The 72089-nt window shown below is 38.1% G+C and overlaps 3 non-coding genes across 3 annotated transcripts; 2 read left to right on the top strand and 1 right to left on the bottom strand.

Moving 5' to 3' along the window:
• Positions 1-26435: 26435 nt before the first annotated feature.
• Positions 26436-26539, bottom strand: LOC112739532 (small nucleolar RNA R71). Its single transcript, XR_003170466.1, has one exon. It is a non-coding gene; the product is annotated as a small nucleolar RNA R71 (small nucleolar RNA).
• A 13176-nt stretch (positions 26540-39715) lies between these two features.
• Positions 39716-39819, top strand: LOC112738731 (small nucleolar RNA R71). Its single transcript, XR_003169674.1, has one exon. It is a non-coding gene; the product is annotated as a small nucleolar RNA R71 (small nucleolar RNA).
• Positions 39820-49631: 9812 nt separating this feature from the next.
• Positions 49632-49735, top strand: LOC112739289 (small nucleolar RNA R71). The gene has a single exon (XR_003170221.1). It is a non-coding gene; the product is annotated as a small nucleolar RNA R71 (small nucleolar RNA).
• The last annotated feature ends 22354 nt before the right edge of the window (positions 49736-72089 follow it).

Here is a 72089-nt window from a genome sequence, read left to right as displayed (position 1 = left end):
TATCCTTTTCAAAACTACCTAACTAACTCTCTCTCTCTAATTTTTGAAAATATCTTCCCTCTTTTTCAAAAATTCTTTTTAATTAACTAATTATTTTAATTTTTGATTTTAATTTTCGAAAACTACTAACCTTTTTCAAAAAAAAAAATTATTCTCGAAATTTTCCCTCTCTCATCTTATTCTATTTATTTATTCATCCACTAACATCTCCTCCTCACATCACTCACCAAAAATCCGAACTCCCTCTCTCTCTCTGAGTTCGGATTTTCTTCTTCTTTTCTTCTACTCACACAAGGACCTCTATACTGTGGTATAAAGGATCCCTATTATTATTATTATTATTATTATTATTATTATTATTATTATTATTATTATTATTATTATTATTATTTTTCCTGTGCCCTCTTCTTTGTCATATGAGCAGGAGCAAGAACAAGAATATTCTTGTTGAAGCAGATCCAGAACCTGAAAGGACTCTGAAGAGGAAACAAAGAGAAGCTAAATTACAACAATCCAGAGATAACCTTTCAGAAATTTTCGAACAGGAGGAGGAGATGGCAGCCGAAAATAATAATAATGCAAGGAGGATGATTGGTGACTTTACTGCACCAAATTCCAATTTACATGGAAGAAGCATCTCCATCCCTACCATCGGAGCAAACAATTTTGAGCTGAAACCTCAGCTAGTTTCTCTGATGCAGCAGAACTGCAAGTTTCATGGACTTCCATCTGAAGATTCTTTTCAGTTCTTAACTGAATTCTTGCAGATCTGTGATACTGTTAAGACTAATGGAGTAGATCCTGAAGTCTACAGGCTCATACTTTTCCCTTTTGCTGTAAGAGACAGAGCTAGAGTGTGGTTGGACTCTCAACCCAAAGACATCCTGAACTCTTGGGATAAGCTGGTCACGGCTTTCTTAGCCAAGTTCTTTCCTCCTCAAAAGCTGAGCAAGCTTAGAGTGTATGTTCAAACCTTCAGACAGAAAGAAGGTGAATCCCTCTATGAAGCTTGGGAAAGATACAAGCAGCTGACCAAAAAGTGTCCTTCTGACATGCTTTCAGAATGGACCATCCTGAATATATTCTATGATGGTTTATCTGAGCTATCAAAGATGTCATTGGATACTTCTGCAGGTGAATCCATTCACCTAAAGAAAACGCCTGCAGAAGCTCAAGAACTCATTGACATGGTTGCTAATAACCAGTTCATGTACACTTCTGAGAGGAATCCTGTGAGTAATGGGACGCCTATGAAGAAGGGAGTTATTGAAATTGATACTCTGAATGCCATATTGGCTCAGAACAAAATATTGACTCAGCAAGTCAATATGATTTCTCAGAGTCTGAATGGAATGCAAGCTGCATCCAACAGTACTCAAGAGGCATCTTCTGAAGAAGAAGCTTATGATCTTGAGAACCCTGCAATAGCAGAGGTGAATTACTTAGGTGAACCTTATGGAAACACCTATAATCCATCATGGAGAAATCATCCAAATCTCTCATGAAAGGATCAACAAACGCCTCAACAAGGCTTTAATAATGGTGGAAGATACAGGTTTAGCAATAGCAAGCCTTTTCCATCATCCACTCAGCAACAGACAGAGAACTCTGAACAAAATACCTCTAAATTAGCAAACTTAGTCTCTGATCTATCTAAGGCCACTGTAAGTTTCATGAATGAAACAAGGTCCTCCATTAGAAATTTGGAAGCACAAGTGGGCCAGCTGAGTAAAAGAATCACTGAAATCCCTCCTAGTACTCTCCCAAGTAATACAAAAGAAAATCCAAAAGGAGAGTGCAAGGCCATTGAATTAATTACCATGGCTGAACCTGTAAGGGAGGTTGAGAACGTGAATCCCAAGGAGGAAGACCTCCTGGGATGTCCAGTGATCAATAAGGAGTTTCCCTCTGAGGAACCAAAGGAATCTGAGGCTCATCTAGAGACCATAGAGATTCCATTAAACCTCCTTATGCCATTCATGAGCTCTGATGAGTATTCCTCTTCTGAAGAGGATGAGGATGTCACTGAGGAGCAAGTCACCAAGTACCTTGGTGCAATCATGAAGCTGAATGCCAAATTATTTGGCATTGAAACTTGGGAAGATGAACCTCCCTTGTTCACCAATGAACTAAGTGATCTGGATCAACTAACATTACCTCAGAAGAAACAGGATCCTGGAAAGTTCTTAATACCTTGTACCATAGGCACCATGATCTTTAAGGCTCTGTGTGACCTTGGTTCAGGAATAAACCTCATGCCCCTCTCTGTAATAGAGAAACTGAGAATCTTTGGGGTGCAAGCTGCTAAAATCTCATTAGAGATGACAGACAATTCAAGAAAATAGGCTTATGGACAAGTAGAGGACGTGTTAGTAAAGGTTGAAGGCCTTTACATCCCTGCTGATTTCATAGTCCTAGATACTGGGAAGGATGAGGATGAATCCATCATCCTAGGAAGACCTTTCCTAGCCACAGCAAGAGCTGTGATTGATGTGGACAGAGGAGAATTGATCCTTCAAATAAATGAGGACAACCTTGTGTTTACAACTCAAGGATCTCTCTCTGCATCCATGGAAAGGAAACATAAAAAGCTTCTCTCAAAACAGCGTCAACTAGAGCCCCCACAGTCAAACTCTAAGTTTGGTGTTGGGAGGCCACAACCAAACTCTAAGTTTGGTGTTGAACTCCCATATCCAAACTCTAAGTTTGGTGTTGGGGAGTCTCAACAAAGCTCTGCACATCTGTGAGGCTCCATGAGAGCCCACTGTCAAGCTATTGACATTAAAGAAGCGCTTGTTGGGAGGCAACCCAATTTTTATTTACCTAATTTTCATTGTTTTTCATGTTTTATTAGGTTCATGATCATGTGGAGTCATAAAATAAATCAAAAAATTGAAAACAGAATCAAAAACAGCAGAAAAAAAATCACACCCTAGAGGAAGACCTTACTGGCGTTTAAACGCCAGTAAGAAGCATGTTTTGGGCGTTCAACGCTAGAACAGAGCATGGTTCTGGCGCTGAATGCTAGAAATGGGCAGCATCTGGGCGTTTGAACGCCAGAAATGCACCCTGGAGAAGAGCTGGCGCTGAACGCCCAGAACAAGCATGGTTCTGGCGTTCAACGCCAGAAATAGGCAACAAATGGGCGTTCAACACCCAGAACAAGCACCAATCTGGCGCTGAACGCCCAGAGTTGTGTGCAAGGGAATTTTTCATGCCTAATTTGGTGCAAGGTTGTAAATCCTTGAACACCTCAGGATCTGTGGACCCCACAGGATCACCTCAGGATCTGTGGACCCTACAGGATCCCCACCTACCTCCACTCACTTCTTCTCATCCCTCTTTCACACAATCCCATAAACACTCTTCCCCAAAACCCTTCACTAATCACCTCAATCTCTCTTCCCCATCACCTCTTCACCACTCACATCCATCCACTCTCCCCCATAAACCTACCTCATAAACTCCACCTACCTTCAAAATTCAAAATCAATTTCCCATCCAAACCCACCCTAAATGGCCGAACTTACCCCCCTTCCCTATATATAACCCTCCATTCTTCCTCATTTTCACACAACACAACCCTCTTTTCTCTTCTTGGCCGAAACACACCTCCCCCCTCCTCTCCATATTTTCTTCTTCTTCTTCTTCATCTATTCTTTCTTCTCTTGCTCGAGGGTGAGCAAAATTCTAAGTTTGGTGTGGTAAAAGCATAAGCTTTTTGTTTTTCCATTACCATTGATGGCACCCAAGACCAGAGAATCCTCTAGAAAAGGGAAAGGGAAGACAAAAGCTTCCACCTCCGAGTCATGGGAGATGGAAAGGTTCATCTCTAAAGCCCATCAAGACCACTTCTATGATGTTGTGGCCAAGAAGAAGGTGATCCCCGAGGTCCCTTTCAAACTTAAGAAAAATGAGTATCCGGAGATCCGACATGAAATCCAAAGAAGAGGTTGGGAAGTTCTAACAAACCCCATCCAACAAGTCGGCATCCTAATGGTTCAAGAGTTCTATGCCAATGCATGGATCACTAGGAACCATGATCAAAGTAAGAACCCGAATCCAAAGAATTATGTTACAATGGTTCGGGGGAAATACTTAGATTTTAGTCCGGAGAATGTGAGGTTGGCGTTTAACTTGCCTATGATGCAAGGAGATGAGCGCCCCTACACTAGAAGGGTCAACTTTAATCAAAGGTTGGACCAAGTCCTCATGGACATATGTGTGGAAAGAGCTCAATGGAAGATTGACTCCAAAGGCAAGCCGGTTCAACTAAGAAGATTGGACCTCAAGCCTGTGGCTAGAGGATGGTTGGAGTTCATCCAACGCTCCATCATCCCCACTAGCAACCGATCTGAAGTTACTGTGGATCGGGCCATCATGATTCATAGCATCATGATTGGAGAGGAAGTAGAAGTTCATGAAGTCATCTCCCTTGAACTCTACAAAATAGCCGAAAAGCCCTCCCCTAGGGCAAGGCTAGCTTTTCCTCATCTTATTTGCCATCTATGTTACTCAGCTGGAGCTTTCATAGAAGGAGACATTCACATTGAGGAAGAGAAGCCCATCACTAAGAAAAAGATGGAGCAAGCAAGAGAGCCCATTCATGGAGCTCAAGAGGCGCAGGAAGCTCATCACCATGAGATCCCAGAGATGCCTCAAACGCATTTTCCTCCACAAAACTATTGGGAGCAAATCAACACCTCCCTAGGAGAATTAAGTTCCAACATGGGACAACTAAGGGTGGAACATCAAGAGCACTCCATCATCCTTCATGAAATAAGAGAAGATCAAAAAGCAATGAGGGAGGAGCAACAAAGACAAGGAAGAGACATAGAAGAGCTCAATGACATCATTGGTTCCTCAAGAAGGAAACGTCACCATCACTAAGGTGGACTCATTCCTTGTTCTTACATTCTCTGTTTTTCGTTTTCTCTATGTTAAGTGCTTATCTATGTTTGTGTCTTCATTACATGATCATTAGTAGTTAGTAACTTTGTCTTAAAGTTATGAATGTCCTATGAATCCATCACCTCTCTTAAATGAAAAATGTTTTAATTCAAAAGAACAAGAAGTACATGAGTTTCGAATTTATCCTTGAACTTAGTTTAATTATATTGATGTGGTGACAATGCTTCTTGTTTTCTGAATGAATGCTTGAACAGTGCATATGTCTTTTGAAGTTGTTGTTTATGAATGTTAAATATGTTGGCTCTTGAAAGAATGATGACAAGGAGACATGTTATTTGATAATCTGAAAAATCCTAAAAATGATTCTTGAAGCAAGAAAAAGCAGCAAAGAACAAAGCTTGCAGAAAAAAAAAAGAAAAAAAAAATAGCGAAAAAAAATAGAAAGAAAAAGAAAAAGCAAGCAGAAAAAGCCAAAAGCTCTTAAAACCAAGAGGCAAGAGCAAAAATCCAGTAACCCTTAAAACCAAAAGGCAAGGGCAATAAAAAGGATCCCAAGGCTTTGAGCATCAGTGGATAGGAGGGCCTAAAGGAATAAAATCCTGGCCTAAGCGGCTAAACCAAGCTGTCCCTAACCATGTGCTTGTGGCGTGAAGGTGTCAAGTGAAAACTTGAGACTAAGCGGTTAAAGTCAAGGTCCAAAGCAAAAAAAGAGTGTGCTTAAGAACCCTGGACACCTCTAATTGGGGACTTTAGCAAAGCTGAGTCACAATCTGAAAAGGTTCACCCAATTATGTGTCTGTGGCATTTATGTATCCGGTGGTAATACTAGAAAACAAAGTGCTTAGGGCCACGGCCAAGACTCATAAAATAGCTGTGTTCAAGAATCATCATACTGAACTAGGAGAATCAATAATACTATCTGAACTCTGAGTTCCTATAGATGCCAATCATTCTGAACCTCAATAGATAAAGTGAGATGCCAAAACTATTCAAGAGGCAAAAAGCTACAAGTCCCGCTCATCTGATTGGAGCTATGTTTCATTGATAGTTTGGAATTTATAGTATATTCTCTTCTTTTTATCCTATTTGATTTTCAGTTGCTTGGGGACAAGCAATAATTTAAGTTTGGTGTTGTGATGAGCGGATAATTTATACGCTTTTTGGCATTGTTTTTAGTATGTTTTTAGTAGAATCTAGTTACTTTTAGGGATGTTTTCATTAGTTTTTATGTTAAATTTACATTTCTAGACTTTACTATGAGTTTGTGTGTTTTTCTGTGATTTCAGGTATTTTCTGGCTGAAATTGAGGGACTTTAGTATAAATAGGACTTTTTACTATTGTATTAGACATCTTTGGATTATCTTTTGATCTATTGATCACGTTTGGGGGCTGGCCACTTGGCCATGCCTACCCTCTATTCATTTATGTATTTTCATACGGTAGAGTTTCTGCACTCCATAGATTAAGGTGTGGAGCTCTGCTGTTCCTCAAAGATTAATGCAAAGTACTACTGTTTTTCTATTCAACTCAACTTATTCCGCTTCTAAGATATTCATTCGCACTTCAACCTGAATGTGATGAACGTGACAATCATCATCATTCCCTATGAACGCGTGCCTGACAACCACTTCCGTTCTACCTTAGATTGAATGAGTATCTCTTAGATCTCTTAATCAGAATATTCGTGGTGTAAGCTAGATTGATGGCGGCATTCATGAGAATCCGGAAAGTCTAAACCTTGTCTGTGGTATTCCGAGTAGGATTCAGGGATTGAATGACTGTGACGAGCTTCAAACTCGCGAGTGCTGGGCGTAGTGACAGACACAAAAGGAGGGTGAATCCTATTCCAGTATGATCGAGAACCTCAGATGATTAGCCATGCTGTGACAGAGCATTTGGACCATTTTCACAAGAGGATGGGATGTAGCCATTGACAACGGTGATGCCCTTACATAAAGCCAGCCATAGAAAGGAGTAAGACTAATTGGATGAAGACAGCAGGAAAGCAAAGGTTCAGAGGAACGAAAGCATCTCTATGCGCTTATCTGAAATTCTCACCAATGATTTACATAAGTATTTCTATCCTTCTTTTATTATTTAATTTTCAAAAACTCCATAATTATTTTATATCCGCCTGACTGAGATTTACAAGGTGACCATAGCTTGCTTCATACCAACAATCTCCGTGGGATCGACCCTTACTCACGTAAGGTTTATTACTTGGACGACCCAGTGCACTTGCTGGTTAGTTGTATCGAAGTTGTGATAAATTATGAATTGAGATTAGAGCACCAAGTTTTTGGAGCCATTACCAGATATCACAATTTCGTGTACCACTGGACCAAATTGGGGTTTGGATGGATATAGTGACATATAATCCTACCAACACTTTGATTTGGGAACGTATGTGGTATAATCAGTGACCAAACTTCATCTCTTATCATGAGCAATTAAATCAAGGAATTGGGAAATTGTTCAAGCTTAGAGAGATTGGGTTGCCAAGGAATTGGGATCCAATCACTTAAGATTGCCAAGGAGATCAATGAATGCATTGATTGAGGAAGAGATGAAGATGAACTTGATCAGGAGAATACAACATCTCCTGAGCCCAATGAATCCCCCATTTCTGATCTTACCCATTCTCTTTATTTTCTGCCATTTACTTTTATGCTCATCTTCCCAATTCCCTATTTAAGATTCTGCAATTTATTTTCTGCAATTTATATTCCGCCATTTATTTCCAGTATTTACAATTTCTGTTATTTTCTTTCCCGCCATTTAATCTTTTGCAATTCTTAACTCAATTCTGCTTAGCTCAACTAGAACATTCCTCTAATGAAAGTTGCTTGACCAATCAATCCCTGTGGGATTCGACCTCACTCTATTGTGAGTTTTTACTTGATGACAATTCGGTATACTTGCCGAAGGGAAATTTGTTGAAAGACAAGTTTCCGTGCATCACGCGTACGCGTCCCCCACGCGTGCGCGTCACTTAAAAATAGCCCAACCCACGCGAACGCATGATGTACGCGTCCGTGTCGCAAGCGACACACAGCTAATCCACCTCAGTGCCTGATTTCAAATCTCCCAACCCCCAATCCTAATTATCTTTCTATTATCATTCCTTCTTCTTTCTTCCCCCCTTCCTTCTTCTTTATTCTTTCTTACCTTCTACTACTTTCTTCTTCATCTTCCTCATCAAGGTTCTTTTGTTCTTTCTCTTTTACTCATCCATTATTACTTTAATTTATATTCCCTTCTTCTTTTTCTTCTTAATTTCATTATCTATGTTTTCTTTATTTTTCTTTTTCCTTTTACATCCTTTTAATTGGTGTCAGAAATTTAATTCGGTGATTGTTTTCTTCTATATTTTGCTTGTGGATTTTTAAGGAGTTGTTGACAATTATCACTAATTATTTTTGGGTTACTTGCATGTTCAAATTTAATACTTTCAATAACATCTTTACCATGCATACTAAGTGTTTGTGAAAAAGTCCGTATGGCATTATGAACTTTTAATTATTCTATCCTTCTACTCTAATGCCTGTTTTTCACAAAATCCCTTAAATATTTTATTAATTGAATATAATTGTCAATACAAACGTGATTTTTAGTTTGTTACATTTGATAATCAAATTAAGAAATTAATGCTTGATCTATGCTACTCATGCCTTTGCCAGCATACCAATAAACATATTGTATTCAATTGTCTTAAATTATCATGCTATATTTCCATTGATGTCCTGATCACATGTAGTTGCGACCATGTGTTAACGACATCCTTCTTTACCTTGGCATTGATTATCACTTGTACTGTGCTCTTCCTTGCTTTAACCCTTGGCTTTATATGTTACTTTCCTTTTACCTTTTCAGGATGGCCACCAAGAAGGGTAAAGAGAAAGCTGCTCCCAAGCCACCGGCAATGAGAGGAACAAAAAGAGTACTAGCTGCAGAACCATCCTCAACAGCAGTCAAACCAACAACAAAGAGGGTCAAAGAGGATCATTAAGGTCAATGAAACAAAGAAAGCCTTTCCAGCAAGGGACACTGCGTGGTTTACTAACCGCTACTGTGAACAGATGTTCCCCATCTTAGCTGAGCGAAACTATAACAATGAGCACCTACTAATCCTTCCTACCCACATTGTTGAGTTTATAGAGCCCCGAATTGAGCGCAGACATTGGGAATTCTTACGGCAACAGCTACGGCAGGTTAACCTTTCATGGGCAGTTGAATTCTACTCCAATCTTCACATGCCAACCCTGCAGTCTGTCTATATCCGTCAGAAGCAAGTTCCCATAACTGAATTGGCCATTCAGTGAGCTTTAGATCTCCCCCTGCTCCAGAAGGATTGGACGCATTCCAAGAAGCCTCCTTTAAGTGCCAGATATACCAATTTGACTGGGACACCGTCCTCAGAGTTATCACACAACCTGGCAGCTAATGGATCTATGGATACCATTGATCCCGACCAAAGGGCATATTAGCTTCAGCACTCACCTTGGAGGCTCGAGTATGGGCACAGATAATGTCCCACTACGTCTTTCCGAGCACTCATGAGTCCTCCTTCACTGCAAACATGGCTGTTCTCCTCTGGTGTATCCTTACAGACCAGCCTCTCAACTTACCAAGACACATCCGGCATGCCACGGGACACGTACAGATTGCGGGTAACCTACCCTTCCCCGCTCTGGTTTCAGATCTAGTCTCGGAAGCTGGAGTCTCCTATAGAGCTGGGGACACTAAAGCCATGATTCCGCGGGATGATCAGTATGTCCCTAACGGGAAGTATATCAGACCTCCAGCAGCAACTACTAGCCGGCCTGCAAACCCGGCCGGAGATACTCCTCCTCCTTCCACATCACAAGCACCTTCAACAAATCAACTGCTCCTTCAGATACTTGAGAAGTTGGACCGGCTTGACCGGAAAGCAAAGCGAAGGGAGCGCCGTAACAAGCATCGATTTACATACCTCAAGGAGCTGATTGTTGGCAACCAACCACTTGAAGAAGACTCAGACACTCTGGACTCCACTTAATCTACCAGCACAGGGAGCCATGACAATCCCGACTGTGGAGATACTGCTACCAGCCCCCCTTTGTTCCTGACTGATGGCACCGAGGACGATGCAAAGCTTTAAGTGTGGGGAGGTCGGTCAGTACCTGACTTCCTGAGATAATTTCTTTTTCTTAACACCAATAGGTTATTTTTCTTTTGTTAGGATAGGATAGATTGCATAGTAATAGGTTTTTGCATGCATGTTCTATTTGGTTGAAAAATAATAAGTTTCTTTTTAAGACCCTGTTTTTTGAAATATTTCACTAATTTAAATAAAAAATTTTGTGTTAAAACTTGTTTGAAGATTGTAAATTAGAACATGGTTTAAAGCTAGAACACACAACCTGTGAGATTTGAGCTTAATTACATGGTAACATTATTTAACTAAAATATTTTATTCTTGTGTGTTTTCTTCTCTATGATTGTAATCTATATTTTGTTCTATTCTATATGTCCAATGTCTAATGTGTTTATATGCATGCATATGATTGAGGCCATTACTTATTTTTGCTCACTTACCCCAAATAGCCTACCCTTTCAATTACCTTTGTTAGCTACTTTGAGCCTTTTAATCCCCATTTGTTCTATATTTTACCACATCACTAGCCTTAAGCGGAAAAATAAATTAATTACCCCCAAATTGAATCTTTGGTTAGCTTAAGATAGAGATTGTGTATCAACTAAGTGTGGAAAAACTGTGGAAACTTGGGTTAATGAAAAGTGTACAGTGTTTAAATGATAAAATATTGGGAATTTGGGTACCTACTCATGTGAGACCAGAAAAAATTAAAAATCCATGTGCATTGATATGTTATGTTTACTTTTATATTTTTACTCAAAAAAAATCCAAAAATATTCAATAAATAAGTAAATAAATAAGGGGACAAAATTACCCCAATGCTAAGTTAAGTTAATGAAAAGATCAATGCATATGTGATAAAATTAAAAGAAAAGTTGGTACATGAGTATGTGATACAAAAATGCGAATTATGGGTAGCTAGACATGAATTAGAGTTATATAGAGTGTATGTATGTTAGGTGAAAGCTTAGGTTAATCAAGGATTCAATTTATAGCTCACTTACCCATACATATATCCTCACCCTTACCTTAGCCCTATTACAACCTTGAAAAGACCTCATGATGTTTGCATTGGTACATTAAATATTTGTTGATTGGTTAGGTGAAGAACAAAGTTTAGAAAGCATGACTAGGAAAGAGTAGAGTGATTACCCTATACACTTGAGTGACTAGAGTGCATATACACCATCAGTGAGGGTACAATGCTTGATTCTATGTTCCCTGCTTTCATGAGCCACCTTCTCACAAGTTTACTTGTCTTTTATTATATGATTTGAATTAGTGGAATTTGATTTATTTTGTTTTGGAGAACTTATTTACTTTTAACCAAGTAGACAAAAACATCTTAGCATATAGTTGCATTCATAGGTTACATTTCATGAGTCTTACTTTCCCTTATTTAGTCTTTTAATCTCCTTGAGCTAAGCATGAGGACATGCAAATGTTTAAGTGTGAGGATGTTGATAAACCACTATTTTATGGTTTATCTTGTACTCATTTGGGTGGTTTTCATCAAGTCCTTGCACACTTATTCATACAAATTGCATGATTTTACAATTCCTTCCTAGTTTTGTTCTATGGTTGAAAACTTGCTTCCTAAAGTCTTTAATTTGTGTATTTTAAATCCCCTTTTTACCATTCGATGCCGTGATCTGTGTGTTCAGTATTTTCAGGTTTTATAGGACAGGAATGGCTTGGAAGATGGAAAGGAAACATGCAAAAATAGAAGGAGCACAAGAAATAAAGGAGACAACCAGCGAGCATCGACGCGCACGCATGGCTCACGCGTGCGCATGATCTGGAGATTTTACAGTGACGCGTGCGCGTACTTGACGCGTACGCGTGGATTAGAGTTCTGCAAGATGACGCGTGCGCGTGCCTGATGCATACGCGTGACACGCGAAATTGATCAGCAACGCGTACACGTGACTGACGCGTACGCATGACATGCGCGATTTGCAGAATTAACAGAAAACACTGGGAACAATTTTAGGTCGAGTTTTGACCCAGTTTTTGGCCCAGAAACACAGACTAGAGCCAGGGAACATGCAGAGACTCAACACACATTCTCATTAGCGTAGTTTTAGGTTTTTAGATTGGGAATCTAGAGAGAACTCACTCTTCCTCTAGGTTTTCTACACATTCATAGTTTATTAGTTTTATGCTTTGCTTTGGATATTGAGAGAGTCATCACCTCCGTTGAAGTTACTATTCTAGTTTGTTTCCTTATTCCTTTACTCTTTTAGTTACTTATTAATCCTGTTCAGATAATTATGTTGCATTTTGAATTTATTAATACAGAGAATTACTTTTTCCTTTAATTGATTTTCAATCCCTATTTATTTAATTCATCATGTCTTCTTCTTATATTTCTATGAGCGTTATATTCATGTCAATGGAGTAGATTTCTAGCTTGACATGGGGGTTGATTAAAAGGAGACACTTGAGTTGAAATGCTTAAGTGATTAGTTAAATTGGAAGTTGTTGGCTAATTCTCTATTTACTAACGCTAGACCTTCCCAAGGGAGAGGACTAGGATTTGCGAATAAGAGTTAGCTCAATCACTTGACTTTCCTTTATTTAGTAAGGGTTAACTAAGTGAAAACAACAACCTCTTTATACTACACTTGAGAGAATTCCAACATGGATAGAACTTCCAATTAATCATTCCCCCAGTCAAGGCTTTTTATTTTGAATAATATAAATCCCATTTAATTTTCATTGCACTAAATTACAATTATTTATTTTCTGTCATTCAACTCTCAAAATTTCTCAAAAAACTTCTGATTAATAAAATAGCACCCTTTTGTCAACTCGTTGGGAGACGACCTGGGACTCATACTCCCAGTATTTTTATTCTAATTTTTGTGACAACCCTTCAAAATTGATAAGCGGATTCTAGTTGGTTAAGAACTATACTTGAAACATATTTCTATATTAATTTCTTAATCGGCCAGTTTCCGCCATCCATCACCAATCTTTCCAGAGTAAGGAGGAAGCTGTGCTGAGTGTAAAGGATTACAACATCTGGTGTGGAGTTGAGTATATGGTGATGGAGTCAGACCATCTCAAATACCACGGGAGATGGAAGGAGTTTGGAAAAGGGTGCACGTAGATGATTCGTATCACGCTGCGGCAAAGGAAGAGCACCTGAGAGGTTAGGAGGTACAACTGACCGCACACGTATTTGGCCACATCGATATCGAGCGACGATAAACAGCTTGATTATCATGTCATATTTGCGAGGATCTTTCCGTTGGTCAGAGCCAATGCGTCGGTTACGATTAAGGTGTTGCAGAAAGCAACAAAGGTAACCTATGGTTTCAGGCCTAGCTATACGAAGGTCTGGATGGTGAAGCTGAAGGCAGTAGCACAGATCTACAGTGACTGGGAGGAGTCTTATGGCAAGTTGTCCCGTGGGATCCTTGGGGTGACATCCACCATGGAGGGTACAATTGCTCTGCTGAAGACCTCTTCGGTTAGAGTGGGTGATTAGGTTGATGAATCAACTGTCTACTTTCATCGTCTTTTTGGACATTTCCTCCCTGTATTGAGGCTTTCCGACATTGTAAACCACTAGTCAGTATTGACAGTATGCACTTATACAGCAAGTATGGAGGGACTTTGTTGTTGGCTATTGCTCAAGATGTGGTTATGATTTTTTAACCGAGTATCGATATTTGGCTTTTTGTATGTATACCCCTACTACATTCTACATCCTAAATTCCAAAGTCTAATACTCAACTATAAGGGTTAAATTATAAATTCTAGTTCCTCTACACTACATACTATATTCTATTTAACAAATGCTAATGCTCATAAAAATAAAGCAAAGCTAATCTTGTCAACAATGGCACCGGCAATATGGGCAACGCCATTCAGTCGAAACAAGCTCTGTTCGTCTGCCATGATGTCCAACTGAAGGTCAGTGCTGAGAAACGCCGAATCCTCTCTTAAAGTACTCCTTCCTGTCTCTAGAATTTCCTCTCTCTATCCAAATTCAAAATCCATACCAAATGAGGAATCCACGGCTGCCTTCCACGGTTTTATGAACACTCTCAACGTAAACCGCTATTGCCTGTAACAGTTTATGCACATGCCAGTTTCCACCGAAACCGCTGCTACATGTAGCGGTTTCTTTTCAAAACACCAACTTACGTAAATTACGGCTATTAGTAGCGGTTTACGTACTCCTATAAATCGCTACTGCCAATAGCAGTTTCTATAAAAATATGAAAAATTGCATTTCGATATTGCCATTTCAAAAGTTATATTTGAGTAATATTTTTCTCCAAATGATTTATTTAAGTGAATTGTCTTTATTATGAACTATTTTATTAATTAACAATAACATAAATAAAAAATGGATTAATAGTCTCGTGCCTACAATCTTCGTATATATGAGCTATGTGTACAACACATTCTTGATTCACCATATATTCAGAACGAATCAATTTCACATGAATCCTAATTGCATGGGCAACTACATTTACATAGGTAAAGTAAATACTAATTTTGAACAAAAATAAATGCCTTTTCTTTCGTGTTAATTTGTACAAATTAAATCATTAAACATCATATACGTATACAAGTAAATATGAGTTTTGTACAAAAGTTAACATATTCTTCCTCCGTACTTTTACAAATTAGTAAAAATGATATGCATAGATAAATATATACGAATTTTAAATAAAGTATTTTAGTTCTTATGAATTAAAAGGTTACTTGAGCAAAATTATAGAAAATAAATTAGGGACAAAAAATTATTACGATCTTTCTATTACGAGTTTTTTATGTCTCAAGTTTGTTGTTCTCAATATTGGAGTCTTGGAAGAATGTACCTGTAAACATTTTAATGCTCAAGTTAACATAGACAGTAAAAAACACTAAATTAGAGATGATACTTAAGTGCATATCTTTATAATAGTACATATATCATAATATTATAAGTTCATCTCCTTTTGTGATTATGAGGTCATGTATCATCTCTTACGTTTTGTAGCTTTTAGGATATAAAAAGTGGCTCATTGTTTTTATAATGATTTTCATTACGTATTTTTTATTGTTATGAACTGTTCATGATTTTAACAGATATGGAAACATTTTTTTAAATAGCAATCCACAAGTTGGAGGTTCAGAATTGTGGAGGAGAGAAAACTTAAGGTTTGATTTGGGAGTTGGTGAATTCAAATTCATGTGATGCACAAATTGGACCTTTGGTATTTTGTGATCAAATTTTTTTTTTAAGTCTAGACCAAATCGGTAGGTCAGTTTTACAGTTTAAAAAAATAAAAAATCTGATTATCCAAATCAGTAGGTCAGTATTGTGGATTTAAAAAAAAATTAAATTTAGATATGCATATCTGAGGGTCCAATTTGCAGTGTAAAATTTTATCTCTTCTTCAGCTCACCTCCTGCTTCTTTTTCTCTTTCGTTTCACTTTGTTATATTTCAAATAGTGTGGAAGAGAGTGAGTGAGTGATCCTAGTTTAAAATGAATGGAGAATAGAACTATGCTGAAATTATATTATGATAGTTAGATCTTGTTACAAATACATGATGGAGTGAGATTTATGTACGACAATCTATGTGATGTTATTGTTCCTTTTACATTACTATTTGAAGAACTAAAAAATGTTATTTGAGAGAGGATAAATTCTCATTTATCAAAGACAGTATCGAGTATCTTGTATCGACATCATGTATCAGTATTTGGTAGGTTTGTTCATTTTCAAACGAAGTATGTCACCGACGATACGAGCATGCAAGAGATGTTTTCAATCTACTATAAACTTCGATCGCAAGTGTCGTTTATCGAATTGTACATTGACTTTGAACAATCTGAAGCCAAGAAGTGCAAAAGCAACTATGAGGTTATTGATCCAAATGAAGATGTTAAAGTTGATGACACCGTGGACGCAGATGTGGCAGAAGTTGCAAATGCATTAGCAAACCAACATTCGTTTGAAGAACCCTCTTTTATGCGTACGTTAAATCTGGAGGCTATGTATGCACCAAAATTTTTTGAATATCTAAATGCAAGTATGTAATTTAGAGTACTATATGGTAGTTTTATAAGATAAAAATAGTTAAGTTTAGTATAATATAGTATAATAATTGTTAAATTCTTTATGCAAATAGCGATGATTAATTACATTTGTAGAATAAAATAAAATGCTATTAGGTCTTTATTTAGTATAAAGACTATAATTTTGTATTTGTTTAATTTATTTTGTATGTGTAATCTTTTAATTTTTTATATTTAAATAAATGTATATATTATATATGTATTTTTATAATTAAAATTTTAAAGTTTTAAAATTGTGAGTATATATTATATATTTTTATATATATGTATTTATAATATATTATACGGATACTGTATATTTATATATTTTCATATTTCTACATACTATATTATATTTGTAATATCCTAATTTTTTGAATCAAATCATTATTTAATATTTAATAACTAATTAATTAATTAGAATAGTAATGATTTAAGATTTGAATTTAAAATTTAAACAAACGAGAGTACTAGTGGTATGATGTATGGTATTGTTTGATACATCATAAATAGGGATGTTACAATAATAAACATAATCATAAATAAAACAAAGATAAAATAAGAACAATCATGATCACACTTTTCATTGCACTTTTCATTACTTTTTATCGTAGCTTTTATGGAAGGTATTGAGTTCAAACCAATATAAAAGGTGGGAGTCCCTTTCCCTTACCGAAGGTTCTTATCCCAAACGTTTTGGCGATCACCTTCCCTTACCGAAGGATCATCTCGATCGATCACATTCCCTTACCGAAGGATCATATCGATATCTTATCTTTGGGGGTCACCTTCCCTTACCGAAAGATCATTCCCTCAGTTCAATTTACAATCAAGGTTATTTAGACATACACAAAAAGGGAGTCATATCAACAAAGATATATATTATTATATAAAATTGATGGAATAGTCTCCTTTCCTTACCGAAGGTTCTTATCCCAAAGGTTTGCCGATCACCTTCCCTTACCGAAGGATCATCTCAATTATCTTGTCTTTGGGGGTCACCTTCCCTTACCGAAGGATCATTCCCTTAGTTCAATTTACAATCAAGGTTATTTAGACATACACAAGAAAAGAGTTATATCAACAAAGATATCTTATTATATAAAATTGATGGGAGTCTCCTTCCCTTACCGAAGGTTCCCAAAAGTTTGCCGATCACCTTCCCTTACCGAAGGATCATCTCGATTATCTTGTCTTTGGGGGTCACCTTCCCTTACCGAAGGATCATTCCCTCAGTTCTTTATGCACATAAGATTTTTATTATAATGCATAATGCGTATGAAGGGAAGAGATATTATATCATGACATGTAATGCTAACATCTATATATGACATAAAAATTAGCATAAAACCCCAACCTCGAGTAAAGTTCCGATAGGTGTTCTGATGCAAATAGATGCGATTTGTTAGTGAAGAGAGACTTGTTCCATAGCTAGACTTTGTGTATACTAGAATGTTTTGTATAGAAAAAGAGAATAGAATGAGAAAGGAAGGATCAAATAGCATGTGCAGATTATGTTAGGAGGCATTTAGGTGAAATCTTCAATCTGAATCGTCACTTTGTGAGCTCTATAACTTTTTCTACATTTGGAATTTGGAAATATCTATTAGAGATAAATTTATAGAGAATTGAATTATCTTTAAAAAAAATTTTAAACGAAGTCAATTGAATAACCACAGCTTGAGATATTTCCGAAATACTATTAGTATATCCGGCTGGCTGATAAGAGCGCGATTTTCTACTATGAACTTGTAACCGATTTATCTACCTAATTTAATTTGAATTTGATTTTATATTGAACTTAAGGAATAGAGCTAGTATTCTTATCTTTTCATATAACTAAATATCATTCAAATCTAATAAATGTAGAATTAATTATGACTATATTTTAAAAGGTTGTTTATTGTCGGTTAGAGATTTACTACCACTAGTACTCTCGTTTGTTTAAATTTTAAATTCAAATCTTAAATCATTACTATTCTAATTAATTAATTAGTTATTAAATATTAAATAATGATTTGATTCAAAAAATTGGGATGTTACAATATTTATATATTTATACATTTAATTTAGATAAATATATAAATATATAATATAAGTATATACATATACCTAATATTTTTATATTTATACATACTATATATATTTATATTTATAATATATATTTATAAATATATTTTTATTTTAATATTTATGATTTGTATATTCAAATTTTACATATTTGTATACACTTACATACATATGTACTTTTTAAGTTTATGTCATGGTGTTGTTGCTGCGGAGCCTCCTGTTATGATAGATGGTGAATTCATCGTAAAAATGGAATATAGTTCTTGGTATTCGTAGAGACATAGACTATCAGATGTATGAGTCGGAATTCCAAACATTTTATGTCAAATTTACACAGTATATATGACACAAATTGTGATTGGCTGATTAGGATTAGTATGATCCAGAAGAAATATTGTTGAGATAAAGAGATATAATGGTAGTCACATTTGTACTAGAGCCACTATTCTCATGACTATTCCAAGCTGAATTCCATCATAATTGTAAAAAAATCACGAAGCAGTGGCATAAATTTTCAATGAACCGCTGACCCAAACTTATCAGCAAACAAGATTGATCCAAACAATAATAATATATGACACTTCACATACTTCTCGATGGCAACTCGATCATTTTAGATGTAATCCATCTTTTAGATTTCTAATCCAAGTAATCTTGATATAACTTCCTCTATAATTACTAATCTTCAGTGCAATCCCAAATTGATGTAAGCATTTAGCTTCCATGGCCTTATGACTAGTCATAGTTATTCCTGTCACGGGAAGGTTATTTATTAAAATACCTAGAATTAGAGCCATATTTTTCAACGTAATGGTACACTCACCAATCGGAAGATGAAAGGTGTGAGTATCGAAATATCATCTTTATACTAGAGCTATTACCAAAGCTGACTGACCTTGGATCACTCCAATTTGAGATACGTAATAAAATTTGATGGCCCGCAAAATAGGCTTAACAATCGAATTGGATGCATCTTGTAGATTCATGTGGATAGGCCTCAAGATTAGTATACTCTACAAAATATGGACAAATAATAACTTAAGTTATCTCAATTAATTAATCATATATAACTATATAAGTTAAAACACTTATAACTAACATGAACATTATAAAAACTATTTCAACCACTATACTAAACTAATTTTTATATTAAACTAACTAGTATACTTAATAAAATTATCCACTAAATTAATTTTAACTTAATTATCATTATCAATAATTTTGTTGCATATACATACACCAAAGTAAAATAATTAATTATATTGCTACATATACCGTAGGTAATAATTAATTCTCTTAGCTTAGTTATTAACATTATAGCAATAAATACTTCTAATCTCTAACAAATAACATTAAATTTTTCTCAAAATTATAACCATTTATTTTCATTAGCATTTTAACTATATTATGAATCTTAATATTACTAAAAACTTAAAATTTAAAATGCTATTTATTCTATTAGATAAAAGTATACTTAATAAATTAAAATAACAATTATAATTTATATTCTCATACAATCTAAAATAATTAATCAAATTGTTCACAAATTCCAAATTAAATTCTATTAATTAATTTGGTAACATTGCTTAATTAAATTGTTACGCACTAACACTAAATACAAAATAGCAAATATTCTACTATGTATTACTATCAATAAAATTAACCAATAAATTCAATACTAATTGCTATTATTTTTTAACAAATACAATTAATAAACCTATAAAATAAATTGAGTTAATATTCAATTTGGTCCCTAAATTTGCACACGAGACTCAATTTAGTTCCTGAAAATTTAATTGATTTTCTTTAATCTCCAAACTTTGCAAATGTGACTCACATTAGTTCCTAGAAAATTTTTTAGCATAAAAACGTTAATGAAGCATTGATGTGCACAACCAAATATCATATCGGAACTTGTAAAATGCCGCTGTTTTAATTTTGGCACTCAAATAGCTAAAAAACGGTGCCGAATCACTTGTTTTAGGAGTAAAAGTTTCAATAAATACCACTTACGATATTTTTTTGGGCTATTTGATTTCCAAAAAAAAAAACAACGTTGTTTTACAGAGTCCAACGTGGCATTCGGCTTTCCATGTCGCGTTCCATTATGTTTGTGCCCTAGGGACTAAAATAAGTCACATTCGCAAATTTTGGGGACTAAATAGAGGCAATTGAAACTTCAAGGACTAAATTAAAGCTCGCGAATAAGTTGAGGGAGAAAATTGAGTATTATCTCTACTCACACCCTTGGGTTATTATTTTTAAGAGGAATGCCTAAAATGGTCCCTGAAATTCCCAACTCGCTTCAGATTAGTCCCTCACTTTTTAAAATGACCAAATAAGTCCCTCACTCTCAAAATCGTGAATCTCCGTTAGTCCAAAAGTTACTAGACATTTTAACGGCGCTGAGGTGTACAGTTAAGTGCCAAGTTGGCACTTAACTAACGCTGATGTGGACAGACAATGAATTCAACTCAAATTGGTGTTCCAAATTTGATTAAAATGCCCAAATTGATCCAATTTTTACTTATAAAACCCTGATCCCCAAATGTTCACCTTTGTTCTTCGTCTCTACTCCTCTCCTTCTCGCTGTTGTTCATCTTTGTTCTTCGTCTCCACTCTTCTCTTCCTTGTTGTTGTTCATCTTGTGAAGCTCTGAAAAGTTGCTCTTTTGGGTGAGGCATGATGGGCGGTGGTGATGAAAGTCAAGGAAGCTCAAGCAAGAACAACTCCAGTGGGAGAAACTACAGTAACCGGAAAATTCGAACCAGGGGTAAGAACAGTGTATTCTACAATTGTGGGTTGCATACGGTGATTAAGTACTTAGCGACGCCAGAGAATCCAGGAAGACCTTTTCATGGGTGTCCCAACTATCAGGTAAAATTCTCTATTTAATGGAATTGTTAAGTTGATACAGGTTTAAAAGGATGATTTGGTGATTGTTAGTTTAATGTTTCTTTTTACATTATTATAGTTTGGAGTTCACTATAATTTCTTTCGTTGGGCTGATGGATATGAAGAACAAGATGTGGTTCAGGTTGCATAAGAAATTTTTAATGAACTCAATTGGAGAATGAAATCTTTAAAGAGTAGTATTAGTACATTGAAGATGCTGATATTGTTGCTGTTGTGTATTGTAATAACTATTATGTTTGGTTTTGGTATTTGGTTGTTTTGGTTTTTAGTTAAAAAATAGCATAGTGTGAATGTGTCCATGATCATTATGTAATGATTTATGATTATAAATGACTGAAGTTAAGTTTCTTTCAACTTTGTATCTCATTAACCTAGATATTAACCTGAATGAAGGATAATATAATGACAAAATAAAGCTAATAAATACACATCTTTAACTAAATCAACTTGTAATATATCATTATAATTATAATAACCATGGCAATGGTGTTGTCTTAACAAAAGCACATAATAGTGTCAATTATGTAACAGCATAGTGCAAAATACAAAATATAAACTAGGCCAAAAGTTTATAGTTAGGGCCATACCACCATGAACAAACACTAACAAAATACAAGTTCATACTTAATCCATCACAACGCAAATTAAAAGCAACACCAAATTGTTTTGACTATCAGAAAATAACAACTAAAGTCTTCATGACATCATCAAGCTTTCTTTCTTGGTGCCTTAAATCCAGGTGTTGGAACAAACTTCAAAGCTTCCATCTTTTCAGATTTTCCTGCACTTGCTCCTTCCATTGTCTCCCTTGAAACTACATCAGCAACACCAACATTTGACTTTGAAAAACTGGCTGCATCAACAGATGGCCTAACAATTGAAAATTTGTTTTGCCTAGTTATCTTTCGCTTGGGCAACTGTCGATCATAACAACAGGAATTAACCACAATACTAATATTTACAACATTAATAGTAATAATTGATCATAATACTCAATAAAATTGTTTAAATTGTGGCTTGTAAATAATTTTAGTAACATAAATTACCTTAGCAGTACCTTGAGGAACAACACCTTGAGCAATAATATGTTGAGCAGTAGCAGTATCTTCTACAACAGTACCTTGTTGGGCACTACCTTCATCACCAACTTGATTATCAACTTGAGCATTTTGTGGGGTTTCTTCACCAGCTTCATCATCAGCTTGTTCTACAGCTGTTGCTGCCTCCTCTGCCTTTAGTTTTTTTTACAACTTTGCACCCCCTTGTAGTGTGACCAACATCGCCACAAGTTCCACAAGTGAACTTGCCATATTTCTTCGTTAATTTTGTAGACTTTCTCTCTTGATTGCCTCCAACAGAGGCCTCATGTACATCCTTCTTTCTTGCATAGAGCTTTGGTCTCCCACGTGGTTTTGGTCTTGCCGGGAGTAAACAGTGAGAGTACTCAGACTTGTCCTACATCTCTTCTCCTCTTACCGGGTTGATATGAAGCTCATATGTCTTATTGTAAGATCCCATTGTCAACCATGCAAGAACATAGTTCTCAGGTCGACTATTCCTACATGAAATAGCCGCGATGGCATGACGGCAAGGTAATCCTAAAAGGAAGGTTGAGCGGATAATCTATACGCTTTTTGGCATTGTTTTTAGTATATTTTAATTAGTTTTTATTATATTTTTATTAGTTTTTAAATAAAAATCACTCTTCTGGACTTTACTATGAGTTTGTGTGTTTTTCTGTGATTTTAGGTATTTTCTGGCTGAAATTGAGGGACCTGAGCAAAAATCTGATTCAGAGGCTGAAAAAGGACTGCAGATGCTGTTGGATTCTGACCTCCCTGCACTCAAAGTAGATTTTCTGGAGTTACAGATGCCCAATTGGTGCGCTCTCAATTGCGTTGAAAAGTAGACATCCTGGGCTTTCCAGCAATATATAATAGTCTATACTTTGCTCGAGATTTGATGGCCCAAACCGACGTTCCAAGTCAGCTCAAGAATTCTGGCGTTTAACTCCGAAACTGGCACAAAAGCTGGAGTTAAACGCCCAAACTGGCACAAAAGCTGGAGTTTAACTCCAAGAAAAGTCTCTACACATGGAAGCTTCAATGCTCAGCCCAAGCACACACCAAGTGGGCCCGGAAGAAGATTTCTGCATTAATTACTGATTTCTGTAACCCTAGGCTACTAGTTTTCTATAAATAGGACCTTTTGCTATTGTATTTTTCATCTTGGGACGTTTAGTCCTTAGACCTTTGAGACTGGCCATTCGGCCATGCTTACACTATTTGTTCTTATGTATTTTCAACGGTGGAGTTTCTACACACCATAGATTAAGGTGTGGAGCTCTGCTGTTCCTCATGAATTAATGCAATTACTACTGTTTTTCTATTCAATTCACGCCTACTTCTTCTCTAAGATATCACTTGTTCTTTAACTTGATGAATGTGATGATCTATGACACTCATCATCAGTCTAACCTATGAACGTGTGCCTGACAACCACCTCCGTTCTACCTTCGATTGAGTGTGTATCTCTTGGGTTTCTAATCTAAGATTGGAACCTTCGTGGTATAGGCTAGAATTATTGGTGGCTATTCCTGAGATCCGAAAAGTCTAAACCTTGTCTGTGGTATTCCGAGTAGGATCTGGAAAGAAATGACTGTGACGAGCTTCAAACTCGCGATTGTGGGGCGTGTGACAGACGCAAAAGGATCAATGGATCCTATTCCAACATGATCGAGAACCGACAGCTGATTAGCCGATGTTGTGACAGAGCATCAGGACCATTTTCACTGAGAGGACGGGATGTAGCCATTGACAACGGTGATGCCCAACATAAAGCTTGCCATGGAAAGGAGTATGAATGATTGGAAGAAGGCAATAGGAAAGCAGAGGTTCAGGGGGAACAAAGCATCTTCATACGCTTATCTGAAATCCACCAAAGAATTACATAAGTATCTCTATCTTTATTTTATGTTTTATTTATCTTTTAATTATCAATTCTTCATCACCATCTGAATCCGCCTGACTGAGATTTACAAGATGACCATAGCTTGCTTCAAGCCGACAATCTCCGTGGGATCGACCCTTACTCACGTAAGGTTTATTACTTGGACGACCCAGTGTACTTGCTGGTTAGTTGTGCAGAATTGTGACAAAGTGTGATTCACGTTTGAGAGCACCAAGTCTTTGGCGCCATTGTTGATGATCACAATTTCGTGCACCAAGTTTTTGGCACCGTTGCCGGAGATTGTTCGAGTTTGTACAACTGACGGTTCATCTTGTTGCTTAGATTAGGTACTTTTCAGAATTTTTAAGAATGAATTCTAGAGTTTCAAGGTGATGTTCTTACCATCACAAAAGCTGATTGATTCCCATCAATTTAGCTATTGAATGTAATGTCCTGCTGAAGCTTGGCCAAACATGTCTAATCTTTTTAGAGTGAAGCTTTAGACTAACATTGCATGATTCCTGGAATTCTCATTAAAAGTTTTGATTCTCTTTATTTTCTTTTCCATATAAGTTTCAAAAATCACAAAAAAAATTTAAAAATCATAAAAATAAAAAATATTTTATGTTTCTTGTTTGAGTCTAGTATTAATTTTTAAGTTTGGTGTCAATTGCATGTTTCTGTTCTTCTTTCATTTTTCAAATTCATGCATGTTCTTCATTACTCTTCAAGTTGTTCTTGATGATTTCATTGCTCTAATCTTTAAATTCTCTTGTTTTGTGTGTTTTGTTGTTTCTCATATGCATTCTCAATTTGTTAGTGTCTTTTATATGAAAATTTTTAAGTTTGGTGTCCTGCATGCATTGTTTATTTTATCTTAGTTGCATTCTTATTGTTTCTCATCATTAAAAATTCAAAAATATTTTCAAAATTGTGTCTTTTCAAGTCAATAATACAGAGAATTGAAGATTCAGAACATTCAGCAGAGGAATCAAACAGAAAAAGCTGGGCGTTCAAAACGCCCAGTGAAGAAGGAAAACTGGCGTTTAAACGCCAGCCAGGGTACCTGGCTGGGCGTTTAACGCCCAAAAAGGTAGAGATTTGGGCATTAAATGCCAAAATGGGCACCATTCTAGGCGTTTAACGCCAGGATGACACTAGAGGGAAGATTTTGTTTTTAATTCACATTTTTTCAAGTTTTCATATTTTTTCAAAATCAAATCTTTTTCAAATCATATCTTTTCAATCATATCTCTTTCAAAATCAATTTCTTTCCATTTTATATTTATTTTTACTATTTTCAAAAATCCTTGCTTCAATTCAAGATTTACTTCAAAAATTTTCAAGTTGTTACTTGCCTATTAAGAAAGGATCAAATTTTAAATTTTAGAATCATATCTTCTAATTTCTTGTTAGTCAAGTAATCAACTTTAGTTTTAAAACTTTCTTTTTCTAAATTGATTTTCAATCATATCTTTTCAATCACATCTTTTTCAAAATTAATTTTTTTCAATCAAATTTTTTTCTAATTTCAAAATCTTTTTTCAAAAATCACTTTATTTCTTTCCTAATCTTAGTTTTCGAAAATCTCAATCAAATTTTCAAATTTCTTTTTTAAAATCTTTTAATTAATTTTCGAAAATTCTTCCCCTCTTTTCACATCCTTCTATTTAAGGGACTAAGACTCCTCCTCAAGGTACAATTCGAACTCCCTCCTTCTTTATATGTTCGAATTCTCTTCTCCACCTCCTCCTTCTATTCTTCTTTTTCTCTGACACCTCAAGGAATCTCTATACTGTGACATAGAGGATTCCCTACTTTCTTGTTTTCTTCTCTTTCATATGAGCAGGAACAAAGATAAAGGCATACTTGTTCAAGCTGATCCTGAACCTGAAAGGACCTTGAAGAGAAAGCTAAGAGAAGATAAAGAACAATTCTCTTTAGAGGGCCTAACAGAACTCTTCAAAGAAGAAGAAACCATGGCAGCTGAAAACAACAACAATGCCAACAATGCAAGGAAGGTGCTTGGTGACTTTACTGCACCTACTCCTGATTTCTATAGGAGAAGCATTTCAATCCCTACCATTGGAGCAAACAACTTTGAGCTTAAGCCTCAATTAGTTTCTCTAATGCAACAGAATTGCAAGTTTCATGGACTTCTATTGGAAGATCCTCATCAGTTCTTAGCTGAGTTCTTGCAAATCTGTGACACTGTCAAGACCAATGGGGTTGACCCTGAAGTCTACAGACTTATGCTTTTTCCTTTTGCTGTAAGAGACAAAGCTAGAACATGGTTGGATTCACAACCTAAGGAAAGCCTGAACTCTTGGGAAAAGCTAGTCAATGCCTTCTTGGCAAAGTTCTTTCCACCTCAAAAATTGAGTAAGCTTAGAGTGGAAGTCCAAACCTTTAGACAGAAGGATGGTGAATCCCTCTATGAAGCTTGGGAGAGATACAAGCAATTGATCAGAAGGTGCCCTTCTGACTTGCTTTCAGAATGGAGCATCATAGGAATCTTCTATGATGGTCTGTCTGAACTATCCAAGATGTCATTGGATAGCTCTGCTGGAGGATCTCTTCATCTGAAGAAGACGCCTGCAGAAGCTCAAGAACTCATTGAAATGGTTGCAAATAACCAATTCATGTACACCTCTGAAAGGAATCCTGTAAATAATGGGATAACTCAGAAGAAAGGAGTTCTTGAGATTGATACTCTGAATGCCATATTGGCTCAGAATAAAATATTGACCCAACAAGTCAATATGATTTCTCAAAGTCTGTCTGAAATGCAAGCAGCAACAGGCAGTACTAAGGAAGCTTCCTCTGAAGAAGAAGCTTATGATCCTGAGAACCCAGCAATGGAAGAGGTGAATTACATGGGAGAACCCTATGGAAACACCTATAATCCTTCATGGAGAAATCATCCAAATCTCTCATGTAAGGATCAACAGAGACCTCAACAAGGTTTCAACAACAATAATGGTGGAAGAAACAGGTTTAGCAATAGCAAGCCTTTTCCATTATCTTCTCAGCAACAGACAGAGAATTCTAAGCAGAGCCACTCTGACTTAGCAACCATTGTCTCTGATCTAATCAAAACCACTCAAAGTTTCATGACTGAAACAAGGTCCTCCATTAGAAATTTGGAGGCACAATTGGGTCAGCTGAGTAAGAAAATTACTGAACTCCCTCCTAGCACTCTCCCAAGCAATACAGAAGAGAATCCAAAAAGAGAGTGTAAGGCCATAACCACATCTCACATGGCCGAACATGGAGAGGAGGAAGAGGCAGTGATTCCCACTGAGGAAGACCTCAATGGATGCCCACTGACCCCCATGGAGTTCCCTAATGAGGAACCATGGGAATCTCAGGCTCATACTGAGACAATAGAGATTCCATTAAATCTACTTCTGCCATTCATGAGCTCTGATGAATACTCTTCCTCTGAAGAGGATGAAGATGTTACTGAAGAGCAAGTTGCTAAGTACCTTGGAGCAATCATAAAGCTAAATGCCAAGTTATTTGGTAATGAGACTTAGGAGGATGAACCTCCATTGCTCATCAAAGAACTGGATGACTTGACTAGGCAGAGATTACCTCAAAAGAGACAGGACCCTGGAAAGTTCTCAATCCATTGTACCATAGGCACCATGACCTTTGAGAAGGCTCTGTGTGACCTAGGGTCAAGCATAAACCTTATGCCTCTCTCTGTAATGGAGAAGCTAGGGATCATTGAGGTACAAGCTGCAAGAATCTCACTAGAGATGGCAGACAATTCAAAAAAACAGGCTTATGGACTTGTAGAGGATGTCTTGGTAAAGGTTGAAGACCATTACATCCCTGCTGATTTCATAGTCCTAGAGACTGGGAAGTGTATGGATGAATCCATCATCCTTGGCAGATCCTTCCTAGCCACAGCAAAAGCTGTGATTGATGTTGACAGAGGAGAATTGATCATTCAAGTGAATGGAGAATCCCTTATGTTTAAAGCTCAAGGATATCCCTCTGTCACCATGGAGAGGAAGCACGAAGAGCTTCTCTCAATACAGAGTCAAACAGAGCCCCCACAGTCAAACTCTAAATTTGGTGTTGGGAGGCCACAACCAAACTTTAAGTTTGGTGTTGAACCCCCACATTCAAACTCTAAGTTTGGTGTTGGGAGGTTCCAACATTGCTATGAACATCTGTGAGGCTCCATGAGAGCCACTGTCAAGCTATTGACATTAAAGAAGCGCTTGTTGGGAGGCAACCCAATTTTTACTTATCTATGTTAAATTTCTATTTTCTTTTGTTATTTTATGTTTTCTGTAGGTTGATGATCATGTGAAGTCACAAAAACAATTGAAAAAGCAAAAACAAAATGAAAAACAGAACACCCTGGAGGAGACAGTTACTGGCGTTTAAACGCCAGTAAAGGTAGCAGAATGGGTGTTAAACGCCCAGTCTGGCATCATTCTGGGCGTTTAACGCCAAAAAAGGGCACCAAACTGGCGTTTAACGCCAGGAATGGGCAAGAAGCTGGCGTTAAACACCAGAAATAGGCAGCAGCCTGGCGTTTAACGCCAGGATTGGTAGCAAGGGGCGTTTTGCACGCCACTTGGTGCAGGGATGAGATATCCTTGACACCTCAGGATCTGTGGACCCCACAGGATCCCCACCTACCCCACCACTCTCTCTCTTCTTCACCCATTCACCAATCACCTCAATACCTCTTCCCCAAAAACCCCTCACCTATCAAACCCCACCTACCTCACCATCCAAATTCAAACCACTTTTCCTCCCAAACCCACCCTCTATAGCCGAACCATACACACCCCTCTCACTCCTATATAAACCCATCTTCACTCCTTCATTTTCACACAACCTAAACACCACTTCTCCCCCTTGGCCAAAACACAAAGCCCACTCCATCTCCTCTATTTCTTCTTCTTCTACTCTCTTCTTTCTTCTTTTGCTCGAGGACGAGCAACCTTCTAAGTTTGGTGTGGTAAAAGCTAAAGCTTTTTGTTTTTCCATAACCATTTATGGCACCAAAGGCCAAAGAAACCTCTAGAAAGAGGAAAGGGAAGGCAAAAGCTTCCACCTCCGAGTCATGGGAGATGGAGAGATTCCTCTCAAGGGTGCATCAAGAACACTTCTATAAAGTTGTTGCCAAGAAGAAAGTGATCCCCGAGGTCCCTTTCAAACTCAAAAAGAATGAATATCCGGAGATCCGACAAGAGATCCCACTTATGGACAAGAGCATGAGGAATTTCCTCATCATGAAATCCCTGAGATACCTCAAGGGATGCATTTTCGTCCACAAAACTATTGGGAGCAAATCAACACCTCCCTAGGAGAATTAAGTTCCAACATGGGACAACTAAGGGTGGAGCACCAAGAGCATTCCATCCTCCTCCATGAAATTAGAGAAGATCAAAGAACCATGAGAGAGGAGCAACAAAGGCAAGGAAGAGACATTGAGGAGCTCAAGCACTCCATAAGATCTTCAAGAGGAAGAACAAGCCGCCATCACTAAGGTGGACCCGTTCTTTAATTTCCTTGTTCTTTATTTTCTATTTTTCGAAAATTGTGCTCTATGTTTATTTATGTTTGTGTCTTTATTACATGATCATTAGTGTCTAAGTGTCTATGCCTTAAAGCTATGAAAATAAATCCATCACCTTTCTTAAATGAAAAATGTTTTTAATTGAAAAAGAAAAAGAAGTGCATGAATTTCAAATTTTAAAACAGTTTAATTATTTTGATGTGGCGGCAATACTATTGTCTTTCTGAATGAATGCTTGAACAGTGCATATTTTTGAATTTGATTGTTTATGAATGTTAAAATTGTTGGCTCTTGAAAGAATGAAAGGAAAAGGAGAAATGTTATCTGATGATCTGAAAAATCATAAAATTGATTCTTGAAGCAAGAAAAAGCAGTGAAAAGCTTGCAAAAAAAAAAAGCAAGCAGAAAAAGCCAATACCCCTTTAAACCAAAAGGCAAGGGTGATAAAAAGGATCCAAGGCTTTGAGCATCAGTGGATAGGAGGGCCCACAGGAATAAAATCCTGGCCTAAGCGGCTAAACCAAGCTGTCCCTAACCATGTGCTTGTGGCGTGAAGGTGTCAAGTGAAAACTTGAGATTGAGTGGTTAAAGTCGAGGTCCAAAGCAAAAAGAAGAGTGTGCTTAAGAACCCTGGACACCTCTAATTAGGGGCTCTAGCAAAGCTGAGTCACAATCTAAAAAAGTTCACCCAGTTATGTGTCTGTGGCATTTATGTATTCGGTGGTAATACTGGAAAACAAAGTGCTTAGGGCCACGGCCAAGACTCATAAAGTAGCTGTGTTCAAGAATCAACATACTTAACTAGGAGAATCAATAACACTATCTGGATTCTGAGTTCCTATAGATGCCAATCATTCTGAACTTCAAGGGATAAAATGAGATGCCAAAACTGTTCAGAAGCAAAAAGCTAAAAGCTCCGCTCATCTAATTAATACTGATCTTCATAGATATTTTTGGAATTCATTGTATATTCTCTTCTTTTTATCCTATTTGATTTTCAGTTGCTTGGGGACAAGCAACAATTTAAGTTTGGTGTTGTGATGAGCGGATAATCTATACGCTTTTTGGCATTGTTTTTAGTATGTTTTTAGTATATTTTAATTAGTTTTTATTATATTTTTATTATTTTTTAAATAAAAATCACTCTTTTGGACTTTACTATGAGTTTGTGTGTTTTTCTGTGATTTTAGGTATTTTCTGGCTGAAATTGAGGGACCTGAGCAAAAATCTGATTCAGAGGCTGAAAAAGGACTGCAGATGCTGTTGGATTCTGACATCCCTGCACTCAAAGTGGATTTTCTAGAGCTACAAAAGCCCAATTGGCGCGCTCTCAATTGCTTTGGAAAGTAGACATCCTGGGATTTCCAGCAATATATAATAGTCCATACTTTGCCAGAGTTTTGATGGCCCAAACCGGCGTTCCAAGTCAGCTCAAGAATTTTGTCGTTTAACTCGGAAACTGGCACAAAAGCTGGAGTTAAACGCCCAAACTGGCACAAAAGCTGGCGTTTAACTCCAAGAAAAGTCTCTACACATGGAAGCTTCAATGCTCAGCGCAAGCACACACCAAGTGGGCCCGGAAGAAGATTTCTGCATTAATTACTGATTTTTGTAACCCTAGGCTACTAGTTTTCTATAAATAGGACCTTTTGCTATTATATTTTTCATCTTGGGACGTTTAGTCCTTAGACCTTTGAGGCTGGCCATTCGGCCATGCTTACACTATTTGTTCTTATGTATTTTCAACGGTGGAGTTTCTACACACCATAGATTAAGGTGTGGAGCTCTGCTGTTCCTCATGAATTAATGCAATTACTACTGTTTTTCTATTCAATTCACGCCTACTTCTTCTCTAAGATATCACTTGTTCTTCAACTTGATGAATGTGATGATCTGTGACAGTCATCATCAGTCTCACCTATGAACGTGTGCCTGACAACCACCTCCGTTCTACCTTCGATTGAGTGTGTATCTCTTGGGTTTCTAATCTAAGATTGGAACCTTCGTGGTATAGGCTAGAATTATTGGCGGCCATTCCTGAGATCCGGAAAGTCTAAACCTTGTCTGTGGTATTCCGAGTAGGATCTGGGAAGGAATGACTGTGACGAGCTTCAAACTCGCGATTTTGGGGCGTGTGACAGACGCAAAAGGATCAATGGATCCTATTCCGACATGATCGAGAACCGACAGCTGATTAGCTGATATTGTGACAGAGCATCAGGACCATTTTCACTGAGAGGACGGGATGTAGCCATTGACAATGGTGATGCCCAACATAAAGCTTGCCATGGAAAGGAGTATGAATGATTGGAAGAAGGCAATAGGAAAGCAGAGGTTCAGGGGGAACAAAGCATCTTCATACGCTTATTTGAAATCCACCAATGAATTACATAAGTATCTCTATCTTTATTTTATGTTTTATTTATCTTTTAATTATCAATTCTTCATCACCATCTGAATCCGCCTGACTGAGATTTACAAGATGACCATAGCTTGCTTCAAGCCGACAATCTCCGTGGGATCGACCCTTACTCACGTAAGGTTTATTACTTGGACGACCCAGTGCACTTGCTGGTTAGTTGTGCGGAATTGTGATAAAGTGTGATTCACATTTGAGAGCACCAAGTCTTTGGCGCCATTGTTGATGATCACAATTTCGTGCACCAGGTAATTAAGTGAATATGTTGCAGTATTTAGAAAAATAAATCTAAAAAAAATCTACATGTGTATTACCTGATAGCTGGCATGACCTGCAACTTCATGTGTGATTTCCCAAATCAACTACCACGTTGTGAGGCTTACCATGAACTTCAAACATGACTTCTGCAGCATCACCAGACCACATAGGTGTTTGGTATCTACTGAAATATCTCTCCTTTGCAAGTCTACTTTGTTGTATGAGAGGTAAATGTCCAATATGACTGGCTAGCTTGAGTTTGTTTCTGGCCATGCTTGTCATGGCAATCCTTCTAATTTCCTCTAGTAGTGTAACTATTGGCTTTGATCTATATGGCTTGGTGGTTGAGTTGAAGACTTTAGACATGTTGCATACATTGTCGTTCTTTGGGGTGTCTTTGTAGTGCGCTCTGGTCCAGAATTGTCTAGGAATCTTGTCCAGATACTCCCATGCCTTCACATTAATAGTCTTGAGGGTTTGCATGTTTTAGTTAAACTCTGGAACTGTCTGTGCTCTACCACATGCCCACAACAATGATTTCAGGTGCTTGTCCTTCCCTCGCTTTTGGAAGTTATGCCACAAGTGCCATGCACAAAATCTGTGATGCACATTGGGCATAACCTCTTGCAGTGCTGGTATGAGTCCCTGTAATTCACACGTAGCAATGGTAACAGTTCAGAATGACCATGAGAATGGTATCAGTTCTAAATTTACAAGTGCCTAATGCTTAAAATATATTCTGACTATACATTCATTAAATCCAAATAGTCCCTAACAGAACCATCATTAAATCTAAACAGTCCAATATATCATATATCGTGCTTCTATATAGTACATTATAGGTACCTTTTGTATGTCACTCATAAAACACCAGTTATGCTCCTGATAGGAACCAATGTCTTCATGCAAAAGTTTCAATAATCACTTCCAAGTTGTTGTGTTCTCAACAGAAACAATAGCCCATGCTATGGGGTAGATGTGATTGTTTGCATCTTGTCCCATGGTACACATCAGCCATCCTCCATAGAAAGTCTTCAAAAATGCTACATGGTGCACGGAATCGTGATCTCACACTTTTATTCACAACTCCACACAACTAACCAGCAAGTGCACTAGGTCATCCAAGTAATACCTTACGTGAGTAAGGGTCGATCCCACGGAGATTGTCGGCTTGAAGCAAGCTATGGTCACCTTGTAAATCTCAGTCAGACGGATTCAAATGATTATGAGGTTTTGATAATTAAAAGATAAATAAAACTTAAAATAAGATAAAGATACTTATGTAAATTCATTGGTGGGAATTTCAGATAAGCGTCTGGAGATGATTTGTTGCTTCTGAACCTCTGCTTTCCTATTGCCTTCTTCCAACCATGCGTGCTCCCTTCCATGGCAAGCTGTAGGATCCTCTCAGTGAAAATGGTCCTCTACGATTTTTGCACGGCTAATCAACTGTCGCATTTCTCGTCTCGGATGAAAAATACCAGGCACAATTACTGCATGGCTAATCATCTGTCGGTTTCCGCTAGCGTCGGAATAGGATCCATTGATCCTTTTGCATACTGTCACTTGCGCCCAACATTCGTAGGTTTGAAGCTCGTCATAGTCATCCCTTCCCGGATCCTACTCGAAATACCACAGACAAGGTTTAGACTTTCCGGATCCCAGGAATGCTGCCAATGGTTCTAGCCTATACCACGAAGATACTAATCTCACGGACTCGGTCCGTGTATTAGATATCCAAGAGAATATACTCCAGCTTTCGTCCAATGACTACGTTGAACATCATGTAGACCGTTTTGTGGTTGTCAGGCACGCGGATCTTGGCTAAGCGAGTAACGAAGATTGGGTGATTGTCACGGCTCACCCCTTCATTCTGACTTAACTGAATTAAGAACAAGAGTATATCTTGGAGAAGAAGTAGGCATGAATTGAAGGAAAAACAATAGTACTTGCATTAATTCATGAAGAACAGCAGAGCTCCACACCTTAATCTATGGGATGTAGAAACTCCACTGTTGAAAATACATAAGTGAAAGAAGGTCTAGGCATGGCCGTGAGGCCAGCCTCCCAACGTGTACAATAAGCTATGATAGCGTAATATGGTCAAAAGACTTTTAAAATAAATCTCTAAAAGTAGTTTTTATACTAAACTAGTTACTAGGGTTTACAGAAAATGAGTAACTAAGTGCAGATAGTGCAGAAATCCACTTCCGGGGCCCACTTGGTGTGTGCTTGGGTTGAGCATTGAAGCTTTTTCGTGCTTAGGCTGTTCTTGGAGTTAAACGCCAGATTTGGTGCCATTTTGGGCGTTTTACGCCTGAATTCCTTGGGCTGTCTTTGAACGCCCGTTTGGGCCATCAAATCTAGGGCAAAGTATAGACTATTATATATTGCTGGAAAGCCCAAGATGTCTACTTTCTAACGCAATTGAGAACGAGCCAATTGGGATTCTGTAGCTCCAGAAAATCCATTTCGAGTGCAGGAGGGTTAGAATCCAACAGCATCTGCAGTCCTTTTTCAGCCTCTGAATCAGATTTTTGCTCAGGTCCCTCAATTTCAGCCAAAAAATACCTGAAATCACAGAAAAATACACAAACTCATAGTAAAGTCCAGAAATTTGATTTTTGAATAAAAACTAATAAAAATATAATAAAAACTAACTAAAACATACTAAAAACTATGTAAAAATAATGCCAAAAAGGGTATAAATTATCCGCTCATCACAACACCAAACTTAAATTGTTGCTTGTCCTCAAGCAACTAAAAAAAATAGGATAAAAAGAAGAGAATATACAATAGATTTCAAAAACATCAGTGAAGATTAGTTTTAATTAGATGAGCGGGGCTAGTAACTTTTTGCTTCTGAACAGTTTTGGCATCTCACTTTATCCTTTGAAGTTTAGAATGATTGGCATCCATGGGAACTCAGAATTTAGCTAGTGTTATTGATTTTCCTAGTTCAGTATGTTGATTCTTGAACACAGCTACTTTATGAGTCTTGGCCGTGACCCTAAGCATTTTGTTTTCCCATATTACCACCGGATACACAAATGACACAGACACATAACTGGGTGAACCTTTTCAGATTGTGACTCAGCTTTGCTAGAGTCCCCAATTAGAGGTGTCCAGAGCTCTTAAGCACACTCTTTTTTTACTTTGGACCATGACTTTAACCGCTCAGTCTCAAACTTTTCACTTGACACCTTCACGCCACAAGCACATGGTTAGGGACAGCTTGATTTAGCCGCTTAGGCCAGGATTTTATTCCTTTGGGCCCTCCTATCCATTAATGCTCAAAGCCTTGGATCCTTTTTACCCTTGCCTTTTGGTTTAAAGGGTTATTGGCTTTTTCTGCTTGCTTTTCCTTTTTTTTTTCTTTCTTTTTCTTTTTCGCCTTTTTTTCGCAAGCTTTGTTTTTCACTGCTTTTTCTTGCTTCAAGAATCAATTTTATGATTTTTTAGATGGTCAATAACATTTCTCTTTTTTCATTATTCTTTCAAGAGCCAACAATTTTAATATTCATAAACAACAATATAAAAAATATGCACTGTTTAAGCATTCATTCAGAAAACAAAAAGTATTGCCACGACATCAAAATAATTAAGCTAACTTCAAGATAGAATTCGAAATTATGCACTTCTTGTTCTTTTGCAATTAAAAACGTTTTTTATTTAAGAAAGGTGAGGGATTCATGGAATCATTCATAGCTTTAAGACATAGACAATAGACACTAATGATCATGTAATAAAGACACAAACATGGATAAAACATAAAGCATAGAAATCGAAAAACAGAAAAATAAGAGCAAGAAAATTAAGGAACGGGTCCACCTTAGTGATGGCGGCTAGTTCTTCCTCTTGAAGATCTTATGGAGCGCTTGAGCTCCTCTATGTCTCTTCCTTGCCTTTGTTGCTCTTCTCTCATGGCCTTTTGGTCCTCTCTTATTTCATGGAGGATGATGGAGTGCTCTTGGTGCTCCATTCTTAGTGATGGGCTTGTCCTCTTCAATGAGGGTGTCTTCCTCTATGACAATTCCAGCTGAATTGCATAGGTGACATATGAGATGAGGAAAGGCTAACCTTGACAAAGTGGAAGGCTTGTCAGCCACCTTGTATAATTCTAGAGATATGATCTCATGAACTTCTACTTCCTCTCCAATCATGATACTATGGATCATGATATCCCGGTCCATAGTAACTTCAGACCGGTTGCTAGTGGGAATGATAGAGCGTTGGATGAACTCCAACCATCCCCTAGCCACGGGTTTGAGGTCAGGCCTTCTTAATTGAACCGGCTTGCCTCTTGAGTCTCTCTTCCATTGAGCTCCTTCCACACAGATGTCCATGAGGACTTGGTCAAACCTTTGATCAAAGTTGACTCTTTTAATGAAAGGGTGAGGATCTCCTCTCATTATTGGCAAGTTGAATGCCAACCTTACAGTTTCCGGACTGAAATCCAAGTATTTTCCTCGAACCATTGTGAGCCAATTCTTTGGGTTCGGGTTCATACTTTGATCATGGTTCCTAGTGATCCATGCATTAGCATAGAACTCTTGAACCATTAAGATCCCGACTTGTTGGATGGGGTTGGTGAGAGTTTCCCAACCTCTTCTTCGAATACCACGTCGGATCTCCGGATATTCACTCTTTTTTGAGCATGAAGGGGACCTCGGGGATCACCTTTTTCTTGGCCACAACTTCATAGAAGTGGTCTTGATGGACCTTTGAGATGAATCTCTCCATCTCCCATGACTCAGAGGTGGAAGCAATTGCCTTCCCTTTCCTCTTTCTAGAGGTTTCTCCGGCCTTAAGTGCCATTAATGGTTATGGAAAAATAAAAAGCAGAGCTTTTTCCACACCAAACTTAAAATGTTTGCTCATCCTCGAGCAAAAGAAGAAAGAAAGGAGGAGAAGAAGAAGAAACGGAGGAGATGGAGATGTGTGGTGGGTTCAGTCAAGGGAGTGAGAAGTGTGTATGATGTGTGGAATTGAAGGTGGTAAGGAGGGGTAATATAGGATAAGAGAGAGAGGGAATTCAGTTATGAAGGGTGGGTTTGGGAGGGAATTGGTTTGAATTTGAATGGTGAGGTAGGTGGGGTTTTAATGATGGATGGATGTAAGTGGTGAAGAGAGTATGGGGAAGAGAGGAGGATTTGATAGGTGAATAGCATTTGGGAAAGAGGTGGTGATTGGATTGGTCAAGTGTATTTGGGAAAGAGTGTTATGGAAAGGTGTGAAGAGGGTAGAAAGAGAGGGGGTAGGTGGGGTTCCTGTGGGGTCCACAGATCCTGAGGTGTCAAGGAAATTGGGTCCCTGCACTATTCTGGCGTTTAAACGCGCATTGTGTGCCAAATCTGGCGTTTAACGCCAGCTCTGCTACCTTTTCTAGCGTTAAACGCCAGTCTGCTACCCCTTTCTGGCGTTTAACGCTGGCCAGACACCCTTTTCTGGCATTAAACGCCAGTCTGTCTGCCAATTCTGGCGTTTAACGCCAGCCAGACGCCAGACACCCTTTTCTGGCGTTAAATGCCCAGAATGCTGCCAGGCTGGGCGTTAAACGCCCATTCTGCTATCCTTACTGGCATTTAAACGCCAGTAAGCCTGTCCTCCAGGGTGTTCTATTTTTCATGCTGTTTTTGATTCCGCTTTAATTTTGTAGTTGTTTTTGTGACTCCACATGATCATCTACCTAAAGAAAACATAAAATGACAATGGGAAACAAATAAACATAATTAAATAAAATTGGGTTGCCTCCCAATAAGCGCTTCTTTAATGTCAATAGCTTGACATTGAGCTCTTAGAGAGCCTCACAGAGATTCAGAGCTTGATGGTGACCTCCCAACACCCAACTTAGAAGTTGAGTGTGGGGGCTCTGTTTGACTCTGTGTTGAGAGAAGCTTTTCATGCTTCCTCTCCATGGTTTCAGAAGAAGATCCTTGAGCCTTAAACACAAGGTAGTCCTCATTCAATTGAAGGACTAACTCTCCTCTGTCCACATCAATCACAACTTTTGTTGTGGCTAGGAAGGGTCTTCCAAGGATAATGGATTCATCCTCATCCTTCCCAGTGTCTAGGATTATGAAATCAGTAGGGATGTACAGGCCTTCAACCTTCACTAATACATCCTCTACAAGTCCATAAGCCTGTTTCCTTGATTTGTCTACCAGTTCTAGTGAGAATCTTGTAGCTTGTACCTCAAAGATCCCTAGTTTCTCCATTACAAAGAGTGGCATGAGGTTTATACTTGACCCCAGGTCACACAGAGCCTTCTCAAAGGTCATGGTGCCTATGGTACAGGGTATTAAGAACTTTCCAGGATCCTGTTTCTTCTGAGGTAATTTCAGTTGAACCAGATCATTCAGTTCATTGATGAGTAATGGAGGTTCATCGTCCTAAGTCTCATTACCAAATAGCTTGGCATTTAGCTTCATGATTGCTCCTAGGTACAGGGCAACTTGCTCTTCAATAATGTCTTCATCCTCTTCAGAGGAAGAATACTCATCAGAGCTCATGAAGGGTAACAGTAAGTTCAGTGGAATCTCTATGGTCTCTATATGAGCCTCAGATTCCCTTAGTTCCTCATGAGGGAACTCCTTAGTGGCCAGTGGACGTCCATTGAGGTCTTCCTTACAAGAAATCACTAATTTTTCCTCCTCTACAGGTTCGGCCATGTTGGGCGTGTTGATGGCCTTGCACTCTCTTTTTGGATTCTCTTCTGTATTGCTTGGGAGAGTACTTGGAGGGAGTTCAGTAACTCTTTTACTCAACTGACCCACTTGTCCCTCCAAATTTCTAATGGAGGACCTTGTTTCAATCATGAAACTGTGAGTGGTTTTACTTAGATCAGAGATTATGGTTGCTAAGTCAGAGAGGCTCTGCTTAGAATTCTCTGTCTGTTGCTGAGAAGAAGATGGGAAAGGTTTGCTATTGCCAAACCGTGTTCTCCCACCATTATTATTGAAGCCGTGTTAAGGCTTCTATTGATCCTTCCATGAGAAATTAGGATGATTCCTCCATGAAGGGTTATAAGTGTTTCCATAGGATTCTCCCATGTAATTCACTTCTTCCATTCCAGGATTCTCAGGGTCATAAGCTTCTCCTTCGAAGCAAACTTCTTTAGTACTGCCGGATGCAGCTTGCATTCCAGTTAGACTCTGAGAAATCATATTGACTTGCTGAGTCAATATTTTATTCTGAGCCAATATGGCATTCAGAGTGTCAACCTCAAGAACTCCTTTCTTCTGAGTCATCCCATTATTCACAGGATTTCTTTCAGAAGTGTACATGAATTGGTATTTGTAACCATTTCAATGAGTTCCTGGGCTTCTTCAGGCGTCTTCTTCAGATGAAGAGATCCACCAGCAGAGTGGTCCAATGACATCTTGGACAATTCAGACAGACCATCATAGAATATACATATGATGCTCCATTCTGAAAGCATGCCAGAAGGACACCTTCTGATCAATTGCTTATATCTTTCCCAAGCTTCATAGAGGAATTCATCTTCCTTCTGTCTGAAAGTTTGGACTTCCACTCTAAGCTTACTCAATTTTTAAGGTGGAAAGAACTTGGCCAAGAAAGCATTGACCAACTTTTCCCAAGAGTTCAGGCTTTCTTTAGGTTGTGAGTCCAACCATGTCCTAGCTCTGTCTCTTACAGCAAAAGGGAAAAGCATAAGTCTGTAGACCTCAGGATTAACCCCATTGGTCTTAACAGTGTCACAGATTTACAAGAATTCAGCTAAGAACTGATGAGGATCTTCCAATGGAAGTCCATGAAACTTGCAATTCTGCTGCATTAGAGAAACTAATTGAGGCTTAAACTCAAAGTTGTTTGCTCCAATTGCAGGAATTGAGATGTTTCTTCCATAAAAGTTGGAAGTTGGTGTAGTAAAGTCACCAAGCATCTTTCTTGCATCTCCACCATTGTTATTGGGTTCGGCTGCCATGTTTACTTCTTCTTCGAAAATTTCTGTAAGGTCCTCTCCAGAGTGTTGTGCTTTATCTTCTTTTAGCTTCCTCTTCAGAGTCCTTTCAGGTTCAGGATCAGCTTCAACAAGGATGTCTTTATCCCTATTCTTGCTCATATGAAAAAGAAGAGAACAGAAAAGAAGAGAAATCCTCTATGTCACAGTATAGAGATTTCTTTATGTGAGTAGAAGAATAGAAGAATAGAAGAACGAGAATAGAGAGGAGAGAGATGAATTTGAACACAGAGAGAGGGAGAGGGTTCGAATTATAAGTAGAAGAGAAGTGTTAGTAATTAAATAAAATAAATAGAAAGAGATGAGAGAGAGAGGGAATTCGAATATAAATTAAAAGAAAAGAAAAATATTTTTGTTTTTATTTTAATTATAAGTTAGAATTCAAAAATATTAAAATAAATAAAATAAAATTAGAATTCAAAATAATTAGTTATGAAAAATAAACCCCATTCCATCTGCACACCTCTTAAAGAGATACTGTTCATCCCATAAGTAGTACTTTGCATCAGAAATCAATTTTTTCGTTTTCTGTTTACTGTACTCTTTGGGTATGAATCTCACAGCTTTATAGTTTGCAATGTCTGCAAACCATGGTACTTCCTGAATGGCAAAGAGTTGCTCATCCGGGAAGGTCTCAGAGATCTCAGTAGGAGGGAGGGACGCCCCTGCTACTGGTTCTATCCGAGACAGGTGGTCAGTTACCTGGTTCTCTGTCCCCTTTCTGTCTCTTATTTCTATATCAAACTCTTACAGAAGCAACACCCATCTTATGAGCCTGGGTTTTGAATCCTGCTTTGTGAGGAGATATTTTAGAGCAGCATGGTCAGTATACACAATCACTTTTGATCCCACTAAATAAGATCTGAACTTGTCAATGGCATAAACCACTGCAAGCAACTCTTTTTCTGTGGTTGTGTAATTCTTTTGTGCATCATTCAAAATACGGCTAGCATAGTAAATGACGTACAGAAGCTTGTTATGCCTTTGTCCCAATACTGCACCAATGGCATGGTCACTGGCATCACACATTAGTTCGAATGGTAATGTCCAGTCTAATGCAGAAATGACTGGTGCTGTGACCAGCTTAGCTTTTAGGGTTTCAAACGCCTGCAGACACTCTGTATCAAAGATAAATAGCGTGTCAGCAGCTAACAGATTGCTCAGAAGTTTTGCGATTTTTGAAAAATCCTTTATAAACCTCCTATAGAATCCTGCATGCCCTAGAAAGCTTCTGATTGCCTTAACATTGGTAGGTGGTGGTAATTTTTCAATTACCTCTACCTTAGCTTGATCCACCTCTATTCCCTTGTTTGAAATTTTGTGCTCAAGGACAATTCCTTCAGTCACCATAAAGTGACACTTCTCCCAGTTTAAAACCAGGTTAGTCTCTTGGCACCTTTTCAGAACAAGTGCTAGATGGTCAAGGCAGGAGCTGAACAAGTCTCCAAATACTGAGAAGTCATCCATGAAGACTTCCAGAAATTTCTCTACCATATCAGAGAAGATAGAGAGCATGCACCTCTGAAAAGTTGCAAGTGCATTGCACAGACCAAATGGCATCCTTCTATAGGGAAATACTCCAGAAGGACATATGAAAGTTATTTTCTTTTGGTCCTGAGGATCTGCTGCAATTTGCTTGTAACCTGAATAGCCATCCAAAAAGTAGTAGTATTCATGGCCTGCTAGTCTTTCTAGCATCTGGTCTATGAATGGTAAAGGAAAATGATCCTTCCTGGTAGCTGTATTGAGCCTTCTGTAGTCAATACACATACGCCACCCTGTAACTGTTCTTGTAGGAACCAGTTCATTCTTTTCATTATGAACCACTGTCATGCCTCCCTTCTTGGGGATAACTTGGACAGGGCTCACCTAGGGGCTATCAAAAATAGGATAAATAATCCCAGCCTCTAGTAACTTAGTGACCTCTTTCTGCATCACCTTCTTCATGGCTGGATTTAGCCGCCTCTGTGGTTGAACCACTGGCTTAACATCATCCTCCAATAGGATCTTATGCATGCATCTTGCTGGGCTAATGCCCTTAAGATCACTTATGGACCATCCAAGAGCTGTCTTGTGTGTCCTTAGCACCTGAATTAGTGCTTTCTCTTCCTGTGGCTCTAAGGCAGAGCTTATGATTACCAGAAAAGTGTCATCTTCTCCCAGAAATGCATATTTCAGGGATGGTGGTAGTGGTTTAAACTTGGGTTTAGGAGGTTTCTCCTCTTCCTGAGGAGTTTTCAGAGGTTCTGCTGTTCTCTCTGGTTCCTCCAAATCAGGCTGAACATCTTTAAAAATGTCCTCTAGCTCTGATTCGAGACTCCCGAGAGTTTGTACGTAACTGTGACAGTTACCAGAGAGCTGGTAATCTGCCTCACGGTTATGCCATGCCTTAGCAAGGGATCTTAGAGATTGAGTTGTTTGATGTATGGGGTATTGACTTCATGGGACCTTTCCCACCATCTTAATCAAACACTTATATTCTAGTGGCAGTAGACTATGTATCTAAATGGGTAGAGGCAATTGCAACACCCACTAATCATACTAAGACAGTGATGAAGTTCCTCCAGAAGCATATCTTCAGCAGATTTGGTGTCCTTAGGATACTGATCAGTGATGGAGGCACTCATTTCTACAATAAACAGCTTGACTCTGCTCTGGTCCGATTTGGAATTAACCATAAAGTGGCAACTCCATATCATCCATAGACAAATGGGCAGGCTGAAGTCTCGAATAGAGAACTAAAACAAATCTTGGAACGGATTGTAAGTACCCGTAGAAAGGATTGGGCAATAGGTCTAGATGATGCTCTGTTGGCATACAGAATAGCATTCAAGACTCCTATAGGGACTGGTGCACGAAATTGTGATCATCAACAATGGCGCCAAAGGACTTGGAGCTCTCAAACGTGAATCACACTTTGTCACAATTCCGCACAACTAACCAGCAAATGCACTGGGTCGTCCAAGTAATACCTTACGTGAGTAAGGGTCGATCCCACGGAGACTGTCGGCTTGAAGCAAGCTATGGTCATCTTGTAAATCTCAGTCAGGCGGATTCAAATGGTTATGGAGGATTGATAATTAAAAGAAAAGTAAAACATAAAGTAAAGATAGAGATACTTATGTAATTCATTGGTAGGAATTTCAGATAAGCGTATGAAGATGCTTTGTTCCTCTTGAACCTCCGCTTTCCTATTGCCTTCTTCCAATCATTCATACTCCCTTCCATGGCAAGCTTTATGTTGGGCATCACCGTTGTCAATGGCTACTTCCCGTCCTCTCAGTGAAAATATTCTACGCACGCTGTCACCGCACGACTAATCATCTGTCGGTTCTCGATCATGTTGGAATAGGATCCATTGATCCTTTTGCGTCTGTCACACGCCCAACAATCGCGAGTTTGAAGCTCGTCACAGTCATTGCTTAACAGATCCTACTCAGAATACCACAGACAAGGTTTACACATTCCGGATCTCAGGAATGGCCGCCAATAATTCTAGCCTATACCACGAAGGTTCTAATCTTAGATTAGCAACCCAAGAGATACACATTCAAGCTTGTTTGCATGTAGAACGGAAGTGCTTGTCAGTCACGCGTTCATAGGTGAGAATGGTGATGAGTGTCACATAATCATCACATTCATCATGTTCTTGGGTGCGAATGAATATCTTAGAGAAGAAGTGGGCGTGAATTGAATAGAAAAACAGTAGTACTTTGCATTAATTCATGAAGAACAGCAGAGCTCCACACCTTAATCTATGGTGTGTAGAAACTCCACCGTTGAAAATAAAAAAGTGATAATGGTGGTCATTGGCTTCGGCCCCAGAGAGGGAACCAAAAGAACCAAGATGAAAATACAATCGTAAAAGGTCCTATTTATAGAGAACTAGTAGCCTAGGGTTTACAAAAATAAGTAATTAATGCAGAAATCTTCTTCCGGGCCCACTTGGTGTGTGCTTGGGCTGAGCATTGAAGCTTTCACATGTAGAGACTTTTCTTGGAGTTAAACGCCAGCTTTTGTGCCAGTTTGGGCGTTTAACTCCAGCTTTTGTGCCAGTTCTGGCGTTTTGACGCCAGAATTCTTAAGCTGACTTGGAATGCCGGTTTGGGCCATCAAATCTCGGGCAAAGTATGGACTATTATATATTGCTGGAAAGCCCAGGATGTCTACTTTCCAACGCAATTGAGAGCGCGCCATTTGGGCTTCTGTAGCTCCAGAAAATCCACTTCGAATGCAGGGAGATCAGAATCCAACAGCATCTGCAGTCTTTTTTCAGCCTCTAAATCAGATTTTTGCTCAGGTCCCTCAATTTCAGCCAAAAAATACTTGAAATCACAAAAAAACACACAAACTCATAGTAAAGTCCAGAAATGTGAATTTTATTTAAAAACTAATAAAAACATAATAAAAACTAACTAAAATATACTAAAAACATACTAAAAACAATGCCAAAAAGCGTATAAATTATCCGCTCATCACAACACCAAACTTAAATTGTTGCTTGTCCCCAAGCAACTAAAAATCAAATAGGATAAAAAGAAGAGAATATACAATGAATTCCAAAAACATTTATGAAGATCAGTACTAATTAGATGAGCGGGGCTTTTAGCTTTTTGCTTCTGAACAGTTTTGGCATCTCACTTTATCCTTTGAAGTTCAGAATGATTAGCATCTATAGGAACTCAGAATCCAGATAGTGTTATTGATTCTCCTAGTTAAGTATGTTGATTCTTGAACACAGCTACTTTATGAGTCTTGGCCGTGACCCAAAGCATTTTGTTTTCCAGTATTACCACCGGATACATAAATGCTACAGACACATAACTGGGTGAACCTTTTCAGATTGTGACTCAGCTTTGCTAGAGTCCCCAATTAGAGGTGTCCAAAGCTCTTAAGCACACTCTTTTTGCTTTTGGACCATGACTTTAACCGCTTAGTCTCATGTTTTCACTTGACACCTTCACGCCACAAGCACATGGTTAGGGACAGCTTGGTTTAGCCGCTTAGGCCAGGATTTTATTTCTGTGGGCCCTCCTATCCACTGATGCTCAAAGCCTTGGATCCCTTTATTTTACCCTTGCCTTTTGGTTTTAAGGGCTATTGGCTTTTTCTGCTTGCTTTTTCTTTCTCTTTTTTTTCTGCATATATCCTTTTTTTCTGCAAGCTTTTCACTGCTTTTTCTTGCTTCAAGAATCACTTTTATGATTTTTCAGATTATCAAATAACATTTCTCCTTTTCCATCATTCTTTTAAGAGCCAACAATTTTAACATTCATGAATCAATAGTATTAAAAATATGCACTGTTCAAGCATTCATTCAGAAAGACAAAAGTATTGCCACCACATCAAAGTAACTAAACTGTTATAAAATTTGAAATTCATGAACTTCTTTTTCTTTTTCAATTAAAAACATTTTTCATTTAAGAAAGGTGATGGATTCATGTTCATTGCTTTAAGGCATGGACACTTAAACACTAGTGATCATGTAATAAAGACACAAACATAAATAAACATAAAGCATAAAAATTCGAAAAACAGAAAATAAAGAACAAGGAGATTAAAGAACGGGTCCACCTTAGTGATGGCGGCTTGTTCTTCCTCTTGAAGATCTTTATGGAGTGCTTGAGCTCCTCAATGTCTCTTCCTTGCCTTTGTTGCTCCTCTCTCATGGTTCTTTGGTCTTCTCTAATCTCATGCCTTCTTAGTTGAACCGGCTTCCCTCTTGAATCTATCTTCCATTGAGCGCCCTCTTCACAGATGTCTATGAGGACTTGGTCCAACCTTTGATCAAAGTTGACCCTTCTAGTGTAGGGGTGTGCATCTCCTTGCATCATTGGCAAATTGAATGCCAACCTTACATTCTCCGGACTAAAATCTAAGCATTTCCCCCGAACCATTGTAAGCCAATTCTTTGGGTCCGGGTTCACACTTTGATCATGGTTCTTGGTGATCCATGCATTAGCATAAAACTCTTGATCCATTAAGATTCCGACTTGTTGAATGGGGTTGGTGAGAACTTCCCAACCTCTTCTTCGGATCTCATGTCGGATCTCCAGATATTCGCCCTTTTTGAGCTTGAAAGGGACCTCGGGGATCACCTTCTTCTTAGCCACAACTTCATAGAAGTGGTCTTGGTGCACCCTTGAGATGAATCTCTCCATCTCCCATGACTCAGAGGTGGAAGCTTTTGCCTTCCCTTTCCTCTTTCTAGAGGTTTCTCCGGCCTTTGGTGCCATAAATGGTTATGGAAAAACAAAAAACAATGATTTTACCACACCAAACTTAGAAGGTTTGCTGGTCCTCGAGCAAAAGAAGAAAGAAGAGAATAGAAGAAGAAGAAATAGAGGAGATGGAGGGGGCATAGTTTTTCAGCCAAGGAGGAGAAGTAGTGTGTATGTTGTGTGAAAATGAAGGAGTGAAGATGAGTTTATATAGGAGTGGAGAGGGGGGTATGGTTCGGCCATTATGGGTGGGTTTGGGTGGAAAAGTGGTTTGAATTTGAATGGTGAGGTAGGTGGGGTTTTATGAAGAATGGATGTGAGTGGTGAAGAGAATAGTGGGATTTGATGGGTGAGGGGTTTTTGGGGAAGAGGTATTGAGGTGATTGGCGAATGGGTGAAGAAGAGAGAGAGAGGTGGGGTAGGTGGGGATCCTGTGGGGTCCACAGATCCTGAGGTGTCAAGGATAACTCATCCCTGCACCAAGTGGCATGCAAAAATGCCCCTTTCTGCAATCCTGGCATTAAACGCCAGGCTGCTGCCCATTTCTGGCATTTAATGCCAGCTTCTTGCCCATTCCTGGCGTTAAACGCCAGTCTGGTGCCCATTTCTGGCGTTAAACATCCAGAATGGTGTTAGGCTGGGCGTTTAACGCCCATTCTGCTACCCTTACTGGAGTTTAAACACCAGTAAGTTTCTCCTCCAGGGTGTTCTATTTTTAATACTGTTTTTTCTTCTGTTTTTGCTTTTTCAATTTTTTTTGTGACTTCAAATCCGCTGAATCACTCATGTTATGATCGTCTACATCCTAGGTGTTTCTGTTCCTTCATCTGGCTTATGTTCTTTTTACCACCAAGTAGAGATAATACTATATGGTAGCTACAGGAAATTCTTTAGCACTGAATTCAAAAAAACCTTTAATGTCCAAAAATTCCCTGAGTAAGAACTGCTGGATTATCACTTATTCAAGAAATAGATAGGATAGAATGAAAAAAAAAATCAAAAGACATTTCCTTTTCATCAATTCTAGTACCCCTCTTTTATTGCCCCCTCTTTTTTCTTCTAATCTAATCCTTTTCTCTTCATTGTATTTAATAGAAGTAATAGAATTAGTGTAATCTTTCACATTCTGCTAGGGAAGAAATTAGAAAAACGACGAAACCTATAGGTTGCCGCCACAAATTCCACCCCAAAAACCATATTTTGATTGTGCATCAACTATATCAACTGTACTTACGCTTTAGTCCACTCAGCCATCTCTCCCCAATTGAGATATCTATATATATTGTTTATGTTAGATTGCATAACTTTGACATGATCATCACCCTACAGAAAACATAAAATAATAAAAGAAAATAGAAATTTAACATAGAACAGTAAAGATTGGGTTGCCTCCCAACAAGCACTTTTTTAATGTTAATAGCTTGACAGTGGGCTCTCATGGAGCCTCACAGATACTCAGAGCAATGTTGGGACCTCCCAACACCAAACTTAGAGTTTGAATGTGGGGGTTCAACACCAAACTTAAAGTTTGGTTGTGGCCTCCCAACACCAAACTTAGAGTTTGAGTGTGGGGCTCTGTTTGACTCTGTATTGAGAGAAGCTCTTTATGCTTCCTCTCCATGGTTACAGAGGGATATCCTTAAGCTTTAAACACAATGGAGTCTTCATTCACTTGAATGATCAATTTTCCTCTGTTAACATCAATCACATCTTTTGCTGTGACTAGGAAGGGTCTGCCAAGGATGATGGATTCATCCATACACTTCCCACTCTCTAGGATTATGAAATCAGCAGGGATGTAATGGTCTTCAACCTTTACCAAGACATCCTCTACAAGTCCATAAGCTTGTTTCCTTGAATTGTCTGCCATCTCTAGTGAGATTCTAGCAGCTTGTACCTCAATGATCCCTAGCTTCTCCATTACAAAGAGAGGCATAAGGTTTATAATTGACCCCAGGTCACACAGAGCCTTCTCAAAGGTCATGGTGCCTATGGTACAAGGGATCTTGTCTCTTCAGAGGTAATTTCTGCCTAGTCAAGTCATCCAGTTCTTTGATGAGCAATGGAGGTTCATCCTCCCAAGTCTCATTACCAAACAACTTGGCATTTAGCTTCATGATTGCTCCAAGGTACTTAGCAACTTTCTCTTCAGTAACATCTTCATCTTCTTCAGTAACATCTTCATCCTCTTCAGAGGAAGAATACTCATTAGAGCTCATGAATGGCAGAAGTAAATTCAATGGAATCTCTATGGTCTCTGTGTGAGCCTCAGATTCCCATGGTTCCTCATCATGGAACTCCACGGAGGCCAGTGGACGTCCATTGAGGTCTTCCTTAGTGGAGATCACTGCCTCTTCCTCCTCTCCAGGTTCGGCCATGTGAGACGTGTTTATGGCCTTGCACTCTCTCTTTGGATTCTCTTCTGTATTGCTTGGGAGAGTACTAGGAGGGAGTTCAGTAATTTTCTTACTCAGCTGGCCCACTTGTGCCTCCAAATTTCTAATGGAGGACCTTGTTTTAGTCATGAAACTTTGAGTGGTTTTGATTAGATCAGAGACAATGGTTGCTAAGTCAGAGTGGCTTTGCTTAGAATTCTCTGTCTGTTGCTGAGAAGATGATGGAAAAGGCTTGCTATTGCTAAACCTGTTTCTTCCACCATTATTGTTGTTGAAACCTTGTTGAGGTCTCTATTGATCCTTCCATGAGAGATTTGGATGATTTCTCCATGAAGGATTATAGGTGTTTCCATAGGGTTCTCCCATGTAATTCACCTCTTCCATTGCTGGGTTCTCAGGATCATAAGTTTCTTCTTCAGAGGAAGCTTCCTTAGTACTGCCTGTTGCTGTTTGCATTCCAGACAGACTCTGAAAAATCATATTGACTTGTTGGGTCAATATTTTATTCTGAGCCAATATGGCATTCAGAGTATCAATCTTAAGAACTCCCTTCTTCTGAGTTGTCCCATTATTCACAGGATTCCTTTCAAAAGTGTACATGAATTGGTTATTTGCAACCATTTCAATGAGTTCCTGAGCTTCTGCAGGCGTCTTCTTCAGATGTAGAGATCTTCCAGCAGAGCTGTCCAATGACATTTTGGATAGTTCAGACTGACCATCATAGAAGATACCTTTGATGCTCCATTCTGAAAGTATGTCAGAAGGACACCTTCTGATCAATTGCTTGTATCTTTCCCATGCTTCATAGAGGGATTCACCTTCCTTCTGACTGAAGGTTTGGACTTCCACTCTAAGCTTACTCAATTTTTGAGGTGGAAAGAACTTTGCCAAGAAGGCATTGACTAGCTTTTCCTGAGAGTTCAGGCTTTCTTTAGGTTGTGAATCTAACCATGTTCTAGCTCTGTCTCTTACAGCAAAAGGGAAGAGCATAAGTCTGTAGACTTCAGGGTCAACCCCATTGGTCTTGACAGTGTCACAGATTTGCAAGAATTCAGCTAAGAACTGATGAGGATCTTCCAATGGAAGTCCATAAAACTTGCAATTCTGTTGTATTAGAGAAACTAATTGAGGCTTAAGCTCAAAGTTGTTTGCTCCAATGGCAGAGATTGAGATACTTCTCCCATAGAAGTCGGGAGTAGGTTCAGTAAAGTCACCAAGCACCTTCCTTGCATTGTTGTCATTGTTGTTTTCAGCTGCCATTGTTTCTTCTTCTTTGAAAAGCTCTGTTAGGCCCTCTAGAGAGAATTGTGCTTTAGCATCTCTTAGCTTTCTCTTCAACGTCCTTTCAGGTTCAGGATCAGCTCAAACAAGAATGCCTTTATCTTTGCTCTTGCTCATATGAAAGAGAAGAGAACAAGAAAGTAGAGAATCCTCTATGTCACAGTATAGAGATTCCTTGAGGTGTCAGAGGAAAAGAAGAATAAAAGAAGGAGGTAGATAGAAGAGAATTCGAACTTATCAAGAGGGATAGAGTTCAAATTGCACCTTGAGGAGGAGTGTTAGTCCCTTAAATAGAAGGATGTGAGAAGAGGGGAAGAATTTTCGAAAATAAATTAAAAAGATTTTGAAATAATAAAAAGAAATTTGAAAATTTGATTGAGATTTTTGAAAATTAAGATTAGGAAAGAAATTAAGTGATTTTTGAAAAGATTTTGAAATTAGAAATCAAAAAGATATGATTGAGAGTTAATTTTGAAAAAGATGTGATTGAAAAGATAAGATTGAGAAGATATGATTGAAAATCAATTTTTTTTTAAAAAGAAAGTTTAAAAATTAAAGTTGATTACTTGACAAGCAAGAAATTAAAAGATATGATTCTTAAAATTTAAAATTTGATCCTTTCTTAATAGGCAAGTAACAACTTGAAAATTTTGAAGTAAATCATTAATTATAGCAAGGATTTTCGAAAATTATCATAATAAAAAAAATGGAAAGAAATTAATTTTGAAAGGATATGATTGAAAAGATATGATTTGAAAAAGATTTGATTTTGAAAAATTATGAAAATTTGAAAAAGATTTGAATTAAAAACAAAATCTTCCCTCTAGTGTCCTCCTGGCGTTAAACGCCCAGAATGGCATCCATTCTGGCGTTTAACGCCCAAAATCCTACCTTTTTGGGCGTTAAACGCCTAGCCAGGTACCCTGGCTGGCGTTTAAACGCCGGTTTTCCTTCTTCACTGGGCGTTTTGAACGCCCAGCTTTTTCTGTTTGATTCCTCTGCTGAATGTTCTGAATCTTCAATTCTCTATATTATTGACTTGAAAAGACATAGTTTTGAGAATTTTTTTGAAATTTTCAATGATGAGAAACAATCAAAATACAATTAATCTTAGGAAACTCAAATCAAACAAACAATGCATGCAGGACAGCAAACTTAAAAATTTTCATATAAGAGACACTAACAAATTGAGAATGCATATGAGAAACAACAAAACACACGAAACAAGAGAATTTAAAGATCAAAGCAATGAAATCATCAAGAACAACTTGAAGATTAATGAAGAACATAATGCATGTAATTTTCGAAAATTATAGGTATGCAATTGACACCAAACTTAAAATTAGACACTAGACTCAAACAAAAAGCATAAAATATTTTTGATTTTTATGATTTTAAAATTTTTTTTGTGATTTTTTGAAAATTGAGTGGAAAAGAATATAAAGGGGTTCAAAATTTTTAATAAGAGTTCCAGGAATCATTGCAATGCTAGTCTAAGACTTCGGTCCAGGAATTAGACATGGCTTACTAGCCAGCCAAGCTTTCAATGAAAGCTCCGGTCCAAAACACTAGACATGGCCAATAGCCAGCCAAGCTTTAGCAGATCATTGCTAACAACAGCAAAATTGATAGAAATCAACAAGCTCTTGTGATGATAAGTTGAAACCTCGGTCCAATAAGATTAGACATGGCTTCACAGCCAGCCAGACTTCAACAAATCATCAAGAAACTCTAGAATTCATTCTTAAAAACTCTGAAGAACAAAATAGAATTTTTTTTTTAATTTTTCGAAAATAAAAATAAAATAAAATTACCTAATCTAAGCAACAAGATGAACCGTCAGTTGTCCAAACTCGAACAATCCCCGGCAACGGCGCCAAAAACTTAGTGCACGAAATTGTGATCATCAACAATGGCGCCAAAGGACTTGGAGCTCTCAAACGTGAATCACCTTACGTGAGTAAGGGTCGATCCCACGGAGACTGTCGGCTTGAAGCAAGCTATGGTCATCTTGTAAATCTCAGTCAGGCGGATTCAGATGGTTATGGAGGATTGATAATTAAAAGATAAATAAAACATAAAGTAAAGATAGAAATACTTATGTAATTCATTAGTAGGAATTTCAGATAAGCGTATGAAGATGCTTTGTTCCTCTTGAACCTCCGCTTTCCTATTGCCTTCTTCCAATCATTCATACTCCCTTCCATGGCAAGCTTTATGTTGGGCATCACCATTGTCAATGGCTACTTCCCATCCTCTCAGTGAAAATGTTCTACGCATGCTGTCACCGCACGGCTAATCATCTGTCGGTTCTCGATCATGTTGGAATAGGATCCATTGATCCTTTTGCGTCTGTCACACGCCCAACAATCGCGAGTTTGAAGCTCGTCACAGTCATCCCTTCCCAGATCCTACTCAAAATACCATAGACAAGGTTTAGACGTTCCAGATCTCAAGAATGGCCGCCAATAATTCTAGCCTATACCACGAAGGTTCTAATCTTAGATTAGCAACCTAAGAGATACAGATTCAAGCTTGTTTGCATATAGAACGGAAGTGGTTGTTAGTCACGCGTTCATAGGTGAGAATGGTGATGAGTGTCACATAATCATCACATTCATCATGTTCTTGGATGCGAATGAATATCTTAGAGAAGAAGTAGGCGTGAATTGAATAGAAAAAGTAGTAGTACTTTGCATTAATTCATGAAGAACAGCAGAGCTCCACACCTTAATCTATGGTGTGTAGAAACTCCACTGTTGAAAATACAAAAGTGATAATGGTGGTCATTGGCTTCGGCCCCAGAGAGGAAACCAGAAGAACCAAGATGAAAATACAATAGTAAAAGGTCCTATTTATAGAGAACTAGTAGCCTAGGGTTTACGGAAATAAGTAATTAATGCAGAAATCTTCTTCCGGGCCCACTTGGTGTGTGCTTGGGCTGAGCATTGAAGCTTTCACATGTAGAGACTTTTCTTGGAGTTAAACGCCAGCTTTTGTGCCAGTTTGGGCGTTTAACTCCAGCTTTTGTGCCAGTTCTGGCGTTTTGACGCCATAATTCTTAAGCTGACTTAGAACGCCGGTTTGGGCCATCAAATCTCGGGCAAAGCATAGACTATTATATATTGCTGGAAAGTTCAGGATGTCTACTTTCCAACGCAATTAAGAGCGCGCCAATTGGGCTTCTGTAGCTCCAGAAAATCCACTTTGAGTGCAGGGAGGTCAGAATCCAACAGCATCTGCAGTCCTTTTTCAGCCTCTGAATCAGATTTTTGCTCAGGTCCCTCAATTTCAGCCAGAAAATACCTGAAATCACAGAAAAACACACAAACTCATAGTAAAGTCCAGAAATATGATTTTTATTTAAAAACTAATAAAAATATAATAAAAACTAACTAAAAAATATACTAAAAATAATGCCAAAAAGCGTATAAATTATCCGCTCATCAGGGACCTCTCCATACCAGCTTGTGTATGGAAAAGCTTGTCATCTGCCAGTGGAGCTAGAACACAAAGCCTACTGGGCAACCAGATTCCTAAACCTTGATGCTAAGGTGGCTGGAGAGAAAAGATTACTCCAGTTGAATGAGCTGGAGTAATTCAAACTCAATGCTTTCGAAAATGCTAAAATTTATAAAGAGAAAGCAAAAAGATGGCATGACAAAAGGCTATCATCTAGAGTCTTTGAGGTAGGACAGAAGGTCCTGCTGTTTAACTCTAGGCTCAGATTGTTCCCTGGGAAATTGAAATCCCGGTGGAGAGGACCATATGTGATTACAAGTGTGTCACTATATGGTTATGTAGAGCTTCAAGATATTGGCTCTGACAAAAAGTTCATTGTTAATGGACAGAGAATAAAACATTATCTTGAAGGCAATGTTGAGCAAGAATGCTCAAAACTGAGACTAAAGTAAAAGCTTAGTAAAGTCCAGCTAAAGACAGTAAAGAAGCTCTTGCTGGGAGGGAACCCAGCCATTATTAATAATTAGATGTTTATAACAATTATATAAGCTTATTTAATTTTGTTCCTAATGTTGGCTCATGCATTTCAGTGAATAAGTCAGGAAAATTAAGGTTCAAGACATAAATAAAACAGAGAAATCACAGAGAAAAGGAGCTTACTGGCGTCAAAACGCCAGTAAAGAAGCAATCTGGGCGTTCAAAAAAACGCCCAGTAAGGAAGGATTGCTGGCGTTTAACGCCAGTCAGGGTACCTGGCTGGGCGTTAAACGCCCAAAATGGCCACCTGATGGGCGTTAAACGCCAAAATGGGTATCATTCTGGGCGTTTAACACCAGAATAGCACGGGGAAAGGTAATTTTGTTCCAGTTCAAATTTTTTCAAATTTTCATGTTTTAATTCAAAACTTTCTGCATCAAAACATGATAAACATTCATTTTTTAATTTCCATTCCCAAAAATTTATAATCTTATAAATTCTTTTTTTTATTCTTCTTCCATTCTTTTCAATTCTTTTTCAAAACTCATTCATCTTTCCAATTTCTTTTCAAATCTTTTTAAATCATTCCTATTATCTTTTATTTCTTAGATGCATAAACCAAAATTCAGATTTAACTTTCTCATATCTTTTTCCTATCTTTTAAATTTTTTAAAAGAATCTCATCTTTTTCATATCATGTTTATCTTTTATCTATCATATTTTTCAATCATATCTTTTTTTTAATTTCGAACCAAGTCCCTCCCTCCCCTTTATTTATACATTCGGCCATTCCCTTTACTCCATCGTTCGAATCCTTCTCTCCATCTATTCATCTTCTTTCATTTTAATTTGCTTGAGGGCAAGTAAAGCACTAAGTTTGGTGTGATTTCCGTGATCCCTACGCCAAAACAAACGAAGCTCATGGCCCCCAAAGGAAAACAAACCACTTCAAGAGGCAAGAAAGAAAGCAACTCAAAGCCACTTTGGATGCATGAGAAGTTCTTTACTAAAGAACATGCGGACCATTACCTCAAAATTGTGTGCTGAAGATCAGTGATCCCGGAAGTTAGATTCAATCTGAAAGAAGATGAATACCCGGAGATCTAAGAGCAGATTCAAAATAGGGGTTGGGAAGTCCTGGCTAATCCTGAGATACATATTGGAAGGAACATGGTCCAGGAATTCTATGCAAATCTGTGGATGACTGAGAAGCAAAGATTAGAGGGAAATGCTTTCTACACCTTTTGGACTATGGTCAGAGGGAAGAGTATTTACTTCCACTTTGACAAAGTGAGAGAAATTCGTAAACTTCCTCAACTACAAGATGATCCAGAGTCCTTTAACAGGAGAATGGCCAAGGATAAAAGGCTGGATCAAGTTCTAGAGGACATATGCCTCCCTGGAACCAAGTGGATTACCAATTAAAGAGAGGAGATCTCAAACCAGTTGCTAGAGGTTGGCTGGATTTTATTGGGCGTTCTATACTCCCAACTAGCAACCGATCTGAAGTCACTATCAAGAGGGCAGTGATGATTCACTGTATTATGCTGGGAAAGGAGGTGGAGATTCATCAGCTGATTCCTGTTGAAATCTACATGTTTGCAAACAAGGAATCTGGTGCACGAATTGTAAATCACACTTTTCACAACTCGTACCACTAACCAGCAAGTGCACTGGGTCATTCAAGTAATACCTTACGTGAGTAAGGGTCGATCCCACGGAGATTGTCGGCTTGAAGCAAGCTATGGTTATTCTGTAATTCTTAGTCAGGAAATTAGTAATAAAAAATGATTAGGTTTATGAAGAGTAAATAGCATAAATTAAATAATACTTGTTATGAAGTAATGGATAACAGATTGAGGTTTTGGAGATGCTCTGTCTTCTGAATCTCTGCTTTTCTACTGTCTTCTTCTTCACGCATGCAAGGCTCCTTCCATGGCAAGCTGTATGTTGGTGGATCACCATTGTCAATGGCTACCATCCGTCCTCTCAGTGAAAATGGTCCAAATGCACTGTCATCGCACAGCTAATCATCTGTCGGTTCTCACTCATGTTGGAATAGGATCCATTGATCCTTTTGCGTCTGTCACTACGCCCAGCACTCGTGAGTTTGAAGCTCGTCACAGTTATCCCATCCCAGATCCTACTCGGAATACCACAGACAAGGTTTTGACTTTTTGGATCTCAGGAATGGCCACCAATAATTCTAGCCTATACCACGAAGACTCTGATCTCCCAGATTCGAATGCTCTGTTGTCAGGAGATGCAATCAAACACGTGAACCAGGAATCAAAGAGATACACACTCAATCTAAGGTAGAACGGAAGTGGTTGTCAGGAACGCGTTCATAGGTTGAGAATGGTGATGAGTGTCACGGATCATCACATTCATCATGGTTAAGTACGAGCGAGTATCTTAGAACAGAAACAAGCGTGATTGAATAAAAAACAGAAGTAATTGCATTAATCTATCGAGACACAGCAGAGCTCCTCACCCCCAATCATGGAGTTTAGAGACTCATGCCGTAGAGATACAATGTAAAACGTGAAAATGTCATGAGGTACAAAATAAATCTCTAAAAGTAGTTTTTTTACTAAGCTAGTGACCTAGGTTTACAGAAAATGAGTAGACTAAGATAGATAGTGCAGAAATCCACTTTCGGGGCCCACTTGGTGTGTGCTTGGGCTGAGCATTGAAGCTTCCATGTGTAGAGACTTTTCTTGGAGTTAAACACCAAGTTGCTGCCTGTTTCTGGCGTTTAACTCCAGTTTTTATGCCAGTTCCGGCGTTTAACGCCAGAATAGGGTAAAGACTTGGCGTTAAACGACAATTTGTGTCGTCAAAACTTGGGCAAAGTATAGACTATTATATATTTCTGGAAAGCTCTGGATGTCTACTTTCCAACGCAATTAAGAGCGCACCAATTGGGTTTCTATAGCTCCAGAAAATCTATTTTGAGTGCAGGGAGGTCAGAATCCAACAGCATCTGCAGTCCTTTTTCAGCCTCTGAATCAGATTTTTGCTCAGGTCCCTCAATTTCAGCCAGAAAATACCTGAAATCACAGAAAAAAACACATAAACTCATAGTAAAGTCCAAAAATGTGAATTTTGCTTGAAAACTAATAAAAATATACTAAAAAGTAGCTAGATCCTACTAAAAACTACCTAAAAACAATGCCAAAAAGCGTATAAATTATCCGCTCATCACAACACCAAACTTAAATTGTTGCTTGTCCCCAAGCAACTGAAAATCAAATAGGATAAAAAGAAGAGAATATACTATTAAATTTCAAAATATCAATGAAACTTAGCTCTAATTAGATGAGCGGGACTAGTAGCTTTTTGCCTCTGAACAGTTTTGGCATCTCACTTTATCCTTTGAAGTTCAGAATGATTGGCATCTATAGGAACTCAGAATTCAAATAGTGTTATTGATTCTCCTAGTTCAGTATGTTGATTCTTGAACACAGCTACTTTATGAGTCTTGGCCGTGGCCCTAAGCACTTTGTTTTCCAGTATTACCACCGGATACATAAATGCCACAGACACATAACTGGGTGGTGAATCTTTTCAGATTGTGACTCAGCTTTGCTAGAGTCCCCAATTAGAGGTGTCCAGGGTTCTTAAGCACACTCTTTTTGCTTTGGATCACAACTTTAACCGCTCAATCTCAAGCTTTTTACTTGACACCTTCACGCCACAAGTACATGGTTAGGGACAGCTTGGTTTAGCCGCTTAGGCTAGGATTTTATTCCTTTGGGCCCTCCTATCCACTGATGCTCAAAGCCTTGGATCCTTTTTACCCTTGCCTTTTGGTTTAAAGGGTTATTGGTTTTTTGCTCTTGCCTTTTGGTTTAAAGAGCTTTTGGCTTTTTCTGCTTGCTTTTTCTTTCTCTTTCTCTTTTTTTTTGCCATTTTTTTCGCAAGCCTTGTTTTTCACTGCTTTTTCTTGCTTCAAGAATCAATTTTATGATTTTTCAGATTATCAACAACATTTCTCCTTTTTCATCATTCTTTCAAGAGCCAACAAATTTAACATTCATAAACAACAAATTCAAAAATATGCAATGTTCAAGCATTCATTCAGAAAACAAAAAGTGTTGCCACCACATCAATATAATTAAACTAATTTCAAGATAACAATTGAAATTCATGTACTTCTTGTTCTTTTGTAATTAGGAACATTTTTCATTTAAGAAAGGTGAAGGATTTATGGGACATTCATAACTTTAAGGCATAGACACTAGACACTAATGATCATGTAGTAAAGACACAAAACATAGTCAAACATAAAGCTCAAAACCGAAAATAGTAAAACAAATAGACAAGGAGATTAAGGAACGGGTCCACCTTAGTGAGGGTGGCGTCTTCTTCCTCTTGAAGAACCAATGGTGCTCTTGAGCTCCTCTATGTCTCTTCCTTGCCTTTGTTGCTCCTCCCTCATGGCTCTTTGATCTGCAGTCAAATGCTCTACCACTGAACTATGGACCCTTGAGATGAACCTCTCCATCTCTCATGACTCGGAGGTGGAAACGACTGCCTTCCTTTTCCTCTTTTTAGAGGTTTCTCCGACCTTAGGTGCCATAAATGGTTATGGAAAAATAAAAAGCAATGATTTTTTCCACATCAAACTTAAAAGGTTTGCTCGTCCTCGAGCAAAAGAAGAAAGAAGGGAGTAGAAGGAGAAGTGGAGGAGATGGAGGTGTGTGAATGGGTGGGTCTAGGAGGGGAATGGTTTAAATTTGAAGGGTGAGGTAGGTGGGGATCTTGTGGGGTCCACAGATCCTGAGGGGTCAAGGACTTCTCATCCCTGCTCCATTTAGGCGTGCAAAACGCCCTTAGAGTTCAATTCTGGCGTTAAACGCCAACTTGGTGCTCTGTTCTGGCGTTAAATGCCAGCTTGTTATTTCTTTCTGGCGTTAAACACCCAGAATGGTGCCAGGCTGGGCGTTTAACGTGCATCAAGCATTTTTGCCTATCCACGTGCGCGCGCCATGCACGCGTACACGTGGATTGAGAAATTCCACCCCAAGCCAAAAACCCGGGAGTTGTACCTACGTTGCGCGCGCATTGTGCCTTTCGCACAAACCAACCCGCGCGTACGCGCACATGACGCGTACGCACCACTCTCGAAATAAGCCATCGATGTGCAAGCGCCATGTGCGCGTACGCGTCGCGTCCGTTGCACCACAATCCGCGCGCGCGCGCCATGTGCGCGTGCGCGTGGATGCTCTTATTTCACTACATTTCTTTTCTTCTCCTCTTTCCATCTCCTTCCTTCTCCTTTCTTCTTCCCTTCTCCCACCACTCATCCAACACTTCCAAAAACCATTGATAACCATTTATTTCAGTTAGTTAATTAGTTAGTTAGTTAGTTAATTAGTTAATTCATTAGTTTTAGTTTAGTTTTCATTTCATTTTTTTCTCTTTCTTTTAATTATGAGTATTGGATTATTGATTTTGTTTACTGTACGCCCCATATTGCCTAAATGCTATGTTAGCATGAATGTTTTTAGATATTCATTGTTGGATCCTATTGTTAAGGTTATATTTTGCTACTTGGTTTTGAATTCTTCATGCTTAACTTTTGTAAAAACCAAGTGAATGATATTGCCTTTAGAGCACTTAGACTTTTTGAATTGCATGATTTGGCCAACATGTAATTCCCATCCTTTTCCTCGATTAGGCAATTTCTTGATGCATGTTGAGCATTTACCTTAATGCATTGTATTTCACGATCATATGCATCCATATGTTTATAGCTTGAATGCTCTCATGCTTCTTTCATGCTTGTTTTACCTTACAAGTTCACTCAAAGCATTTCAAGCACACTAGGATAAGTGAAGTACATGCTTCTTTTGTGACATCGCTTTTTATGCTAGTGTGTGTTCTAAACGGTGCAATTTAGAATTCACACACCAATTTGTCATTAATGTCATACTAATTCACTCACTCAATTCTAGTGATTAGTACCTCATTTCCAACAATGTATGCTTCCTTGCTTTTGTTTTCTCATCTTATGGTGTTATATTTTTGTTTTTCATGAATGATGCACCACAAGCGAAAATGGAAGCAGAAGAAAAAATACGCCGCAACCGGTTGATCTACCAGCTGAAGGTAGCAATCCAGAGAGTCGCCGTACCCCCTTGCTCATCTTTGCATGCACCGAGGACGGTGCAAACTTTTATGTGTGGGGAGGTCGTCTGACCGTTCGGCGATTTTGGGTGACAAATTTCTAATCCAACACTTTTGCATTTCATTTTAGGTTTTTAGGATTTTTATTTGTGTTTTCTTTTTTTTTTTTTTGCATATATATACACAATAAGCTCAGTCAAAATGATGAAATTTTTCGAGAAATTATCTATAGGGCACCAATTGATTTGAGTGAAAACTTTTCATAGAACTTGCTTAATGGTGTGAGCTAAGAACACAAGCTTGTGAGATTTGAGCCTAATGGTGTGGTTACATCTTATAACCACTTATTTTTCCTTCTTGTGTGCATTATTCTCTTTCTATGATTGTGATCTTTGATTTGTTTGATTCTTTATGTCCATTATTTTGTGTATTCATGAATTTATATGATTGAGGCCATCATTTTAATTAGCTCACTTACCCAAATAGCCTACCTTTTACTCTCCATTGTTAGCCAATTTGAGCCTACGATTTACCCACTTGTTCTTAATTTTAGCATATTACAAGCCTTTAAGCGAAAAAAATAATAAATGTCCTAATTTGGATCTTTGATTAGCTTAGGCTAGTGAGTGTGAGTATCATTCAAGTGTGGAAAAACTTGGGACATTGGGTGAATAAAAGGGTAGTTTTGTATTTTTATTGAAATTATTGAGAATTGGGTACATGCTCATATATTGATAAAATGTATAGACCTTATGCATTAATGTTCTTGTATATAGTTTGAAAGAAAAAAAATATGAGAAAAACAAAAGAAAAAGAAACAAAAAGAAGAGCATGGGAAAAGAAAAAAATAGAAAAAGAAAAAAAGAAAAGAAATAAAAAAGGGACAAAATGCCCCAAAGCAAAGTGTAACTCAATAAAATCAATGCATAAGTGTTGTGAAAAGAAAAGAATGCATGAGTATGTGAAAAAAAAAGTGAAAAATGGGTAGTTAGGTTAGAACTTAATTGTATAGGATGTCATAGGTTCGGCAGGAAGTCTAGGCTTTTCAAAGATTAAAAATTTCAAGCCCACTTGACCAAATATGCATCCTATCTTGACCCTAGCCCCATTACAACCTAAAGAAAAGACCTCATGATACTTGTATGCATGCATGAAATACATGTTGATTGTTAGATGAAAAACAAATCTTAGAAAGCATGATTAGAGGAGAATTGAGTGAATCAATCCTAAACACTCGAGCAAATAGAGTGCAAACACATCCGGTGAAGATTTGATGCTCAATTACATGTTTTCACCTATGATCATCTCTTTTCATGCAAGTTTGTAAAGATATTTAATAGCTCAATTCAATTGTGGTTTGGGGATGGTTGTTAATACCTTTGGCCCTTGTGCTTATATATGTATTCTCGGGAACTGATTTATTTTGACCAAGCAATTGCATTCATTTAGATAGTTGCATATAGGTAGATTGCATTTAGTTAGATTTCATTGAATAAATGTTGATCCATTTGCTTTCTCTTGGGTTAAGCATGAGGACATGCTTGGTTTAAGTGTGGGGAGGTTGATAAACCCCATTTGTAGGGTTTATCTTGCATTGATTTTAGGGGGTTTTATCACCTTTTACCCCCATTTATTCAATGAAATAGCATGGTTTTATGATTGTCTCCTAATTTGTGCTTAAGTGTGAAAACATGCTTTCTAGGACCTTAATTATTTAATCTTGATTCACCTTTGCTTCCACTAGATGCCTTGATTTATTTGTTAAGTGATTTCAGATTGGAAATACTAGGAATAGATCAAATGAATGGAGAGGAAAGCATGCAAAGTAGAGAAATCATGGAAAAGCAAGGATTTGGGACAAGCTTAACGACGCGCACGCGCAGCAGATGCGCTCGCGTGAAATGGTGATGTCGCATGGCGACGCGTACGCGCACATAACGCGTACGCGTGGATGGAAAATTGTCAATCGACGCGCACGCGCACTGTACGCATACGCACCGATGTCCGCACGTGACCCACTTAAATTGAATCCGCTGGGGCAATTTTTGGCTTCCCAGGCCCAAATCCAACTCACTTCTGATGCTATTTAACCCAAGGAGTCAAGAGGAATCAGGGGACTTACTTCACATTTTAGTTTTAGATTAGTTTTTGGAGGGAAAGTTAGTTTTAGAGAGGGAAGCTCTCTCTTCTCTCTAGGATTAGGAATAGGATTTGGTTAGTTCTAGATTAGGAATTCTTAGATCTAGATTAATTTCATGCTTTGATTTACTTTTCCTTTTGCAATTCTTCTTCTTCTACATTTCCTCTCTCTAGTTTAGCATTTAATTCATGTAATTCTCTACTTTCATGTTGATGCACTTTTGTTCTTCTATTTCTCTTTCAATGCAATTTATGATTCATGTTCCTTTATTGTTGATTTGATTTGTTGTTGTTTAATTCCTTGCAATTGAGTAGTGTAGATTTACTTTCCTTGTAATTTTACTATGCTTTCCCTTTATGCCTTCCAAGTGTTTGATAAAATGCTTGGTTGGATTTTAGAGTAGAATTTTATGCTCTTGGCTTAGGAAGGTAACTTAGGAACTCTTGAGTTGCTAATGTCCAAGTGATTGACGATTGGGAGCCATTGACTCTAGATCTCACTAATTGATTTGGTGTAGAACTAGGACTTATAGATTTGGATTGACAAATCTCACTTGACTTTCCTCTACTATCAGTTAGGGGTTAACTTAGTGGGGTTGGTCCTTGCCAATTTCATGTTGTGGTTAGTGATTAGGATAGAGATCCTTGACCACCAACCCTTGCCAAGGCCTTTTTTTGTTATTTGAATTTCCTTGTCATTTACTTTTCATGTTTCTCATCCAAAAACCCCAAATATAACTCATAACCAATAACAAGACACTTTGTTGCAATTCCTAGGGAGAACGACCCGAGGTTCAATACTTCGGTTTATAGATTTTAGGGGTTTGTACTAGTGACAAACAATCTTTTGTATGAAAGGATTATTGTTTGGTTTAGAAACTATACTTGCAACGAGAATTCATTTGTGAATTCTAAACCACACAAAAGTCCTCTCATCAGTCAGCAGCTAGCAGATAGCTCAGAGGTTTTGCAATTTTTGAAAAATCCTTTATAAACCTCCTATAGAATCCTGCATGCCCCAAAAAGCTTCTGATTGCCTTAACATTGGCAAGTGGTGGTAATTTTTCAATTACTTCCACTTTAGCTTGATCCACCTCTATTCCCTTGTTTGAAATTTTATGCCCAAGGACAATTCCTTCAGTCACCATAAAGTGACATTTTTCCCAGTTAAAACTAGGTTAGTCTCTTGGCATCTTTTCAGAACAAGTGCTAAATGTTCAAGGCAGGAGCTGAATGAGTCTCCAAATACTGAAAAGTCATCCATGAAGACTTCCAGAAATTTTTCTACCATATCAGAGAAGATAGAGAGCATGCACCTCTGAAAGGTTGCAGGTGCATTGCACAGACCAAAAGGCATCCTTCTGTAGGCAAACACTCCAGAAGGACATGTGAATGCTGTTTTCTCTTGGTCTTGAGGATCTACTGCAATTTAGTTGTAACTTGAATAGCCATCCAAAAAGTAGTAGTATTCATGACCTGCTAGTCTTTCTAGCATCTGGTCTATGAATGGTAAAGGAAAGTGATCCTTCCTGGTGGCTATATTGAGCCTTCTGTAATCAATACACATACACCACCCTGTAACCGTTCTTGTAGGAACCAGTCCATTCTTTTCATTATGAACCACTGTCATGCGTCCCTTCTTGGGGACAACTTGGACAGGGCTCACCCAGGGGCTATCAGAAATAGGATAAATAATCCCAGCCTCCAGTAACTTGGTGACCTCTTTCTGCACCACCTCCTTCATGTCTGGATTTAGCCGCCTCTGTGGTTGAACCATTGGCTTAGCATCATCCTCCAATAGGATCTTGTGCATGCATCTTGCTGGGCTGATGCCCTTAAGATCACTTATGGACCACCCAAGAGCTGCCTTGTGTGTCCTTAGCACTTGAAGTAGTGCTTTCTCTTCATGTGAATTTAAAGCAGAGCTTATGATCATCGGAAAAGTGTCACCTTCTCCCAGAAATGCATATTTCAGGGATGGTGGTAGTGGTTTGAGCTCTGGTTTAGGAGGTTTCTCCTCTTCCTGAGGAATTTTCAGAGGTTCTTTTATTTCCTCTGATTTCTCCAGATCAGGCTGAACATCTTTGAAGATGTCTTCTAGCTCGGATTCGAGACTCTCAGCCATGTTGATCTCCTCTACCAGGGAGTCAATAATATCAACACTTATGCAGTCTTTTGATGTGTCTGGATGCTGCATAGCTTTGACGACATTCAACTTAAACTCATCCTCATTGACTATCAGGGATAATTCCCCTTTTTGGACGTCAATGAGGGTTCGTCCAGTTGCTAGGAAAGGTCTTCCTAGAATGAGAGTTGCACTCTTGTGCTCCTCCATTTCCAGCACTACAAAATCAGTGAAAAAGGCAAATAGCCCAACCTTGACAATCATGTCCTCAATTACGCCTGATGGATATTTAATGGAGCCATCAGCAAGTTGGAGGCATATTCGGGTTAGTTTGACTTTTTTAGTCAAGCCAAGCTTTCTGATAGTGGATGCAGGAATTAGGTTGATACTTGCCCCAAGATCACATAGAGCTGTCTTAGTACAAGTACCCTCTAATGTGCATGGTATCATAAAGCTCCTAGGATCATTAAGCTTTTCTGGTAAGCTCTTTAAAATGACTACACTGCACTCTTCAATGAGGAAGACTTTTTCAGTTTCCTCCAATCCTTCTTATGACTTAAGATCTCTTTCATGAACTTAGCATAAGAGGGTATTTGCTCAAGTGCCTCTGCAAACGGAATCTTGATTTCAAGAGTCCTGAGATAGTCCGCAAAGCGGGCAAATTATTTATCCTATTCCGCTTGACGGAGTTTCTGAGGATAAGGCATTTTGGCTTTATATTCTTCAACCTTGGTTGCTGCAGGTTTATTTCCTACAGAGGCAGGTTGAGAAGCCTTCTTGAGGGAGTTATTATCAGCACTTGCAGGTGTCTGATCCCTCACTGGCGTTTGAACACCAGAACTGGACATGGATTGGGCGTTTAACGCCAGATTCCTACCCTTTTCTAGCATTTGAACGCCAGAACTGGACATGGATTGGGCGTTTAACGCCATTTTTCACCCTTTTCTGGCGTTTGAATGCCATATTTATTCCTCTCTAGGCTCTTACTATCCTCAGAGGGATTTTGGGTAGCAGGTTGCTCATCCTCTGTCAGCTGTTCTTTTCTTGGCTTTCTGCTGCTCTGAGTTGAGGTATTTAATGTTTTTCCACTTCTTAATTGAACTGCTTGGCACTCTTCTGTTATCTGTTTCGCTAATTGCTATTTTGTCTGATTCAATTGTGATTCCATATCCTTGTTAGCGTTTTTGGTTTCTTGTAGCATCTCTTTAAATTTTGCTAACTACCTTGTTATAGAAGATAGTTGTTGATTGAGTTCAGCAACTTGTTCCTGAGGACTAAAGTCAATTGATACTGCCTTAGCTTTTTCTTTCATGGAGGACTCATTACTTATGTACAGATGCTGATTTCTAGCAACTATATCGATAAGCTCTTGAGCCTCTTCAATAGTCTTTCTCATGTGTATAGATCCACCAACTGAGTGGTCTAGAGACATCTGGGCCTTTTCTGTAAGCCCATAGTAAAAGATGTCTAACTGCACCCACTCTGAAAACATTTCAGAGGGGCATTTCCTTAGCATCCCTCTGTACCTCTCCCAAGCATTATAAAGAGATTCATTATCCTCTTGTTTAAAGCCTTGGATGTCCAGCCTTAGCTGTGTCATCCTTTTTGGAGGGAAATATTGATTCAGGAATTTGTCTGATAACTGTTTCCATATTCTTATGCTTGATGTGGGTTGGTTATTTAACTACCTCTTAGCTTGATCTTTTATAGCAAATGGAAACAGTAATAATCTGTAGACATCTTGATCTACTTCCTTATCATGTACTGTGTCAGCAATTTGTAAGAACTGTGCCAGAAACTCAGTAGGTTCTTTCTGTGGAAGACCAGAATATTGGCAATGTTTCTGCACCATGATAATGAGCTGAGGGTTTAGCTCAAAATTGCTGGCTCTGATGGGAGGTATACAGATACTACTCCCATATGAAGCAGTAGTGGGATTAGCATATGACCCCAGAGTCCTTCTGGACTGTTCATTTCCACTTAGGTCCATGATGGAGAAAGGAAGATGATGTGGATTAAAAATATTTTTTTTACCGAAATTAAAAGAAAAGAAAATAAAATAAAATAAATAGAAAGTCAAATATACGTTCAAAAATTAAAAGATAATTGAAAACTAAAATAATTAATTAATTAAAAATATTTGAAAAAGATATGACTTTAAAATTTTAAAGATTGAAACTTTCTTAACAAGAAAACACCAAACTTAAAATTTTTCAATCAAGATAATAAAATAGAACAAGTAGTTCGAAAATGATGAATAAAAAAGAAAAAGATTTTGAAAAAGATTTAAAAAGATTTGAGATTAGAAAAGATAAGATAAGTTAGGTAAGAGAAGATAAGGAATTTAAATTAAAAAGTTTTGAATTTTGAATTTTAAAATTTGAAAATTGAAATTTGAAATTTGAAATTTGAAATTTGAATTTTAAATTTTGAATTTTTAATTTTGAAAAGTTGAAACTTGAAATTTGAAATTGAAATAAGATAAGATAAGATTTTGAAAAAGATATAATTTTTTTTAAAAAGATTTGAATTTTGAAATTTTAAAGCTAAGATAAGATAAAATAAAAATTTTTAAAATAAAGAGAAAAGATATTTTTTAATTTAATGAGGAAAGAGAAAAATAATAAAATGACACCAAACTTAAAATTTTTAGATCAAAACAAAGAAAACAAACAAGAAAACTTTGAGTGTCAAGATGAACACCAAGAACACTTTGAAGATCAAGATGAACACCAAGAACAAATTTTTTTAAAAAAAATTTAAGGAATTAAAAACACAAAGGACACCAAACTTAGAACATGAAACTAAACTCAAACAGAAGACTAAATTATGAGGTTATTAGTTTTAAAAATTTTTGAAAATAATTTGGAAAAAGAAAATAAGGATTTTAAAATTTTAACCAAAAAACAATAATAGAAGATGCAGTTTTAGTGACTCTAAACCAAAAAGATAAATTTTTCCTAATCTAAGCAACAAAATAAGCCGTCAATTGTCCAAACTCGAACAATCCCCGGCAACGGCGCCAAAAACTTAGTGCACGAATTGTAAATCACACTTTTCACAACTCGTACCACTAACGAGCAAGTGCACTGGGTCGTCCAAGTAATACCTTACGTGAGTAAGGGTCGATCCCACGGAGATTGTCGGCTTGAAGCAAGCTATAGTTATTCTGTAATTCTTAGTCAGGAAATTAGTAATAAAAAATGATTAGGTTTATGAAGAGTAAATAGCATAAATTAAATAATACTTGTTATGCAGTAATGGAGAACAGATTGAGGTTTTGGAGATGCTCAGTCTTCTGAATCTCTGCTTTCCTACTGTCTTCTTCTTCACGCACGCAAGGCTCCTTCCATGGCAAGCTGTATGTTAGTGGATCACTGTTGTCAATGGCTACCATCCGTCCTCTCAGTGAAAATGGTCCAAATGCGCTGTCACCGCATGGCTAATCATCTGTTGGTTCTCACTCATGTTGGAATAGGATCCATTGATCTTTTTGCGTCTGTCACTACGCCCAGCACTCGTGAATTTGAAGCTCGTCACAGTCATCCCATCCCAGATCCTACTCGGAATACCACAGATAAGGTTTAAACTTTTCGGATCTCAGGAATGGCCGCCAATAATTCTAGCCTATACCACGAAGACTCTGATCTCACGGATTCGAATGCTCTGTTGTCAGGAGATGCAATCAAACACGTGAACCAGGAATCAAAGAGATACACACTCAATCTAAGGTAGAACGGAAGTGGTTGTCAGACACGCGTTCATAGGTTGAGAATGGTGATGAGTGTCATGGATCATCACATTCATCATGGTTAAGTACGAGCGAGTATCTTAGAACAGAAACAAGCGTGATTGAATAGAAAACAGAAGTAATTGCATTAATCCATCGAAACACAGCAGAGCTCCTTACCCCCAATCATGGAGTTTAGAGACTCATGCCGTAGAGATACAATGTAAAACATGAAAATGTCATGAGGTACAAATAAATCTCTAAAAGTAGTTTTTATACTAAGCTAGTGACCTAGGTTTACAGAAAATGAGTATACTAAGATAGATAGTGCAGAAATCCACTTCCGGGACCCACTTAGTGTGTGCTTGAGCTGAGCATTGAAGCTTCTATGTGTAGAGACTTTTCTTGGAGTTAAACGCCAAGTTGCTGCCTGTTTTTGGCGTTTAACTCCAGTTTTTATGCCAGTTCTGGCGTTTAATGCTAGAATAGGGTAAAGACTTGGTGTTAAACGCCAATTTGTGTCGTCAAAACTTGGGCAAAGTATAGACTATTATATATTTCTGGAAAGCTCTAGATGTCTACTTTCCAACGCAATTGAGAGCGCGCCAATTGGGTTTTTGTAGCTCCAGAAAATCCATTTCGAGTGCAGGGAGGTCATAATCCAACAGCATCTGCAGTCCTTTTTCAGCCTCTGAATCAGATTTTTGCTCAGGTCCCTCAATTTTAGCTAGAAAATATCTGAAATCACAGAAAAATATACAAACTCATAGTAAAGTCTAGAAATATGAATTTTGCTTGAAAACTAATAAAAATATACTAAAAAGTAGCTAGATCCTACAAAAAACTACCTAAAAACAATGCCAAAAAGCGTAAAAATTATCCGCTCATCAGAATCCACTGAAGCTAAATTGGCCTACCCAAGCCTGATCAGTCTACTGTGTAAAGATGCGGGGGGTAAAGATGGGTGTGGATGAATTCGTCCCAGTTGAACGCCCAATCACCAAAAAAGTGATTGATGGACCTCAAATTCAAGATAATCCCATCAAGAGGGGGCGCATGAACTCCTCCCAGAAATTCCTCAATTTGACTATTGGGCCCGCTTAGAAGCATCTGTCACCAAGCTGCAAGAGTCTGTGAATCAACTCAAAAAAGAGCAGCAAAATCAGAACAGCATGCTCTGCAAACTACTGATAGAACAAGAGAAGCAAGGGCGTGAGATATAGGAGCTAAAGCGCCAGAAGTTGTCCCTTGAAGAGTTGGACGTCCCACAAATTGAAGGAGCACCTTCCTCTCAAAATAAAGGTTGTTGAGTCCTAACTCTGTGATAACTTTTATTATTAGAGACATATTTTAAGAATTACATGAGCATTAGTAGTAGAGTCATTTATTTTTTATGTCTTTAATTTCCTTTCTTTTATTATTATTTGTCTGCTTTTATGTCTATTTTATATTTTATTAAATAAGAATTAAAATTTAGAGTCTATGTCTTAGAGCCATGAAAGATTCCATGAATCCTTCACCCTTATTAAATGAAAAATATTTTTAATCACAAAAGAACAAGAAGTACATAATTTCAAAATATTCTTGAAATTAGCTTAATTATTTTGATGTGGTGGCAATACTTTCTATTTTCTGAATGAATGCTTGAACAGTGCATATTTTTTATAGTGAAGTTTATGAATGTTAAAATTGTTGGCTCTTGAAAGAATAATGAAAAAAGAGAAATGTTATTGATAATATGAAAAATCATAAAATTGATTCTTGAAGCAAGAAAAAGCAGTGAAAAACAAAGCTTGAAAAAAAATAAAGAAAAAGAAAGAAAAAGAAAAAGCAAGCAGAAAAAGCCAATAGCTCTTTAAACCAAAAGGCAAGAGCAAAAAGCCAATAACCCTTTAAACTAAAAGGCAAGGGTAAAAAGGATCCAAGGCTTTGAGAATTAATGGATAGGAGGGCCCAAAGGAATAAAATCCTGGCCTAAGCGGCTCAATCAAGCTGTCCCTAACCATGTGCTTGTGGCGTGAAGGTGTCAAGTGAAAAGCTTGAGACTGAGCGGTTAAAGTCGTGGTCCAAAGCAGAAAAAAAAAGAGTGTGCTTAAGAGCTCTGGACACCTCGAACTGGGGACTTTAGCAAAGCTGAGTCACAATCTGAAAAGGTTCACCCAGTTATGTGTCTGTGGCATTTATGTATCCGGTGGTAATACTGGAAAACAAAATGTTTAGGGTCACGGCCAAGACTCATAAAGTAGCTGTGTTCAAGAATCAACATACTAAACTAGGAGAATCAATAACATTATCTGAATTCTGAGTTCCTATGGATGCCAATCATTCTGAACTTCAAAGGATAAAGTGAGATGCCAAAAATGTTCAGAAGTACGAAGCTACTAGCCCCGCTCATCTAATTGAAACTGATCTTCACTGATATTTTTGAAATCTATTGTATATTCTCTTATTTTTTATCCTATTTTATTTTAGTTTCTTGGGGACAAGCAACAATTTAAGTTTGGTGTTGTGATGAGCGGATAATTTATACCCTTTTTGGCATTGATTTTACATAGTTTTTAGTATGTTTTAGTTAATTTTTATTTTATTTTTATTAGTTTTTATTCAAAAATCACACTTCTGGACTTTACTATGAGTTTGTGTATTTTTCTGTGATTTCAGGTATTTTCTGGCTGAAATTGAGGGACCTGATCAAAAATCTGATTTAGAGACTGAGAAAGGACTGCAGATGCTGTTGGATTCTGAACCTTCTGCACTCGAAATAGATTTTCTGGAGCTACAGATGCCCAATTGGCATGCTCTCAATTGCGTTGGAAAGTAGACATCTTGGGCTTTCTAGAAATATATAATAGTCTATACTTTGTTTGAGATTTGATGGCCCAAACTGGCATTTAAAGCCAGCCTAAAAGTTTCTGGCATAAAACGCCAGAACTGGCACGTGTTTCGGCGTTAAACGCCCATTTTGGCACCCAGAGTGGCATTTAATGCCAACATGGAGTATATGCACGTGTAAGCTTGAAAGCTCAACCCAAACACTCACCAAGTGGGTCCCAGAAGTGGATTTCTGCACTATCTACACTTAGTTACTCATTTTCTGTAAACCTAAGTTACTAGTCTAGTATAAAAACTACTTTTAGAGATTCATTTTGTACCTTATGACATTTTTACACTTCATATTGTATCTCTGACGGCATGAGTCTCTAAATCCCATAGGTGGGGGTGAGAAGCTCTGCTGTGTTTCAATGGATTAATAAAATTACTACTGTTTTTTTTTCAATCACGCTTGATTCTATTCTAAGATATTCACTCGTACTTCAATCGGAGATGATGATGATCCGTGACACTCATCATTATTCTCACAGCTATGAACATGTACCTGACAACCACTCCATTCTATTTGAGCTCAACGTAGTCATTGGGCGACAGCTTGAGCGCGTATCTCTTGGGTTTCTGATCCACGGACCGAGTCCGGAAGTTAGAACCTTCGTGGTATAGGCTAGAACTATTGGCAGCATTCCTGGGATCCAGAAAGTCTAAACCTTGTCTGTGGTATTCCGAGTAGGATCTGAGAAGGGATGACTATGACGAGCTTCAAACCTGCGAATGTTGGGCGCAGTGACAGTGTGCAAAAGGATCAATGGATCCTATTCCGACGCTAGCGGGAACCGACAGATGATTAGCGATGCGGTAGCTGTGCCTAGTATTTTTAATCCGAGACGAGAAATCTGACAGTTGATTACCCGTGCAGAAACCGTAGAGGACCATTTTCACTGAGAGGATCTTACAGCTTGCCATTGAAGGAGCCATGCGTGTGTGGAGGAGAAGACAGTAGGAAAGTAGAGATTCAGACGACAGAGCATCTC

Source organism: Arachis hypogaea, chromosome 13 (assembly GCF_003086295.3).
Source record: "Arachis hypogaea cultivar Tifrunner chromosome 13, arahy.Tifrunner.gnm2.J5K5, whole genome shotgun sequence".
Lineage (NCBI taxonomy): Eukaryota > Viridiplantae > Streptophyta > Magnoliopsida > Fabales > Fabaceae > Arachis > Arachis hypogaea.
The sequence above is the reverse complement of the archived record's forward strand: the minus strand, read 5'-3'. Positions and strand labels throughout refer to the sequence as shown.